This window comes from Echiichthys vipera (genome assembly GCF_963691815.1).
Source record: "Echiichthys vipera genome assembly, chromosome: 13".
Classification (NCBI taxonomy): domain Eukaryota; kingdom Metazoa; phylum Chordata; class Actinopteri; order Perciformes; family Trachinidae; genus Echiichthys; species Echiichthys vipera.
The window spans coordinates 16554551-16626639 of record NC_139838.1 but is presented as its reverse complement, the minus strand read 5'-3'; the positions used below and the strand labels follow the sequence as shown (position 1 = coordinate 16626639).

At 39.6% G+C, this 72089-nt stretch overlaps 1 protein-coding gene across 1 annotated transcript; it reads left to right on the top strand.

Moving 5' to 3' along the window:
• The first annotated feature begins 26190 nt into the window (after positions 1-26190).
• Positions 26191-47438, top strand: triqk (triple QxxK/R motif containing). Its single transcript, XM_083925275.1, has 4 exons — positions 26191-26331; positions 29114-29188; positions 38914-38999; positions 46252-47438. Exons 2-4 carry the CDS (start codon positions 29128-29130, stop codon positions 46357-46359), a joined length of 255 nt encoding a protein of 84 aa, XP_083781401.1. The 5' UTR covers positions 26191-26331; positions 29114-29127; the 3' UTR covers positions 46360-47438.
• The last annotated feature ends 24651 nt before the right edge of the window (positions 47439-72089 follow it).

Sequence of the window (72089 nt, the reverse complement as noted above, 5' to 3'; positions counted from 1 at the left end):
TAGTAAGTGTTAGTGGGTTTTCTGTCTAGTGGGTAAGCTTGACAGATATAGGTGCCGTAAAGGTTGATATTTCACATGGTGCAAAAGATGGTTGCATCTGAAATAAGAAGCGATTTTTGTGTAATCTGTTGATGGTGGTATCTTCCCTCTAGATCCCTTAGATAGTGGTGTCCTCAAAGAGGGGGAAGGCGTGACTTGTTTTGAGTGGGTGAATAACTGCAGTGGAGTGTGAGGTGAATGTCACACTCATCAAAGTGCACAGGTAATGATGCACTGTAACTGGCATCGCTACAAGGCTCCATAATCTGGATGTCCACTTACCTGCCCACACACACACAAACACACGCACACACACACACACACACACACACACACACACACACACACACACACACACACACACACACACACACACACACACACACACACACACACACACACACACACACACACACACACACAAACTCACACACACACACACACACACACACACACACACACACACACACACACACACACACACACACACACACACACACACACACACACCCCACACACACACACACACACACACTCACACACACACAGTCCCTCGGGCTGCCTTTCACACTAACCCCGCATCCTTTCACAGGGGGCAGTGGGGCGTGATGGTGTGACTCTACTCTCAGGCTCTACTGCTGCAGAAAGAGTGAGGCAGTGGGTGGTAGTGGTGTTAAAGGTTAGGGGTTGCACATGCATAAGCATTGGCAGAATTTTAATTGCCCATTGGCATTTGTGTTTTGTTAGACATACTTTTAAGAGTTTGAGTCCAACTCCCTGATTCTAGTATTTTCTGTATCTAACGTTTTTAAAGTACACTGAACCATTGAATACATTTTAACAGCATTGTAAATAAAGTTAAAATGTTTATGGATATTGCTCATTAACACTAGGCTGAAAAGAATGTAAGATGTAATTACTTCTCATATTTTTTTTTCTTGTTATTATGACATAACTTCGGGTCGGTGACATATGCCGTAAAGCAGACTATTTTGTTGTAGTTTTTTTTTGGTGCACAGGTGGCAACCTGAAATCTGAAGTTGCATTGTGCCAGTGTAAACGATACAGACTCCGTCAGGATATGACAGATGTGTCATTAAACTTAATGCAAGTCTAGGGAATATATTATAAAGGTTGAAAAACGACATGGTGTTGTTGTAAACAAAGTCCTCTTCACCATATGCAAAAACTGAATATGACAGTACTTTATTCTTTAGTCTTTCAACTCCAGATGATTTAATATCTAAGACTGATAATCATTCAATCACCTGATTTCAATTTAATAAAACATAATTCATGTTATATGTCTCTACACAGTGAAATGATCAAACACTTCATCAGTGAAAAGGATGCATATGCTGCACCTTAAAGGATATGCGTATGCAGGGTGTAGTGTACAGCATGTTGATGTCATGCATGTGTAATTGTACATCTTTAATTTACTAAAAACTGTCCTCGACTCGTGATTACGTCTGGGCTACAGGACATTCAAAAAACATTCACCTTAGAAAGAAAGAATGAGGAAGGTGCACTACGAACTGTACCACACAGCGTGTTGACATTCAGTGTGAAATACTTTGGATTCAGTTGACTGTAATTAGTCACCCCTGCCCTCTCGCTGTGCGTGGCTATCACAGAAGGGTCAGTGGCAGCTGTAATTATACTTCAGCCCTTTGTTCCCTGCACCATTTTAGATTGTAATTGTTACTTTCTTGGAGGAAACTGTTCACATTTTCATCCCTACCACAGGGTTACATTACATTATGTATTATGCTGCATGTAAGTGACACATAAAAAACAGATTTAATGAGCTGCAGTGACTTTATGGACTATGCTTGTGTTTTTATTGGTTGTGCAGCTCAAATAAGTTTAATTTAGTTTTGAATATCTTATGAAAGTACATACAGTATATGCTTGAAAATACATTCATTCAAGATAATACATATAATAATAGTGTTTGATAAGCGTTTTAGTTTGCAGCTTGTTCTTCACTGTTTTCCTTTTCAAACACAAAATGTTTTCTTACTCTGTGGTCAAATTCAAGTTCTATTAGCCTCTTCATTCCTGCTTCTAGCGTGACTAAATGAGCCTCCATGTTGGTTAACTGGGCTGAAAACATTCCCCATTATGGTAAACAAGATTGTACTTTCTCCTATCTCCCACATGACTCTGCCCCTAACCAAATTAAGACACTCATTTGCATAAGCGAGATGGATGAGATAGGAGGAAAACACTTTTCTCTCTGGAAAATAAGTGCACCGTTAGACGAAGTGGGAATCTCAGATGAGATGTCGCAGCCTATTAGAATGGCCATGCTTCATAATTTTTTCATACAACATATTACTATAATAACTTTTAAGTGTTCCGAGCTTTTGATAAAAAGCCCCGACTGATAAAATGGCAGGAAGTGTGATTGTAAAATGCAAGTTAGGAGAGTGCATTTTGACTCATAATGGATTGTTCATGAACAAACCGAAGCAGCACGCAGCACTTTCCTTCACTGCAAAATTAAGTTCTCCATGTATTTGAATATTGTAATTGCATATGTATGAATAATGCATTTCGCTAATTTTTCTCTTACCTTAATTTAGATTCACAAACAGAGTTCTCATACGCCCACAAGTCCACATAACAGGAAGTATTGCCTCTCCTCTGTCCTCAACAAACCCACAGCCAGACACACAGTAAGGTTTGTTTGTGTACTAAAAACATCACCACAATTTACTGCAATCAGACACTGTGTATGGGCCGGGGTACCTGGGGCACTCTGTGTGCGCTCCTACCCTGCGGTGAAATTGCTGTCAACACTTTTCCCCTCCTTTCAACATTGGCAGGCTCCGGTAAGCAACCTTGCTCTGTCCACTATCCACCCCTCCCCCACTGAGAGGAACACCATGCCATATTCACATCTCCACCTTTACTACCTTCGGCTCTCCAACGTGCATGGAGAAAATGGTTGTTTTCTTTATATTGTGCGTTTCTCTCTATACCTTGTTTTCTTTCATTCTTCTGCACAAAGCCGGGACTTGGGAAGCCAATTGGTTTTCCAGCTTGCTTTACTTTGCAGGCAAATTAGACCGTATTGTCCTGTGAATATGAAATATAATTTCTTTGTTACTTTCTATACTGCTGCTGAATGAAAAGTGCTTCTTTACTGCAGGCAGCTGTAACCAACGTTGATATAATAAAGGAAAACAAATGTTGAAAGATGTCTAGCATTTAAATCAAATCAGTGTTTTGACCACAATAATATTCAGCTTGTTTGAATTCCTGTGAACTATTCTGCACTGTATTCTGAAGAGACAATTAATATAATAGAATAAAAAAGGTTATATGGATAGAAACACACACACACACACACCAGAAAGTGTAGAGACACCGAGAATGCAGATGTGGAAGACCTGGGGACACTGACCAATCAGAGCAGACTGAGCTTTTTCAGGAGGGGGCTTAAAGAGACAGGCGCTAAAACGCAGACAGAGGACAGTATGAGAAAACAAATGTTTTTTTATTTTAAAACATTAAAATTGTTCTAGTAGAAACACAAAATAAAAGTATGAATCCCCTTTAAATCTAGGTCAGTTGAGAAAGGTAGATGATAGATCACATGTGCATTACATGAATCAGTACCATACATGTAGTATTATAGCAGCACTTTAGCATTAATAGTAACAAGGCATTGATGTGAAACCAGTAGTAAGCCACTTAACCTGCTGATTCAAGTTCATGATTCACTAACTGTTTTTCAAATTTTACTTATGGTAACTTTTGGTACCGGAGGCTATGGAGAATACAGAAACTGAAATGTGTTATGCAGTGCATACAAAGCAGCAACAGGGAGCTGATTGCAGTCTGTGCAGCCTACCTTCACCCATCCTCTGTTCCTCTCCTTCATGGTAATGAGGCGATGAATGGCAGCATGTCTACAGGCAGGGGAAGCAGACGCGCCATGCAGCTGTGGACTCCTACGCATGAGACACACACACACACACACACACACACACACACACACACACACACACACACACACACACACACACACACACACACACACACACACACACACACACACACACACACACACACACACACACACACACACACACACACACACACTTTTCTTCTCTATCCCTCAGGCTCCCACCTGAGGGCCTGGTACTTAAATGGTAGAGGGATGTAGGTGGGTAGGATGGATTGGTAGAGACTCTGATATCCTACAGTGATGGCAGGAAGGAAAGGAGGAGGCGGTGTGACCGGGGCGAGGGAGATAATGTGTTGTTGTCTTGCATTCTTTTGTATGTTTTATTGAGTAATAAAACAATGTATGTCCTACAGTATATTCTGTCTGCAGTGTGTCCATAATGCCTAACTGCATGATTATTGCAAATGTATGTGCATGTTTGTGTAAAGGAGCGAGAGGAAGGCAGATGCTGCCCACCAAACCAGTATTCTGGTCCTTAATAAGACAGCGAGGTCTTATTTACCTTACTCTTCGTCCAATTAAAATGATGGATGCTGTCACAACTTCGATTAAATCAGGAGAAAAATTCAGAAGACTTGCACAGAGTGGAGGAAAGTTACAATCCTTTTCATTGCTATCATTTGTCATCACATCAGGCTTTCCTGACAATTTGTTTTAATTGTTTGCCTTTGTGACAAAGTGCTTGGTGTTCAACATTTCTCTTTTTTTCCCACAATATCTTTATTGAGTTTTCAACATTTTAAACAGAAAAAAACAATAGAAAATGACAGAATTCGGGAAATACCAATAACAGTCATTAAATAAAAATAAATAAATAAAACTACCAGTCACTGTTCGCAATAGCACTCTAGATTTACGCAGGTTCTCCCGATTTTTAACCCTTTTTCCCGCTAATCCCCTGATTTCATATTGATATACGAACCCAATGGGAGTTTCTTGTGAGTTTCCGTGTGGGATATATGTTGCCAGATCAGATTCATTCAGCTCCTTCATAGATTACCATGCACATAACACTTATTTTTGTGGAACCTGCCAACCCAGTATGAAGCATGCGTTGTCAAACAAGCCTGTCTGACTGCGCTTGTTCAGCCTCTGCCTGTCCGTCAGTCTCTGGATGAAACTATGGTTACAATGAAACAATCACTTGTGTTTTGGATGTCATTATCAATGAATTTATCAGTGCAAATGTCTGACCAATGAGAATTGGCTCAGACAAGCGCATATTGACCAAACAATCGATCGACCGACCGACCGACCGACCGACCGACCGACCGACCGACCGACCGACCAGAAGACCCCTCAATCAGAACAAAAGCTAAGTCGTAATTTTCATAGTCCCATAATTACACATTCACATTTTCCTCATGAATTCGCTTGATGAAGCGATCTTCTTCTGTCGGTGTACCCAAAGTTCATGTTCTGTCTTTGTAGGACACACAAGTAATATAGCAGTGATGAGCATGCCATGTTTTATCTTTAGCTTTCTTGTGCACTCCTTTCACCACGTCTGAATAGAAACGTACTGGTTGATCCTAGTAGAGAATTTGTTTTTGGCTTTAGCTGCTCTTATATGGCCACCTTGTCCCTGACTAGAAACTTCATAATCATGGTTCTCAGGGGTGCACTGGGCTATTGTCTCTGGCCAGTATAAGCTTATAGCCTGGTGTTGTGAGGCTCAGTGTCTCTCCAGAATCCACTTCTTGAGAAAGATGCAGGCATCACTCCATTCTGCCCCTTCTGGATTACCCGGCCTCGAGGTGGAGCGCCTGGACCTCGCTTTGAGGCTTTTTCTTCTGGCTCCTTTTTCTTTTCCAAGGGACCAGACCTTAGCCTGCAGACCAACCACATCGTCTCACTTGTTGGAAATACGGACCTCTCCCTACTCCATAACCCCCCCTCCCTCCCCCATCCTTCTTTACATAATTGTGACCAAAAGTCCCAGCCTTAGATCTTTAATACCTTTAACACTCGCCTTGCTCTTCATTCCTTCGACATGTTCAGTAGTTTCACACGGCATCACGTTACAAAGTCTACTTTAGATTCCAGGTTCTCTGCAATAATTTACTTGGTTTTCAGACAAGATTGAAATACTGTAAATGCAATGTTACCTGCTTATTATGGTTACAAGTTAAGTTTAAAACAGGATTTTCCTGAAGTGCAGTGGAGGAAAGAAGAATGTGACTTTCTAGCTTGCTTCCATTACCAGAAACATATGTAGATATTTGCCTTGAATGTTGCTTTGATCCTCCTAGCTCCACTTCCAACTATTAATTTCCCTTACTCCTGCGACTCCCCATGTCAAGCTTGATACGACACTGAATGGAGAACATGGAGATACCTTGTGCTTTAGTTGCTCTGCCACACAGCTGGAGTTACTGTCCTTTTGTATTTGTGTGGTTAGGTGGGCAATGAACGGATCAGTGGGTAGCCAGCAGACAATTACTATTAGGCTCTATCTGGCAGCAAAGACGGGGGACAATGGTGTGGACTGAAAAGTGAGTGTGAATATAGACACAAAGCAAAGAGAGAAAGAACAGTAACTGAACAAAAATACAGGTCATATGTCCATATAAAGGAAAGCATATGGTTGCATCTACTGCCATTTGTGATGTGTTTGTCAGGTAAGAGTGGTACAAGTTAATAATCTAATGTATAGCCTACAGTGTTTGAAAGGACACCTGTCTTAAGCAATAATGTTATAGTGGTATTGAAAATGTATATATGTATGTATGTATGTATGTGTGTGTGCGATAGACTGCACAGAGGCAAACCAGACCCAGAGAGCTAGAGTAAGAATGGCAACAGGACTGTCTCATATGTTAATTAAACAGGTACCATAGAAGTACACCACCATTTCTGTAGCCATGTTTCCAACTTATTATTATTTTTTTAAGATTATATTTTTGATGATACTTTTCATGCCTTTATTTGAGGACAGCTTGAAGAATGACAGGAAACAGGCATGAGAGAGAGGGGGCGACATACAGCTAAGGGCCCATTTCTAGCCTTAGTGAATGGGGCGCCAGCTCTAACCACTGAGCCACCAGGCACCAAGCTGTCTGCAAATGGACAACAATTCAATAAAACTTCCAAAATAGTGATTTTTGCCTTTGTCAGAATTTGCTGCGCCAAACGGGATATGGAAATGCCTTTGCTGAGTAAGTTCTGACATATATATATATATATTTATATATATACAAATTCTGTAATATATATATATATATATATATATGCTCCAGACAGCATGAAACATGGCCAACTCTAGCTTGCCCAATTGAACCACAATTCCTGAAGACGCCGCTCCATTTTTGTCTCTGAGTTGGATTGCAAAGGCGACTTGTTTTTTTTATCCGGTTTGAAACTTCTACTTCTTCTACTTGGTTTACTGGAGGATTATAGCCACGTAGCCTATATCATATTTCTTTTTTTCATCATTTCAAAAGTTTTCTTAAAATGAAATGGAAACACTGCTCCATTCCAGGCACAAGCAGGTATATGATCATTGTATCTTTAGACAGAATGCAAAGCAGACTTTCAGACTCCTAATGATCGCAGAACTCACCAGGAATTCCAGCTCTTTTGGTTACTTTGCTCCAGTATCTCCCTGCTATTTTTGTCTCTGTACTTTTATGAAGTAAATTTAAAAGCACCATTCTTTGCTCAAGTTGAAACATTTCAACCAGTGCTCAGTTCCTGTCTATCTACATATTTTCTATTGATTCAGTCTGTAAACTCTTCTTTCTGACTTTAGAAACTTCCAGATGTGTATAACATCGGTTTGAGTTTGAATGGATAGCTTGTTGTATCTTTCAAATGTCTTTCTCCCAAAAGATACATTTTCTCTACACAATCTCACCACAGTTGATAGCTCTGCTCCCAGAACATTGTACAGAGATCAAAAGTGTATCAATCAGCATTCCGCTGTTGTCTCCTTCTCTTGCTCCTGCAGTGAGAGGATGTCTGAGAGGTTATACTTGTCTTGCCCTTTCTAATCCCTGGAGGATCTCAGTATTCTGTTTATTTTTGCAGGTTTGATCTATGTAACAGCATCAGCTAGTATGCAAGTCAACATCTACAATACAAACATTTTTTAAGACAAAATGAAAGATGAGAGGTAAAAGTTTTTTGGCAATGAAAACTATGTGGAGTGCAGACTAGCTAACATGACCTTGAATGATCTTCTTGTAATTTGCAAGAAATCATTCCACAAAGTAATAACAACAAGCCTGTTGAATATAAACCAGTGCAGGTTTAAATGCAACTTAAAAATTAATAATCATTTTGCAGGAGGTATTTAAATAAAAACTAGGGCTGAGATGCACATCTTTAGGACAAACACTGCATAATCACTACAGCAGGGAATGATAGGATGACAAGCAAATCAAAGGAACAGATGGAAACATTATCAGTTCAACAATGAATACATTGATAACAACACTGCATGAGAACCCTTTCCGTCAGAAAGATGCTCTTTTAGGTAAATATTGCATCAAAAGATACACCTGCCATAAATCAAACATCTCAGGCGTCATCATATTTAATGCACTGCTCTTTTTCCTGCCCCCTCTGTCTCCTGCTGATTAAAAAACACAGGGGAATCCTGTGATCTCAAAGAAATATTTATTTTCTCATGCTGTTAGCAGTTCATCTGAGATGCTTCAGAAAATTGCTCCGATTCCCTCTTAGTGAAAAATGCCTAAAAGACTGTATACAGCTTTTGCTGCCTTTGAAAATGTATCCCCTGCGGGCTTTTTGGCCACTCCTAAATCCCTTAGTTACTTTCATTGTTTGTGTTGGTGTTAATATTTCATAAGGATGTTTCAATATTTATTCATCTTTTTTTTCTCCACATAGATAACTGTCTCACTAACTCCCTTGTATCATACATTTTAATGCACTGAGTGATCACGTCTCGCAAGCGGTGTGTGTGGAGTTTTTCTACCCCTCCCTCTGTAGTACAAGCATCTTCATTAATAAAACATAATGGATGCTGCTGCCAAGAATCACTCCCTTTCAATAAATATGCTGTGCAATAGGCTGGCATAAAAGCTCTTATCCATTCAAAAGAAAATAACATACATCTTCTGGTGTTGTGATCAAACAGTCAAAAACATTTACATTTATGCTGAAAATGTTGTGTTATTAAAAAGATTAACAGGTACATACAGTATTTCTTTTTGCTTACTCCAGTGCCTGAAAGTAATGATAGCTCACTGAAATAAAATTTACATAAAATTACCAAAAAAAAACAAAATTGTGTTGATCAGTGGTTGAGGTATTTAGAGCCCTTATTTGAAGTGGCACTGACGGAAACCTGGCTGCACACTGGTGAGTGAACTTCTTCCTCCTGGCTGGGCATTTCTCACCTCCCCTCGGACCACCAGCAAGGCTGGAGGGCTAGCATCTGTACTGAAATCTACCTTTAACTTTCGGCAGACTAGAACTGACACCTACTCCAGCTTTGAGCTGCAGCTATTTAGAATATTTCCCTTCATTTCTTTCCTGTGCTGTCGACAGTTGTGTACCATCCACAGAACTTCAATAAGGATTTCATGCAGGAGTTTGTAAACTTTATGGTGGGGATACTGTTAAAATATGACAGTTTTGGCTGTTGGTGATGTTAATATACATGTATGCTTGGAAGAATTTTTGACTCTTATTGACTCTCTTAATCTAACTTAGTCGGAGGCTGGCCCGACACTTGAAAAGGGTCACCCACTACACCTGGTGCTGTCTCTTGGTTCATGTGTAGATATCAGTGAATCTGTGACAGGACATGTATATCTGATCATTTCCCTTTTTTATTTACTGCTACAGTCCCTTTTTATTTAAGTTTTAACTGGCGTACCTGCACGCCGCCTGCGAGCAATTAACTCAGTAATTAGGTTGCCGTTTTCTGCTTTTTAAAAAAACAACAACAAAAAAACCCACTGCTTTATAAAATTGATGGCTGTTGTTATCTCAGTGTTGAGTAGCTTGCCACCCTCTTTGATTCCACTCTGGTTTCTTGACGGGTATCTCGATGCTACTCGCGCTCTCAGACGTACATAAACAAGCTGAGAGAAAATGGAAGGACAAGATCCAAGTCTCCTTTGGACATTTACGGAACTGCTTATCTCAACATCAGAAAACATTTAAAAACGGCTTAAACAGTGTTTTTATCCAACCTGGTCTCTAAGGACCTAAGGTTCTTTGTTAATGTTTTCAATTCTCTTATAAATCCCTGTGACAGATAGTGTTATGTATAGATAGTATCACACATTTTTTTAAGACTTCGGCCACTTCCAGTGTCTCAGACCCTTCTGTTCCTCCTTTGTGCCCAGCGGTCTTTGATCACTCTCCTTATTGTCAGAGGTTGTGTATTATCTACGACCCACAAACTGCCCCCGAGATAATATTTCTTCTGGTTTAGAGAGTTTGGTTGACGGCACTCCATAAGTTATATCGTCCAGCACTTTTCTTTCCGATTGGATATATATTGTGTTCTGAAATCTGACAACAATTTATTTCAAGTGCATGTGGACCCCTGGGCCCTTGAGTTTATTATTATGAGCATCATTTATAACATAACGTAGATGTTTAAAACATTGTTTCTCTGAAAAATATTAATAACATTACATTCTACCAATCGATTGCATAATTACAATAAAAGCTGTCCTATTTCTGGAAAATAATTCACAATTGCTTCTGTTTCCATTTGTTTTGAGTGTGGAACTCTTCACGTGTTTGAGAAATGATAAAATATAAAGTTATTGGCTAGACCTGAAGTAACCTGAGGGTAAGGGAATTGCCTTGAGGCACAGCCAGGGGACTCAAACAGGGTAGATATTTATTTGTAAGTTTGCACTGCTTGAATGATCTCTCTCGTTTCCTTCCCTCTCCATCATCTATCTCTCTCTCTTGGTCTTCCTATTTAAACTCATGTTTTCTGTAAAACACACCTGGCTGCTGGTAGAATTCCACAATTCCCTGTTGTGGAAACACAGTACACATCTACATCTTCAATATTTAACATCCTCCTGTCATACATGACTTGTTGGAGCTGAATTCTTTATACACACCGGGCAATGTCTAACACAGGTTTAAATGCAGAAGTCATGTGATAAATAATTGACACTCATGAATGCCAGGAAATGTAGATCCATTTTCAATAGAGCGTTTCTAGAGCCCTTTCTTAATGAGTGGTTGTCAGCTCCACATAAGAACCCCTTTGATCAATACGCTTATTAAATCATATTAAAAAATCCACATCATAATGACAGGCATATTGTTAAAAATGAATCCTTTTAATGCCTAAGTACTAATCTTGCAGGAAACTTTTGACATAAATGGTTAGCAGAGAACTGAAAGGGAGGTTAATTATAAATTATCTTTGGCTGCTACGGCATGAATGAAAAAGAGCTCAATCACACATCATACCTCACTGTGTCTAATTGGGCCAACTCCTGTTTTTATGGCCATTAGTCCAAGAAGTCCACTCTGACCTGCTCGACTCTGTAAAAACTTGAAAAAAACCCCGAAGTGTGAACATTCTAGGTGGGGAGGAAACTTTTCTTCAACATGTTAGAGAAGTTTAGACAATCTCAAAGAAGGGCAGGACCCTGGGGGGCTGGAGGCAGACGCAACACCCTGCTGCCTCAAATAATCAGTTGGCAAGGGATCATTTCAGCCTATATTCTTTTCAGATAAGCGAGCTGAACTGGTAGAACGAATATATATTATATATTACGTAAACCAACACTTACCAGCAGACACAGAGAAGAAAAGAGTGAGAAAAACAACTGTCCTGCCTTTGTAATTTAAGTATTTACATCGGTGTGTTTAAAATCAGATTAAATGAATAACAGTTTAGGTGTGAAAGGTTCAATGTGAAATATGTGTGTGTGTTTGTGTGTGTGTATGTGTGTGTGTGTGTGTGGGGGGGTATTATTTTGGACAGAGTACTGCAATGAGAAACAATAAAAGAAACATTATTAAAAATAGCCTACGATCTTTTACTCTGTGTGAGTCTATAATTAAACAAAGTTCAAACAAATCAAACTGAGACCCAGTGGAAAAAAAGGACATTAATATTTCAATTTTTCTCTTATTAATTTAATCACATTTCATATGCTGATTTGAATTGGCCACGCTCCTCCACTCAGAGTCGACTCTAATCCCAATCTAATTACTAATTATACGGTTGGAGGTTGATTGGACCAATCCTCCCAGCCAAGGCCAATTTGACTCCCTCTGATGTCGAGCACCTTTCATGTGCAATATCTCCCAGGTTTTGAGGACACAGTATGTGTTTGTGTGTGTGTGTACATGTCTGTGTTTTAATGAAATCATTATTCAGCACCCTCACTTAATAACAAATGAAAATGTTTCCCCACTGCATCTAGTTTACTAACACGATGAAACAACAAACTTAAAGATTTGGCCCCAGGTCACTCCTATTAAATGATCTGAAGAGAAATGCGCTTTGTATCATTTAGATAATGACAAGTACTTTATTGCCACTGTAGTTATACACATAGAATATTTGTGCATTTTTCCACGAAGAGTGTTGACAGTTTTGGATACAGACATTTCTTGTAATCATTGACACCTCTAATAACTTAGCAGCGCTTGAAAACATCTTTGCCTGTTGGACAATAAAGCTATAATAGCAAATTAGGTGTTAAATTGCAGCTTAGTATTGAGAATAATGACCAGTTTTTAGTACTTTAAATAAGATTAATGAATCATGTTTTATCGTGTGTTCCATCCATCTAGTATTTCAGTCTCCCTTAGTCAAGCTGGGCATCACTTTTAAATAGGTTAACTGCTCTGCAATGATTGAACTTCATTAAAATGAAACAGAAAAACACGTAAAGAAAATACCCGGTAATTTAAGTCAGAACTAAGTTAAATGAGTTGCAATACTATTTGTTTAATGTCGTATTGGCCTGTCCTTGTCAAGCACAAGTACATGGCCTCTCCTTTTGATAGTGTACACGATACCGCCAACTTAACAACCGTAAGAAACTACAAGCCGATCTTTTCATTGAGAGCAGCCATCTCAGCTAATCAAGATTTCCATACCATACTGAAATAATTGAAACCTGACATGAGGTGCCCTTCTGTCCCCAGTTTCAGTCAACCTCAAACATACTTTAATGGGAATAAAACCTGTTTGTACTTTCTAAGGCCTTTCTAATAAAGAAAATGACATTCGGTTTAAAGATAGACTATGTAGGAAGCATCAATTACTGTTGGTAAACACACAGCAGTCAAAGTCAGCCCCTTCTCTTTGCCAGATGGTTGAGTGAGCAACAGACTGAATGAAGAGAGTGAGCTCTGTTCAGACAAAACAGTGAATCAGAGGAATGAAATGGTATTTAATGATTGTTTCACAGTAGTGATGGATGATCAGTCAGTTATAAGTGGAGAGCATTTACTTTTGTATTCGTTTAAACATTGTTTTTAACAATGTTTAAGGATAAAACTACATATAATACCTTTTAAAGCTTTTTTATTTCTACTTTTGAGTTAAAACCTTAAAGAGATCCTGCTTGTTGTCTCTTTTCTCTGTATGGCAGCAGAAGCCAAAAACTCAACCTGCAACCGTGGCTCTGTGAAGCACATTTGAAAGCCCACACATTATGATATCTTTGAGTCGTGCTCTCTGCAAAGTAGGATGAGGGAAACAGTGTGTCATGGAAGTGTGCCTGATAGCAGCAGGCCCCCAGGAAGTGCACTGGACTTTGAAGCCAATTTGACACACTGGCAGGGATGGAGTGGGACACAAAAATCCACCGGGACAATTCTGACTGCACCGGCCCACAGCGGGCCAAACCCATCCCCTACACCAGGACAGGGGTGTGTGTGTGTGTGTGTGTGTGTGTGTGAGCTGTAGAGACACAACAAGTGTTTTATATAGTGGTTGGACTCTCTGTTTCTACGGTTTATAGAGATTTATAAGATTTTCACATGAAGATGCTTGATTCTGAAGAGTTTTAACTCAATGGGCCGGTCATGAAAATCACACAGCTGTGCAGAACAGTCTGCCGGCCTGTTCATTTGAGCTTATTTATACCAGCTATACGGGAAATCTCCCGGTTGTCCTGATGGCCACTCCGCCCCTGCACACTGGGTCCATCAAATGATGTCCTCTGGCCAAAATTACTTTTCCCACTGATTTACTTGGTGAAAGAGACATGTACGACGGCGTTTTGGGGCCAAGTATGAAAAAAAAAAGTTGAAAATGTATTAAATTTAAAGTTAGAAAAAGAATGATATATTTTTCTCCTCCAGTGTTTTGTTTTACGGTCCCTGTATCTTTTGGGTCCGTGTATTATGATCACAAAATTTTAAATCACTAGAAGAAAAAACAACTTTTTTCATGTTTTCCGACTGGAAGTTTCCATTTCCACAGTAAAGCAGCTGTGAGGACGGTGCTGTGTCAGATATCTATTTGATATTTTAACTTGTGACAACACATCCTTAAGGTCCTGAGGGGTTTGACTGTTGGGAGTTGGGACTGGTTTTGTTCAAAAGTGCCAAGTTCTATCTTTATGGCTTATTGTTTTTGAAACACTAGCTTGTGGTGTTTTTACGGTAAATATTCAGGTAACGTTAGAGTAACATTATTATTATTATATGGATAAAAAACACAACAACAACCTATACTTTATTGATATACTAAGAGCTATAATTAACGTTAGATATAAGGCCACAGAAGCTCTATTGGTGCCTTAGCTTATATTAGCTTAGCTATAATCTTCCAAACAACAATAAGCCATGAAATCCGGCATTTCTGAACAAAACCTATTACAAACATCAACAATCAGACCCGTTATAACTGGTAAATTTAAATGTAATTCGACTTTTTTCTTGTAGATTTGCTAGTTTTTAACCTCGTAAATCTGCAACATTTTTCTCAAAATATTACCCTCCTCCCCCGGGTCCGTATTTTATTTTATTTTTTTCATACTTGGCCCTAATACGCCGTCGTAGACCTGCAAATCCGTGGATAGGATTTTTTGAGCACATATTCATATATATTCAATTGTATGCTTTAGTGTAAAGACATCTTCGGCGCTCAGTAGATTACACCAGCAACTAATAGGAATTATTCAACTGTAAATGTACAAATTTAACAATTTCTGTGTTCCTTATGATTACATAATATATGACATATTGATAATAAAGTAAATGATAATGTAACACATTTTGTGGAGAATTTATTTTTTTAGTGCTAATTAAGGATGTATTATATATTGCATATCTACATGATATGACAGAGATATATAATGCAGAATTCACATCATCCTCTGCGATGTGTGTGGCTTGAGCTGTATGGAGTAATAAAGTCAGCATTGCCCTGAGCTTGAAGAAAATTGCAACTGTATTAATGGCACAACTAAAATAAAATTATCTTCTGTCTTTGTTTCTGGCTTCTTTATTCCCTAGCCTTTTGTCTAAACTCCCATTTCAAAACAGGTAGATGAGATATTTGTCCAAACGGGCATCAAAGATAAAGTTTTAAAAATAAGAAGAGCGTTCTTGCTTTTAGTGGAGAGGATAATAATGCAAACACTGCCACAGGAGCCCACTCTGTTGACATGAACTTTAATGAAGATTTTATATCATTGTTTGGGTATATAGAGCCCTACAGTATGTGTGTGTGTGTGTGTGTGTGTGTGTGTGTGTGTGTGTGTGTGTGTGTGTGTGTGTGTGTGGCTGTAACCACTCATACCCAGCTTGTGTGTGTTAGTGTGTGTGTGTGTGTGCGCGCTAGAGTGTGTATGTGTGTGTGTGTGTGTGTGTGTGTGTGTGTGTGTGTGTGTGTGTGTGCTAGTGTGTGTGTGTGTGTGTGTGTGTGTGTGTGTGTGTGTGTGTGTAAATGTCATCTCAATTAGTTGTTGAGCCCGTAGGTCGTGAGAGCTCTGACAGGGTAGTAATGAATGGCACCACACTGGGACTAAAATACACCCAGCAAACTGTGAGGAATGACCAGAATATTCTATTTCCTCTTAACAACTTCTTGCAGAGACAGAATGATAACTGTGTAGGCGGTCGCTCTGTATGTCACTGGGAGAAAGAAAGGAGTTCAGCAGTTATTGCCATAAAACATGCATTTCATCTTCACCATCTATTATCGTAGCTGTTTTGTTTCGAGTTGCAGAGGTTTGGCTCAAACATTCACTCTATCCTTCCAATATACAGCTTTGGTAGCTACCTACAAATCTTTTGTCATTGTCTGCGGCCCCAAAGGCAACATTTACCTCACGTTTTTTAGGAAGCTATAATATCAGCCATCAGATGAAGACTTTCAAATTATCCTCATTCCCTCTTGATGATGGTATGGAGTCAATGCTGCTGTAATAGAGGGCTTTGCATACAAACAATTAGGGTCTTGTGTAATTAAACTATCTTTTATCAATCACAGTCATTACATGGGCCACATCTGAAGACAGAGTGTGGACATTAGGCAAGTCACATTAAAATGTAATTGACTGGTAAATAAAGTAAACAAATAAATTATCTCCAGCTGTGCAGCTTTAGTCAAAAAATAAGCAGGAAAAAGACTGTTGCTATGGCCTTGATGGCAGATTTATTCATTTATCTAAACTTTTATTTAAACAGTGTCATTATGATGGAGATCTATTTTACAAGAGATATCTGTGTACAAACAAATATACTGTATAAATACAGTTTAAGCATAGACAGACACAGATATATTTCACAGCCATACTTTATACATTTTCACAATTAAGAAAAAATGATTGCAAATACATAAGAACCTATATTACTAGTAGTAGTAGTAGTGAGATTCATTTCACTTATATGCAGCATTGTCCCCTGACATATTATGTAGCCTACATAGAAAAATAAACATGTGGACATAGTTTTACATTTTTACCTATTCTGAGATTATTCGTATGGTCAGTAAGTGTTATACATCATATGATTCAGAGGAACATACCCTTTTTTCTGACGCTGTGTAAAGTGTCCATCATTTTCAACCTGTGGGTGAGCATTTCATATTTGACATTTCCCCCCCCAAAAATGCCCGCTGAAAGAAAATAGTTAACTTGAGCCTTTTGTTTCAATGTTTTCAATGTGAAAAGCTGTATTTAGGGGTTTTGGAGCTCCATGTGAAGTGTTACAAATACACCCTCAGTGAGCGCAGCCATATAGTGGATATTGTCCTGGGCGTTTTCCTAGTAGACAATGTGGCAAAATGACATTTTAGTGCTGTCTTTATATTTTGGTCAACATCACCCCTGAGAGTAAATATCAAAGTGTTATACTGTATATCATTGGAAAATAGACAGCCCAATCTGTCGATATATAGAAGACTGCAGTTGTTCAATTTTTCCCAAAATACAATTTGTAGGCCTGTTACACACACACCAAATGCTATTGGCCTTTAACTTTAACTAGAGAGCAGAAGTAACTGCAGAGGATGATTGTTTTCATTTTCTGGCCAGTTGAGTGGTTGAAGCCATCGGTTAACAAATGTAACCATCTTGTGCCTCAACTTCTCTAAACTTCATCCCTCCCTGCCATGACTAGGGGTGATGTCAGTGCGAAGCACAGAGGTTGCCAGAAGAAACTGTCAGTAGTGACATTTGACAGCCTGCGTGATGGAGGTTTCCAACAGTGTCATGGTCTTGTTAATGACTGCACCGCACAATGGGCCTGATTTAAATGCATCAATCAGCCCTTATCTAAATATCAACCCTGATTATTAAGTAGCTCCATATCAGTAGCACTGATTGAAGACATTTTATTATTAATTATTCTAATAATCTTAGCTCTAGGAGACATTGTGTTTGAAAATGTCTGGGTTTAGGAGTATCAGATTATTGCATGGAATTTAATTAAAGTTAGGTTAATTACCATTTGGCAGTAGGGTAACAAAAAAAGGAATATCACTTTGGGCAAAAGTCATTAGAAAAAAAGAACTGTGTGTCTAGGGTCGAAAGGCACCATTTCTGAATACGAGCAATGTTCATTTTTATGTGGATTGAACATTTTTATACTTGAATGGTATTTATATAGCATTTTGACCTGCTTTATAAAAAAACAACACATGGAAATCTCAATTTTTACTCTGTGGGACTTTTAAACAATACACTATTTACACTAAACAGGTCTATGAACACTTCATTTTATATTCACCCATCACCATGAGATATCCCAGGTTTGGTGCTACTGATGGAAACAGCATTGCTATCTGTATATTAGCCATTCCTCCTGTGGTTGTGCTCTGCTCCTTCATACAGTGGCGGCCCCAGCAAAACTGATCTGACATCTCCAAATTACATGGCAATGAAACCATATCACAGTGTTCAGATTTCAATTCTACTCCTTGGGGAAATATTGTTTCAAGCCATTAGTCTTCATCAAAAAGACGTCATACCCACTCTATGCAGCTATTGTCCTCCGTGGCCGTGTGTCGTCAGCTGTGCTCCTGAGACAATGGCATACGTGATGTACAAGCTACTGAACCCCCATCATGTACCCGCAAAGGACCACAACGCAATGATCAAAATCCTTAAATGGTGCTTGCATAGACATTTCATCATTATTTTGGGAGTGAAATGCATCAAACACCATTCACTTGATGAGATGTTCATATGCTGAAATGTTGCAGCTTACAAAGTGCTTATTAAAAGGCAGTGTGTCATGAATCACTTGGATACTGTGATCTTCCCTACTGTCTGTGTTGAATATGCTCAGATGCAGTGCGACTGGCACAGCACCAATGATCCATGCCCGTTCCCCATTCATCTTCGCTGCTCGCTCTGTGTACCGAACGCCACAAATTACAGCCCTGGTGGATTCATGCTGCTCTAATCCTTAGCAAAACTGTGAGGGGTTGTGTGGGGAACCATACCAGTTACCTTGGGGGGCGAATGATCCCTCCGACCTACCCCTACTAACCCCAGTGGTCTTGCCGCAAACGGGAAAAGATCTGTCTCTGCTTATTATTACTTGCACCTCCCACCAGTGGCACAGAAGATGAATCATACCTGTCAATCCTTATCCCTGGTGGAGGGAGGCCATGTTTGTTTATATTGATCGGCAGCATATGTGGCACAGCTGTTGCTGGAGGAGGCTGGTGCTGGCAGAGGTTTGTTCACGCTTTCCCTTGGCAACAGTACAGTTGGCAGGCAAGACAGCAAACAGTACGCACTCAACTAATCAATACAAACAATGAAGCAGCAAATCAAGAATAATGTCAAAGCGGACAGAAATTGGGGGGAGAATAAGGCTTTTGATTATTTGCATCTCAGAAATTATTTTATTTTGGGATCTAGTAAAATGTGTTTTCATAATGCTTAACTATTCTTTCTCTGTGTGTGTTTAGAGGAATACAAACAATGCATGCACAGTTATTGTGAGATGTGCCTCCGTCCGTAGGTTGTTAATGTGAGGAAATCTGATTCCCTTCTTGCCCCAAAAACCTGTATACTTACCATATATTAGTCATGTTTATATTGTATATTTAAATTTACTTGCATTAACTTAATATTGTAGTAGCAATGGTATGGGCTAATTCTGACGACTTTCAGATCAAGGAAGACATTCAGGTATTATTATCAACTGAAAGAGAACTTAGCCTTATAGGTGTGTGTAAATATAATGGTATGTAAAACAGTTCCTAACAGCCTTGGTTAATAGTCTGTGCAATGGTTCAACCAACCAGAGAAATCCAGAATCAAGTGAATGTGTGAAATTCTAAGTGCAAGTGTAGGAAGTGGGGCAAATTACTCAAGGTACAGCATCTGGCAATGATTAGTGGCCATTAATTGGTGTTAACTGGTGCTACTAGTGTTTACAGAGTTGAAGGATAATTAGCTGGGGGTCAACTCAGGACTGAAATTAACATGTCAGAACTCTGCAGCTGCCTCATGACAACCAGGCAGGGCAGTGGTGGGGTGTACCAAATTTAGGTGGCAGGGTAGCGTAGGATTATGTACACAGTGTGTGTGTGTGTGTGTGTGTGTGTGTGTGTGTGTGTGTGTGTGTGTGTGTGTGTGTGCGTGTGTGTGTGTGTGTGTGTGTGTGTGTGTGTGTGTGTGTTTGTCATGTGGATTATTACAGGTATTTTCCTGAAATCGTGTGTGTGTGTGTGTGTGTGTGTGTGTGTGTGTGTTTATGTGTGTGTGCATGTGAGTGTGTTTGAGATGATAGGGAAAGAATGAGTGCCTGTGTGTCTATCCTGGTGTGGATCACCACGTGAGTCAAAGTGACAAAAATTAAGCACCTCAAGAATAGCTCTCAGCAGGGCCCAGATTTGACTTGCCAGAGTAAACAGTGAAAAGAAATACTCTGCAGTGTGTCCGTGGGGGGACCTATAACAGAGATCCAGCTGCAGCACCTGCATAAACACCAAAACTCAGTGTGGACAGCCACCACACACAGCTGGGGACACAGGCAAGCACTGTGTTTGGAACAAGAATGTAGACAGTGCACTCCGATTGGAGTTTGTTGTGGAAAGCTGATGCACCATTGGTATCCAAAGGACAGGCATTGTCATAACTAAATGCGGATGAGTGAAACAGAAATAGCAAGGCAGCATATCATGCCTGGTGTTGGTAACTTCCATTACAGCACATGTGGAGCTCAGGAGGACTTGCCACCACTTTGTTGAAGCTAATGGGATTCCAAATTAAGAATGAATGCATAAAGCTGAATGTTAACGCCAATGCAGATGACACATAAGATGTAGTTCCTCTGTAAAAATGGAAGTCAATTGGAAAACCCAATCTTTTCTCTAGCAATACAAGGAATTAACTTTCAGTTGCTACGCCTATCACGCTTCATGGTCTTACAATTTACAACAATAACATGGACCGATTTACAACTTAACATTTTTAGTCATTTGAAACAATGGATCCTCGATTTAAGACAGAAGTAGACAAAAGTATTAATCTCATTTCTAGCCAGTGACCGACAATTTGCCGGCTGGATCAACAACTTGGCCATAGCAAGCTAGCTAGCTAATATACCTACTGTATGTGTGCTCCATGAGTTGGTTGGGAATGCTGTCTCCGCCTGACTTTTTTTATGTTTCAAATGGACTTGTTTTAAAATGGGAACCATTAAAAGAGAAGTAAAAATGCACTTAATGGCTACATACATAATATTATACTAAAAAACTGAGGCTAAAGCTGCAAAGCCTTTTTGTTTTGATTCTTCACAAAGACATTTACTAAAAAAAAGCTGAAGACAAGCTGGGTAAAGTAAGACTTTTCTGTATTAATTGGTTTTGTGTTTCATGCTCAACTTTGTTTCCTACCTCAGACTTTACTGCGTACTATTCTTCTCAAGTCTTTGCCAACTGCTGCAGATCAGAAAGGGACGTCTGCCGTGATAGTCCTGACACATCCAACCCCTCCCCACACACTGGAGGATAACTCCCAGCCATCAGAGTCGCTATGCTCCGATACAGGATAATGACTGGAGCGAAACGGGACTAAATCCATTGTACGATAACTTATCTCTCTAGGTCTGTGGGACTTTTTTTCTTATATGAGGCCTTGCGTTTCATAAACCCCAAATTCATTTCCCTCTCTATCTGTGCTGATACAGTTTCCCTGTCAATGAGAGGGAACTCTGGGGCTGGGAGATAGAGAGGGGGCGAGAATTCCCCGCACACTGCAGGCATAGCGGGAAAACCAAGATAAGAATATTAAACAGGAGCAAGAATTGTGTCTTCTCCTCCAAACCAATAATATGACTGAGGATGGAAATGAAAAGGGAACATTCAACTTCAGTCTCTAAGAATATATTTGATTTAAGAGGATGTTTCCTGTGTATTTCTATGTATGAACATGTGTCATAGGACAGTGGATTGTATAACATTGTTTTATGGAAAGCTACCATATTTATTAAAACAATAGCTGCAACATTACGTCATAACTCATGGGATAACTATCCACCATCTTACCTGGGTAATGTTTACAATTGCTACCTATGGGCAGAAATGATGTCATCAGCTGTGCAGCAGCTTATGCTTTCCAAAAAGGACCAAAGAGATTCTGGCATCACCTTCTACTCATCAGTATAGAATAGGTAAGAGATTTATTTTCATGAACCGTACAATGGCTGCATTTTCATTAGAGCGACGCTGATGGATGACATGAGTTGCTGAAGTGTCTCCACAATCATGTTTTTTTGCCAATTTGCATCATTAAGCTACAATTCACAAGGAATTAATTTCATAACCTTACATGCGTCAGAATTGATACTGTACAGTCACTGTGACAGAGATTTTGACTCAAATTGTGTTATATCAATCTCGAACAATGTGCTGTATAATAAACTGGTAGGATCTATTATTATACAGTGTGTAGGTGCCTTAAGCCTCTTTTCAAAACAGGTACATTATCTGCATTTAACAACATCTGAGACAGGTGGATTAAGGTCCCTATCCATGTGAATGCAGTGTGTTTATTGTTGATCACTACCTTGCTTTCAAACATTTGTTTTTTTCAAAGTGTGAAAATGAAGAAAGGCAATCTTGCTGTTTACAACAGATACTCAGTCAGAAAATTAATCAGTCCCCCTGATGATGACTGCAAATTGCCCAAGATTATGTTGACACGTCTTCATTGCTGCATGTAGGAGGAGGCGATGGCAGCAGAGCTGCCATTTAGCCTGCCAGTGGCCCCAGGGGATACTTCTTCTCTAGCATTCTTTTTAATGTCTGGCAATTAAAGGCTGTCTAACTGCCTGAGAGAAGGAATGATGGAGAGAGTGAGGAATAGGGGAGTGTGACTGACTGTGAAAGAGTGATGTTCAAAGAAAGACGGGGAGGGAGAGAGAAAATAAATGAGACAAACACATAACGAGAGACACAAACCCAAATAGATCTAAACAAAAAAAGAAAAGAAAGATGATCATGTTCGGGAAACTGCCAAGGCTTAACTTTATTTAACACTGTCTCTGTGGTGTGGTCACTTAAAATAGGAGCCATTTGTGCAGCAGAAATTGTGTTTATTTAACAAGGGGTACTCAATCGCTGGTGAAATTTTTCACTTCGCAATAACAGGCCCCGAGGGATAACCTCTCATCTCCTCTAAAGTGTTATCTATACATTACAGTGATGTGCACAGCCCATACACTACAACTCTTCAGGCAAATCCATCCTGCCTAGTTTTCATTCATACTAGCAGTCGATGCTAAATGCTTTCCATATCTATCAATGTGACAGGCACAGCACGTTGGTTTGTTTCACTCAACAGGATAAATTAATCAAACACATTTAGTATAACAAGAGAACATTTGAGCTCTGAATTAACTACACACACGCTGGTTTTGATGGCCATATTAAGATAACATTTTCAGGCTTCTTATTGAGGCCTTTTGTTAATAGTTCTAACTTAAATGTCATAGGGGCTTTTGGGCTGAAACATATTTGAAATGTATGCATATAAAATTATAGTATGTACATGTTAAAGTTCAGGCTAAAGGGTACTTTCATGTAATCTCAGTGTCAAACTCATGACAGCCTTTTATGTGAATGTGCAGCATGATTGCCTGTTTCCCGAGCAATACTTATGTAGATACAGAAATATTATTGTTGACTAATGTCATTCGAATACTTGTCCTTCGATCAAGGAAATGTGTTCAATTGCTCATTATCAATGGCATCTTAATATGAAGTAAAGCATAATGCAAGCACATTATAGGCAGATTACATCTATTAGTTACTGCTGTGCTTCGTGCAGAATGCATGCCCATGGGAGAGCAGAGAATCATTTTAGACTTCAATAAGTTACATGCGGAGGCAAGTTCACAAATAATCTGCACAATGCCCCGGGCAGCAATGAAGCTGGATGCAATTAAGGGGGAAATAAAATTCTACACAGTAAACAAAGAAAAAATGTAAAAAGACTGATGAAAGAGAAATAAACATTGTGAAGTGAGATTGCCTCGTCTTTGATGAGGTCGGCTGTTGCTTCCTTTAATTGTCCCAAAACAATGCTACTGTTTTCAACAAGGAAAAGTATGACATTTGTTGTAATATGACAAGGAAAGAATGAAAATGCCAACCTTTTAAACTAATACAACTTAATTTATATATGTATATATATTTAATTAATAGAACATGTGTCTTTGCTACTCAAAATGCAGTAATAACAGTTTTAGGAATCATTTACCAAAGTAAAAGCAGCAATACCGTACAATGAAATACTGTTACAAGGAAATGTCCTGTATAAGTAATAGCAACAAAATGCACTTTTTAAATTTAAAATACTCATTTTGTAGAGTAGGCGACACGGTGTATAGGTGATCAGCACTGTCGCCGCACAACAAGAGGATTTCTGGTTCGAATCCTGGCTGGGGCCCTTCTGTGTGGAGTTTGCATGTTCTCACCGTGTCTGCGCTGGTGTTCTTCGGGTTCTCTGGTTTACTCCCACAGTCCAAAGACAGGCACGTGTAAGGTTCATTGATGACTCTAAAATTGCCCGTAGGTGTGAATGGTTGTCTTTCTCTGTTCATCTCTATGTGCCCTGCGATAGACTGGCGTCCTGTCCAGGGTGCACCCCGCCTCACGCCCAGCTGGGATCGGCTCCAGCCCCCCGTGACCCTGACAGGTACAAGCCCTGACAGGTACAAGCCAGTTGAAGTAGTCTCTGTCAGTGTTATAATATTACATTATTAGATCATTATTGATTATTTGATTGATGATGAATTTATATGTGAACAATACTAAAAAAAAAAAACTAAATTTAGTCCAGTAAAAATTACAGTAGGCCACAACTGTAACACAACATGTTCTCATCAACAGGTTTGTACTGTGATATCTTACGAAAAGTAATGCACAAAAATGTGTATATCTTTTGAAATATATGACCTTCTGTTCTAATGCAGGAAACAGTGGCTCATGAGTTTCCCCCTGTTTTACAAGACACTTGCTTCCTCTGCATTTTAAGAACCTTTTTATAATGTGGTAGTATTGTAATATTGCATAGCAGGCCAATGTAAGTAACTAATTTTTGCAACTTAGAATACACCATTGTTTTATTTGTATAATATTCAAAAGTAGTTGGCCTCATCAGGGACGTTGATGAGGCCAACTACAGACGTGAGGTTGACCAGCTGGTCCTCTGGTGTGGTCGGAACAGTCTGGAGCTAAACCCACTCAAGGCTGAGGAGATGATAGTAGACTTTAGGAGGAACCTACCCACCTTGCCCCCCCCCCCCCCCCCTCACCATCCTCAACAGCACTGTGTCTACTGTGCTACTGTGGACTCCTTTGAGGTCCTGGGAACCACAATCGCCCGGGATCTCAAGTGGAAGTCCCACATAGACTCTGTCAGGACAAAGGCTCAGCAGAGGTTATACTTCCTGCGACAGCTGAAGAAGTTCAACCTGCCTCAGGAGCTGCTCATCATCTTTTACACCTCCATCATCCAGTCTGTGCTGTGCAAGTCAATAACTGGTTTGGATCGGCCACCAAACAGGACAGGAACAGACTGTAACGGAAAATCAGGTCTGCAGGAAAAATCTTCAGGGCCGACCTGCCCTCCATTCAGGATCTATACCAGTCCAGGTAAAGAAACGGGCAGGAAAGGATCACTGCAGACCCCTCACACCCAGCACACAAACTGTTTGAACTTCTTCCCTTTGGTAGGCGTGACAGATCTCTGTATGCCAAGACCACCAGACACAAAAACTTCCCCCAGGTCGTCTCCCTGTTCTGCCCATAATCCCCCTGCCATTGCATGCCCATTTGCACTAACCATGCATACATATTTATATCTTTCATCTTGTCTTCTTTGGTAAATACTTTGTTTTTATTTTCTATTTTTCTGTGCTTTTTGTATTTTTGTGTATTGTGTACACAGAGGAGAGAAAAAATGTTTGCACATACTAAATGAAGCTGACTCTGGTTCTGAACGGATCATAGTTCTAATGAAAATGATTTGGTTTGTAACTTCAAACTATTAATTTTCATCAACAAAAATGTAACATGCAACATATCAGCATTTGCATCTTGAAAAAAGTGGGAGTATCTCGAGTACGAGTCGTCACGCGCATCTCAATCTCGGTGTTTTTGACTGAACGCCCCGCCCCACGCTCGTGACAAAATACCCGTGTCTCATTGGACAAAAGGGCTGTCTGTCATTGGTGTTGAGGCGAAAACCAGGAACTCGCTGTGGGAGAAGTGGTGTGTTGGCATTCTGGGGACATTTGTATCAAAGTGCAATAAAACTGCCACTTGTGTCGTCCCGCGTGCCCATGAACAGCAGCCAGGGGTTTCGTAATGCAAAAACACCTTTACTGAGCGACATACACTCCCGATAAGCAAGGACAGTGTAAGTATCTCCGTGAATGCAATGAATGAACGCTGCCTGTTGTCAATTCCATCTCCACTTGAATGTTTTATGTTTTGTAGCGTCCAGTCCTTTATTCTTAATCGTCTGCAGAGAGAGAGAGAGAGAGAGAGAAATACAAATGCATGCCTAGATGTTTTTCAGAACCCTAGAGTATCAGAAGATTTTTTTAATACAGTATATGATCAGGGTGCATTAGCTATATTTCCACAACAATTCTTATACAATACAATACTTCTAAATTCCAGAGACAAAACACCAAGCTATGTTATAAAAGTTGCATGTAGCTACACCCAGTTCCCATTGAATTAGTTCCACCTAGATAAAATGCAGGTGAAGACATCTGACCTACTGAATACTAACTTAGTCAAACAAATAAATGTTAGTTTTGTTTTGTTGAAACCGTGTAAGAAACGGTTTGAGGTATTATACAGATGATAATAATAATAATAATAATAATAATAATACGTTTATTTGATATAATAGAACCATTTTAGACAAAGTCACAAAGTGCTTCACATGTGCTTTAACACTTGTTAAAATAAGACCCAAACAGTAAAATGAGCAAGCAAAACACAAATACCAATGGAAATAAAAATTAAAAAGACTTAATCCCCCCCCCCCCCCCCCCCCACACACACACACACAAAATTACATAAGTCTACAGCTGCTTTTTAAAAGCATCAACTGAGGCCACAGAACGGAGGGCGCCACTTCAAAGGCACAGTCACCTTTAGGTTTTAGTCGAGTGTGAGGGTCAACCAGTAATCCCTGGTCAGAAGTCATTGCATGTCTCTCCTTTTAAATAGACTTGTATGGTGCAGTTCACCTTTTCTTAAAGGATTTTTTGCATAACCACTGTACCAGGGACTTAGACTTTCTAACATTTGAGTGGACTTAATGAACTGACAAAGTAGACAGAGCACTGTTTTAACAGCGTTTGAACGATAATTTAGGGGGAATACCTGTGATATGCATATCTGTTACCATGGTTACCATATTATTTGCATAAATACATTATTCACATGGCCTTATAGAGATCAATTATGAGATTGCTTCCTGAACAGATTTCACGATCAGCAGGGGGATTTATTCGTGGTTAAGCTTTTGAAATCGTTCTAAAATCACATTTTCTATCATAAAATCATGTGGTCTGTTCTTCTGTTAATGACTAGAATAATAATATCAATGTTGTTATCTATGAATACAATGTAAAACAATGGACAGGAAAGTGTTATTAATAGTCAGCAGTGAGCAACACTGCCTTTCTGTGTCTTTATATCACACTGTTGCAAATGCTAAATATACAGTTACTCATAGGTAGAAATTTACAAGTGCAATGAGTCAGGTGACTCAAGTGATGACAGAGGCTTTAGATGTGTTGCTTTTGACAATTTAGATATTATATTGGGGTGTTGCTGCACAGTACAACATAGCTTACAAATCTGAGAGCCTACTGTGTCCAACTGTAAACATTACCATTCCCTTTCTTTTGTCCTTTGCTCAAGTCCTTTAATTTGCTGACCCTGATTTCCACTCGCCTGAGAACAATAGCATGTCATCATCCTTCTCCGCCGGCACTAAAAGATTTTGAAATGTAGCTGAAAACAGTGTTTTTAGTATAAGGTAAAATCCAGGTCTCCCGAGGCCGCAGTCTCCCACGAGAAAGCATCAGTCAGCACAGGCAGCCAGCCACGCTCCTTGAACATGCTAATTCAGTCTCTTTCCTCTATTCCCCTGCTGCACCTCTAGACTCTTCGCCACTCCTGTTCTTCTTGGATGCACACAGACACTCTTTTGCTTTCCTATCCAGCTCTCTGTTCTCCCCCGTGCACACCTGCTTATACATTTCTCTCTCTATCATACTTAAACATCCTTTTTTTTCAATAATCATTAGACTGGCAGCATTTGATAGATATCGAGTTTTATTTGTCAAAACATATCGGGCATATCTTTCAAACCTTTCAGCCAGAGAGCCGGTTAGAGGGAGTATCATCACGCACAGCACAGGCCGGCCCCTCGACTCACACTTGCTTTTTCCACTATTTTAAACAAAAGGCTACAATATTGATTGATGCGGTGTGTTGTGAGAGAACCTGTCTGGAATTTAGAGCAGAGTGCTCACTAAGAAACAAGTACATGACACACACACACACACACACACACACACACACACACACACACACACACACACACACACACACACACACACACACACACACACACACACACACACACACACACACAAACAAACACTGAGTTTTAGCACTTTGTAAAGAAGAGTTTACAAATTATACAAGCAAAGTAATTTCTTGTGGCTACTTCTATACAGGTGCATTCTTCAACAATGCACAGCCCTGTATCCTATCATTTATTCCGTTACTTGACTAGTTACACATCAATCGTAATCAGAGAGAGCTCGTGGTGTGAAGGGAAATGGTGTTAGACTAAATGAGATGGATAGGAAGTGTGCATACTGTGAATGTAACACACATGGAACATGGTGTGAAATAATTGAATTATGTCTCACAGATGTATGTGAAAGATAAACCATCTGCCTGATCAAAACTGACTACTCTTCTATATATATGACTGTGGATTAACATGAATCCTTCCTGCAGACTTCACAAGTTATCTCGAGCTACGGTAGCAGGAACGGAGCTACATCTGTATTTGATTAAACTTAATGATCAGGTGTTACATTGGGACCTCGCTGTAAGATTTTCTCACTCAGGAGGTGTTTATTCTACTCTTTTCTTGTCAGACTGAGGAAGGAGAATGGGGAAGAAGGATGCCGGCACAACCAAATTACCAGTTGATCAGTACCGAAAACAGATTGGTGAGTCTTCTCTCATACTAGTGCTGGTTAATCAATTTGTTGATCATCAATAAATCAATCAGCTTTAATTAAATCACGGCTTTGAATGTCATATTTTATGAAGCCATCATCTTAAAAAAAAAATCTTCCATAAGAAAAAAGTGAATCATTATATCAAATGAGTTAGTCTTTTTTTAAGAAAATAAATAAATCAACTTTCTTTAATGAATATTTCAACAGTTTATTCAGCATAAATTAATTTAAAAAACCCTGTCTCAGGCTAAACCAATGATAGGCATAAAATAATAATTAAATAATAGTCATGCCCTTGGGCTTGTAGCAATATTATGCTGCGACAGAAACAATGCTGTGGAGTTATTGCTTCATTTTTTGATCTAGGTAATGAATATACATCATGTTAGTTTATTTGATATTTTTACATTGATTAGAAACATATTTGCTAAGATTGCTTTTCTTTTTTTAAAGACATTCTCTGCGCCCTTTGGGCTAATTAATATAGCATTTTGTATACTAAATGATTAATAGTTTAATTATAAATATAATCGATTTATCAACTGACAATTTCAAAGTTATTTCATGATGCTTTTTGACAGTTAAGATTGGTCTTTGACTTTTGTGTTGTTGTGTCAAACTCATAACTCAGTGCGACATGTGGGCAATTTTACCACAACACAACATTCAAGTAATTGTCACACTCAATAATTCACACATGATACTGTGTTGCAGTTGCAATTTTGTGGTTGTACATCGTATGTAACAATGTTGGCTATGCAGAAATTTAGTATAATCTCTTTGCTTTTCTAATTTATACTGGATTGAAATTAAACTTCATAACTAGACTCACTGGAGTATACAAAGTATACAAGCCGTCCGTGAAGGTACTGACACTTAAGTAATTTCTCTGCATTCTTGTCTGTACTTGCGTTCTGGTAGACTTGTGAAACGTCATCAGTCGCATCCCGAGGACTGTTCCAATTCAATAATCCACATTTTGCCAAGTACGGTCCAAATGTCCGGATCCGACTTACTCCATCCATTTTGTCAAGGATGCATTTGAGGTGACTTGTGTGGACTTCAGACAGCCAGATATCCCAGAATGCATTTCACATTAATGGCCGTTGTGCGTCCCCCCTTCCTCTGGAGTCTGGACTCCCGAGTCGAACTTGCCAAGTCTTAAGTACTAAGCCCACAAGTCCAAACTTGGAATACTTGGTAATGAGAAACTGCTTTTGAGACAAACAGGCAGCATCTAAGGTCCATTACTGACAGAAAGTGAATTCCATGCTTATAAAGCACTGTTTTGTTCAAATTGAATCACTTTAACCGCTCTAATCCTGCATTATTTTGTTTGTCCATCTTTCCCAATGACATCACAAAGGCCCAACTGAAGCAATATGGTCGGAATCAAACAAAAGTTTGGTCCCCTTTAACTTGTCAGCTGTGGTTGCTTGAAGATCACAGCTCATGTCATGTCTTTGACTTTTGTTCTCCTCTTGTGGTGCAATACCAAAAGGTTGCCAGTGGCAAAGTTGGATAATTGTGAGCAGCTATGACTGACACAAACACAAAGGGAAGCTCTGTTCTCCTTATAGGCTTAATGTTTTAACTGCAGATTCCAGGAGTGGCATATTGTGTTTGTCTACATGAAATGGGACTAAGAAATCTTATTAGACGCAAAAGGAGTGAGACTCTTGTTTAAGCCCTGGTAATGGGCTTTATCTCATAGGAACTGCACCTTGCATAGCAGCCGAATTCTGGAGATAATACAAGATTATGCAAGAATTGCGTCGCAACCTAACATTTAACGTCCTGACCCAAGAGACACTCTGCAACAATGGTTGGCTGATCTCATTTCAGAATCACATCATATCCAATTTACCATCTTCTTTTAAAGATACGGGCGATTTTCTTTGATCAGTTTTCCAAATAACATTAATCGGATAATTCTGACAACCTTAGCCCTGCACACAAATAAGCATATGAGAGGTTTTTAAAAGCTTTGAAGTTGTTTTCCAGACTAGAAGAAGTGGAAAATGTCAGTAATGCATGGCTTTATTTAGTTCTCTGACTAGTGAATCATTTGTGTTGTCTGTCGTTTATTGCTTTTGAGGAATTTCTCTATTTGTAAGAGGGATTAATGTTGACAAAAGCCTACTACAGGTTGGATGGAGATAGATTTTCTGTCTTAAAACACGTCACACTCCTTCCTTCTATAGATGTTACCTTCTTGTTTTCTTTTTTTTATCAATTAAAATGTTGACACACCCCTTTAAGATTGTGTCAACTGTGGCATTGTTCTGGTCCCCTTCCTCCCAGTGGACGATTGTTTGTTGGCCCCTGGTGGTTCACATCCTCTGATTATTCCAGGTTTTATATTTCCTTGTGTTACTTTTGTGTTAACAGGGCTCATGAGATGGTCTGTTAAGCTGAATGATTTCCACTGATGCATGTTTTATTTTTTGCACCTTTTTGTAACAGATGGCCTTGTTTTCTTAGCTTTTTCCTTTTCATGTTTAGTCTCTAAAATGAAAAAGGTTATCGTCATTCTGACAGTAATAGCAATATTTGTCAGTCTCAGGGATGTGATGATAGCCTGTTGAAAAATGTTCTGTCTTGTTTACTCTACCATGTTATAAAGGCTTGGGTCTTATAAAGCAGAGTGATGGTTGTATATGTTTTCAAAGTGAGACGGAATAATAAGGTTATTAAGCCAACAGATATCCCTAAACTATCTGCTATTGTGTAAAACCCGGCAGGTTCAACAACATGAGAGACAGACATAACATAACAAGCTCATCTCCCACTGTCACATCCCCTCCCAGGGACGCAGAAAATCTATTTTTTTCCTTTTGTTTTTTTCTTCCCATGTAGTATTATGTTTCTCAGCACATCTCGTCAATTCAAAAATATGTAACACAGGTGTCAGATACACTTTGGGCCCCTCTCTAGAAGAAGAAGAAGAATTCCTTTATTAGTCCCTCAATGGGGAAATTCAATTTTTCTTCACTCTATTATTGTTATTCATGTTACACACACACAGGCCCGAAATACACACACATGCACAGACACGACCTATATACATGCAATTAATGGAGAGATGTTGGAGTGAGGGGGCTGCCAGTGACCAGCGCCCCGAGCAGTTGGGGGTTCGGTGCCTTGCCTAACAGCACCTCTGCTTGACTTTATTTATAGTTTAAAAGCCAATAATTTCCAATTTGCCATACTTAAACTCGTGGACGTCTTTGTGTAGAACTTTTTTGTTCAACAGCCAGCAGCCATCATTACTTGAACAGAGTGACCACTTCCGTGTAAGAACATTTTAGCTTTACCTCTACTGAGGGCATCTTGGCACAGTCAGTTACTTTACTTAATAATGGTATTTAAAAGAATGAAAACAGTGGTCCCTTGATGGCCATTGAACATGACAAAAGCCACCAGTCCACGCTCCATTCATGGTCCACACAGGGACTCGAGCCGGTGACCCTCCGGTTCCCAGCCAAGTCACCTATGGTCTGAGCTACTGCCGCCACTCTTCCTTCGCCTCCTTCCAACACCTCATTTTCGACCAATTTTCTTTTTTTTTTTAAAGAATGGATTATTCAGTGGTAGTCCAGGCTGGTCATCTCTGCTGGAGTGCTTTTGTCATGTTCAATGGCCATCAAGGGGCCACTGTTTTCATTCTTTTAAATACCATTATTAAGTAAAGTAACTGACTGTGCCAAGATGCCCTCAGTAGAGGTAAAGCTAAAATGTTCTTACACGGAAGTGGTCACTCTGTTCAAGTAATGATGGCTGCTGGCTGTTGAACAAAAAAGTTCTACACAAGACATCCACGAGTTTAAGTATGGCAAATTGGAAATTATTGGCTTTTAAACTATAAATAAAGAACATGTACTTCTTGAAATTAAATGAGAGAAATTGATACGTAGTCAAACTATTGCAGTCACATTTGTAGGTAGGCTACCATACATCATCAATTCAATTCAATTCAATTTTATTTATAGTGCCAAATCATAACAAAAGTTATCACAGGACACTTTACAAACTAGATAAAGACCACACTCTATGACTTATGATTTACATAGACCCAACAATTCCCCCGTAGAGTATGGTGGCAACGAAAACCTTCCCTATAACAGGCAGGAACGTCAGACAGACCCAGCTCTGTGGAGGACGGCCATCTGTCCTGACCGGTTGTGGTGGAAGAAAAGGAGAGAGAAAGAGAGAAAAGAAGGACAGATGGACAGAGAGAGACAAAGACCGACTCAAAGACAGAGACAGACACACTTCCAGTAACTATAATAATATCTATAGTAATGTGAATATGACTTATATGTTATGGCAGTTAATACAGCAGAATAGTAGAAACAAGCACAGCTAAGCTTATAGATTATAATAGTAGCAGGAAGCGTCATGCAGGACCACGGCAGCAGGCACCACCACGATCAGCAGAGACCTGCGAGACGACAAAGCACAAACAACTCGGGGGGGAAGAAGTTGAATTAGTAACATGCATTGATGAGACATGAATGATACAGACAGAGAGGAGAGAAGCATCATTTAGCAGAACAAAATCAGCTTGAAAATAACAACATTGCTAAGGGCTCGTAAGTCCTAGCTGTAAGCTTTATGAAAGAGGAAAGTTTTAAGTTTACTCTTAAATATGGGGACAGTGTCTGCCTCCCGAATAACACTTGGGAGTTGGTTCCACAAGAGAGGAGCTTGGTAGCTGAAGGCTCTGCCTCCCATTCTACTTTTGGAGACTCTAGGAACGACAAGTAGCCCTGCACTCTCAGAGTGCAGCGATCTAGTCGGGTGATACGGTACTATGAGCTCTTTAAGATACGACGGAGCCTGACCAATAAGAGCTTTGTAGGTAAGGAGAAGGATTTTAAATTAGATCAGATTAGATTTTACAGGTAGCCAGTGCAAAGAAGCTAATACAGGAGAAATATGTTCTCTTCGATTTGTTTTAGTTAGTACACAAGCTGCAGCATTTTGGACCAACTGGAGACTGATAATAAGGAGTTGCATTAGTCCAGCCTAGAAGTAACAAATACATGGACTAGTTTTTCTGCATCTTTCTGAGACACAATGTTCCTAATTTTCGCAATATTACGCAGGTGAAAATATGCATTCCTTGTCGTTAGTTTTATGTGAGAATCGAAGGACATATCCTGATCAAAAATAACACCCAGATTCCTTACTGTGGTGCTGGAAGACAACACAACATCATCCAGAGTAACAATGTCTTTAGCTATTGAGTTACAATGATTTCAGTCTTATCTGAGTTTAACATCAGAAAATTGCAGGTCATCCAGCTTTTTATTCCCTTAATGCACATTTGAAGTTTATCTAACTGATCGGTTTCTTCTGGTTTGATCGACAAATATAATTGTGTATCATCAGCATAACAATGAAAGTTTATGGAGGGCTTCCTTATAATAGTTCCTAAGGGAAGCATATATAAGGTGAAAAGAATCGGTCCGAAGACAGAACCCTATGGAACTCCTCGACTAACTTTAGTGTGAATGGAGGATTTTTCATTAACATGTACAAACTGAGAACTTTCTGATAAAACCAGCTCAGTGCGGTTCCTTTGCGGTAACCTAGTTAGAATAGAGTCTAGGAGACAAGTAGAGGGCTTTGATGCTGAAATAGTAGATGGTAATTTGTTAAGGTCGACTGTAGAAAAGCAATCCAAGAACATATAAGGTGGTACAGTTGGTACCTCGGTTCCTGGGTTTGAAGAAAAATAGGTGCCAAGTGAGTTGATTTTGTCTCTAATAGTTATAATCTTATCATTAAAGAAGGTCATGAAGTCGTTACTACGGAGGGTTATAAGAATACATGGCTCAGTAGGGCTGTGGCTCTCTGTCAGCCTGGCTACAGTGCTCAAAAGAAAACTAGGGGAACTGAGGGGAACTCAACTTTGGCTGTCAGAGACAATGTGCCTCGTGTTAATGATCTAGATTATTAACTATCAGCGTTAATGAATATATTTGACATAATTTGCACTCAAATGTCATGCATTTTGTTCTAATGTTGCTTTAAAATCATTTTAAAAAAGAGCATCTGTTAGCTACAAATGGCAACGCTAGATTAGAAACAAAAACACATTGGCCTAGAAAATAGAAGTAACTTTTTTGTTTTTAATGTTTAACTAAATTGCGCTCAATGTTGACCATTTTCTGTGAATGTTTTCTTATTTCCAGACTAGTGGACCAGTCTAAGTTTAAAACCACTGTTTAAATGTTACTTTAAAGTGTTCCGCTTTTGTTGTTTTTTTACTACTGATGTTTCTATTTATTCACATAAACTGTGACACTCTTAGATGTCTACCCCTCTTCTAGCTTCACTTAAATGGCCAATTTGTATGACACACAAATCACATACCTGTCCCCCCTCCTTCTGTTGAGCATTCAATCACTTGGCTAATTTTACCTAACACCCCTTACCTTTCTCGTTATGCTAAGCAGAACAATAGCTCCAGATAAAAATAATTTCTCCTCAGCCTTAATCAGACACAATTTACAAGTAAATGAATGACAAATAAGCCAGTAAAAACCATGAAACACACATCTAAGGGAATGTACAGTAATTGGTGTGTTGGGCAGAGGGCCACTTTCATTTTTCTCTTCTCCTCTTGACATGAAATCATTGATGACTTCAATGAAAGGCACACTCAGGAAGGCCTCTCAGCAGGCACTCTAGGCTGCCTTACATGGACTAATGTTCTTCTGAGACACGACATTGGAGGACAGTGATGCCTTTTTCAGTGTGACAGGCAAAAGTAGGGAGGGATGGTAGGACGGTGTGTAGCCCAGCGCAGGTAGATAATTGGTGACAGAAAGTACCAACAGAGCTGGTGCAGCGACGGGAACAGCAGTCACAAATAGGAGTGCTCGTAAACCCAATGCAATATCATCAGGACTGCGGGTCTGTGTGTGCGCACGCTCCAGACCCATGCAAACAAACCACAAGAGAGAGGCAACATGAAGCTTTAAGAAGTACACCACTGTAATACAACAACATTACAATACCTTACACAGCCTGATGTAATTCTCCTCCATATCAACTATTCATACGTGGTGTAATTATTCTGATTTTGCTCCAATTAAGTATTGATTCTTGCCAGATGGTTATGGCTGTTTTGAGTTGTGATGAATTTTTTGCATATAAATGTAATTTCTCCATGTAGAATAATTGTTGCCCCCCAAATGAGAAGAAAAGTTAGAAGATTACAAATGCTGAACAAAATCCTGCCTTTGAAATTTAGACCTCAGCTACCTTAAGTTCTGATATTGTTCTGTCTTTGAGTATTGTTGGGCACTTTGCTGCAGAAACTGTACCCTGAAGACACAGATATCCAGACAAAGCAAAGAAATATTAAAACAGAAAGTACAGATCAATTTTAAATTGAAGTCTACAACTATAGGAGGGTACATCACAGATTTCTAAAATTTAACTTAACTAGACTCATCACCACTCTATGCCGTTTCCCAGATATCCTAGATATAAAAAGATCGTACAGTATTTTGCAAGGAAATGTTTTTTGATTTCTAAAAGATTAAGGCCCAGTCACACAGGCATATAATATGGTTCAACCAGGGTATTATTTCACACAGAGGTGAAGGAAATCTCTCCAATTCTTTGACTCTAAAAATTTGCAAATTTAATTAAAGTTTATGCAGTTAACTGTCTGTTAACTGCCAGTTAGCAAGCTTGGAGAGCTTTTTCTCTCTTTTACTAACTCTATTGAATGACAGTATGTACAATCTTGGGAACAAAATGGGAGTAAATCCGCCACCAGTACAGCTGTTGTGATAGCATGTTTTTGTCTGGCTAACGTGTTAGACAACAGTTTACAAACTAGCCCTGCTAGTAGTCCCTATTCCACTAAGCCTCCAGAAATATATATTTTCCAAGGGAAACGGATGAATTTCCCTTTTTCCTTTTTTTGTAGCAGCTATGAGAGGCAGATTAAGCTTCAACAATTCTCTGCATGTAGAATTCACCATATTTTTCTGACTTTCTGTAGATTTCCTTTTGATATGGGACTTGAGACATTTTATATAGCTACCTGTAGTCTTACATTATCACAACCAGCCATTTGCAGTCTGAAAATCCCTGCACGATTTCTGTAAATGGTGAGCAACCTGAGGTGCCCTCCAATCAAATTTCCCCCTCTCCACTTTTTGACAAGTGGAGGAGACATCCAGTGGCCCTCCTAATGAATTCCCACTAGCTCACTGTCTGCTTCTGGCAACATGCTCCCCATTTCTATTAACCCTCCACTGAGTCAGAGGAAGGTGGAGAAGGAGACCGGGAGCAGGATGGACGGAGAAAGAGAGAAAAGAATTGAGTGCAAGATCTTTGAAAAAGAAATTCAAAAGAGAAAGTGTGTGTTGTGAGATTGAGCAACCGCTGCTCATTAAGAGACATGATACTCAGTAATACGCAGCTCTGTCCATTTGTTTTCAGAATGCACGCACCTCCTAACTAGCTAATTTTCCCTCCTTTCTCTCCAACATCCTTTCCAGATGGATGGATGCTTTCTTTCCTCTCCTTCCTCCATCTCTTGTTCCCTCTTTCGATGTAAATTAGTCTTAATTGGCTGGGAGTAAAAACTCCAAGTGGCATCTGAATGTCACATCACCAACTGAGAAAACCTTGAAGCTGACCCGGAGGCTTGGTCTCTGTCTCACACGCTCACATATTCCTCTATTGTACCTCTATATTTGTGAGGACCATCCATTAATTCCTCAGCTAATAACTTGAATGTCAACCATCTGAACGTCATGCCTAACCTCAACCTAACATGATTCAAAATTTAACCCTGAAATACATTTTCCAAAATAACATCTTTAAGGATTTGCTAATCAATCCTAGATTATAAATTTGTTCTCACAAAGATAGATGACCTGGAACACACACACACATGCACACACACACGCACACGCACACAAACACAGACACACACTGTTCAGCAAGCTGTTGCCTTTCCACCCTATTGTTAGCAAAGTTCCTTTTCCTGCAGTGTGTCGTTTCTGATTTGACCAAGACAGCCGGCTCTGCCTCATGTGAAGTACACACACACACACACACACAGACACACACACAGACACACACACAGACACACACACACACACACACACACACACACACACACACACACACACACACACACACACACACACACACACACACACACACACACACACACACACACACACACACACACACGCACACACACACACATGCTTTGCCAGTTTGCCCACAAGTCTCACCCTTGAAAGTTGAGCACGTCAAGTCAAGCACAGTTGAACTGTGAACTGTGAACTTTGTATTTCAGATGCATTGCAGTTGGGCAAAGCCAATTAAAACAGAACTTACTAGAATAGTTTGACAGTTTGTTTGTTTTCTTGCAGAGAGTTAGATCAATACGGCTCTCATATCTGTTAAATATGCATCTGCAGCCAGGAGATGCTTAGCTTAGCATCACATAAATAATGGAACCAGGGGGAAACGGCTAGGCTGGCTTGGTCTAACAATAACAAATCTGCCTATTAGCTCCAATAAAGCTCACCTAAATAACTTTAAATTTCTTTTGTTTAATCTTTACGAAAATGTAAAAGTGTAAAAATGGCAACTTGTGGTTTCCTAGAGTCTACTTGCCTGGACACAACTTTTGATTTTTGTCCATCTTGTTTTCTCTCTTTCAGGTAAACAGGACTACAAAAAGACAAAGTCAGCCTTAAAGGCCACACGGCTGAAAGCTGAAGCAAAGAAGTATTCCTCTGGATTCAAGGTGAGACTGGCCTCGACTGTTTCTACATGTTTTCCAGTAATTCTGCTTTCCTGTCTGTCTTGGACCATCTGTGATTCTGCTTGTCTGTCTGTTAACCATCTTCTTTCCATTTGTGTGTCTGCCTGTTTGAGAGCGTGTCTCACTGGATCACATTTCATATTCCAGAGTCTTAACTCTCTTACAACCTACGTTATGTCTTTTGGGAATGTAACAATATATATATCCACCTGAAATGATGTGATGTGGGCCCCCTGCCTATCCTGAAGATTCGTACAACTGTCGTTTGGAAAAGGATGGAATTGGAGAGTCCTCCATTGATTCATATTCAAGGGTTTGCTTATTCTTTAAATGGCGAAGAAGCAATGGAGGAGGAGGACAGACAGTAAGAGAGAAGTGGGAAGTATAATGAGCAGAGTAGAAAAGAAAAGGGAATAAGAAAGTGAAAAGATCGAGTTGGGTAATGTTAAAAAAATAAAGGGAGGTGAGGATAGATAAGTGTGTCCCTCTCTGTTGCTTTGTCACATTGCAGCAATTAGGTGCTATTTTGCCGGCAAATATATACGACTGCATGTTTATCAGGGCGGCGAACGTGGCACCGTTGTTGCTTTTGCTCATTCATTTGGCCTACCAATAAACAGTTCTACTATTATCAAGATCTTCCCATAAAGAGTCAGCCCATGCCAATAAAATAGCTTGTGAATCTACCATCACATGCTTTTAAATCCTCTTTGAAATTGCAGATACCATTACATGAAAATTGTAAGAAAACATAATTCAGGAATGTTTTCTTTTTTTTCTTTTACATGTTTATTTCCCTACAAATTGGTTGTGTTAGTACATCAAAAGCCAAAAGGCTTCACTTCCTCATTTAGCCTCAGTTGGCACGTAGTACACAGAGATGAACAAATCATAGTGAGGATTAAACACTGGGTAAAATGGTCAGGTTTTAAAATATGCATCTCTTATTAACGCAAGGCCTCATTAAGCACGTCTTTAATCCAATTAGATTAGTCCATATCTTGAAATATTGATATGGCTTATGAATAATTCAGGTTTTTCACACCCAAGACGAGGGGAATTTTCAGAGGTCGGATTAAAAATACCTCTGGGACGAGGATATTAAACTGAGTTAGACCCTTTGGCCCTGAAATTCAGCCCAAATGTAATGGATCTTTGGTCACGCTTGCTTTCCCGTCGAGTCCTTTTAGTGTTCTATAAAGTTGTGATTTTTACACAGCCCCCCCCCCCCCCCCCCCCTTATCTCTCTGTCCTTTGGTTGACAGCAATGATTTGGTGCCAGTTTGTAGGCATGTATGTTACTGCTCCTCTCCTCTCCTTTCCTCTCCTCTCCTCTCCTCTCATCTCCTCTCCTCTCCTCTCCTCTTTATTTTACCATGTCCCTGGTTGAAATACTGGTCTCAGATGCAGCTGGCATCTCAGAAGGACCAGCAGACATGTGGGCACAGAGAATCTAGCAGCTGCCAGGGCAGGCTGTCTTGGGGCTGTCCTAGTAGCAGGGCAGTCTGGGTAAGTTGGCAGAGAAAAAAAAGATGGAGAGACTGAGGGAGAGAAAGTGAAAGAGCGAGAATGTCTGTCACCACAGCAGCGATCCGTTGTCAGGCTGCACACAACGTTGACCTTAGAAGTGGCGGAAACCAGCCACTTGCTGTGGCTGCGTGTGTTTAGTCACACGTTCAGTCACGATGTGTATACAGAGGGAGATTGTTACTGCCTGAATGCAAGTGTGGATGTATTTCCTGTCCTGCACCTTTTAGACTCTGGATGACATGGGGTCACAACAGTAGAATTGAAGGAAGTTTCCGGCAGCCTCCCCTCTCTTTGACCAGAGAGGAAGAAGCATCTTCGAAGTAGCTTCAGTACTCTACTGTAGCTTTCAGCACAGGAAACAAGCCTGCTGCTTTGTCTAATTGGCACACTTTCCTTCTGTTCAGTCCTGCACTATTTTCCCTCCGTCTTATTTAGCCGCTAGAAAGTTGGGAAAAATGGCTTATGGAAAAGAGGATGGATGAACTGGGTATCTTTCAGCTGTTATTTATGAATGCATGTAAGACTATGGCCTCTTTCACACAGAGATTCATCCAAAGCGCTGTAATGAAGGTCCGCCATTATGCAGGTCTGTCGTAATGAAGGTCCGCCATTGCGGCAGCTTTGTTTATTAACACAGAACCAAGCAAAGGCAAAATTATGCAGCCCCAGTGTGTGATTTGATATAGCAGCTGGTATTCCAGAAGCAAAATAGGCTTTGGTGTCTAGTGTGTATGTGAGCCAACACCTTTAATAACTCAACCCTGAACATCATACAGTAGAGTAGAATAGTGGCAGTAGAGGCGGACCCATTCTGCCTTTGTGCTGTATACTCATTCATTCATTCATCTTCAACCGCTTGTCCCTGTCGGGGTCGGGCGGGGTACACCCTGGAGAGGACGCCAGTCTATCGCAGGGCACATAGAGACGTACAGAGACAGACAACCATTCACACCTACGGGCAATTTTAGAGTCATCAATGAACCTAACACGTGCTTCTGGATTGTGGGAGGAAACCAGAGAAACCAGAAACCCGCGCAGACACGGGGTGAACACCACACAGAAAGGCCCCAGTCGGGATGCGAACCTGGAGTCTTCTCGCTGTGAGGCGACAGTGCTAACCACTACTCAACCGTGTAGCTCTTTATACTGCATACTGAAGATGTAATTCTTTTCTTTTTTGTTGTTGCATATTTTAGTTTTGATTCCACCCAGTTTCTTCAATTTAGTTTTTCGTACTGTAGCAATAATGAACAGCGGATGTCTGAATTGGCTTCGGCCACGACTCTAAGCGTTTTTTCATTAAATAATGAACAGAAGAAAGCACTCAAGTCTTTCATTTGCAAGAAAGATGTATTTGCTGTTTTACCGACCGAAGACAGCAGAAGTTAAATTTACCAGTTAGCCCCATTGGTCCCTAAACAAATTGGGCTTAGGGAAAAGTAGATATGTCACTCATTGCTCTGATTGGTCAAAGTCAGTGGTAGGGCTATGCAATTGGGTATTTTTTGGTGCTTTGAAATGCATGCGTTGGTGCCTCCCATTGAGTTGGGAAGGTCATTCCCACACCCTACGTCTGGATAGATGTGGGTCTGGATTTCTCGGCTAGTAACTCTGATGAACAGCCAAGTGAGAACTATAAACTGTGAGGGATGCTATGCTGAAAACTGCCAAACCGAAGCAGACTGGATCTGTTATCAGTGCTGGCCATTGGGTTTATGAGGCTCATTCCCACGTTCAAACTGGTTAGGAGCATAGACAGATAGCACATGGGAATTTGTAAGTTTTAAGACCTTTTATACCATTTAATTTACAGTAAGCTTTATGAAAAGACTCAATTAGTGATTGTGATGATAAGACTTTTTCTGAAGAAGATGAAGATGTTTTTTGTACGTGTCCTTAAAGCATGTAGAAAAGGCAGGGTCATATGAGAAAAGGCTTTTAGCGACAGTAAAAGGCACACTTGTTTCACTTAAGATAATCAGCAGGCAAATGCTGAAGTAGGTTTTGGCATGTAGCCCTTTTTGTCACATTTCTTCACATTGTAGTAGTCCTTTCATAGCTTATATTTTACAAAAGATTACTACTGAAACAATTAGTCATCCATTTGATTAATTAAATGAAAGGAATTGATATCAAGTTATTATTTCAAGTACATTTTTTGACCAATGGTAAGATGAAACAAGCATTTTTCACTATTTTCTGACATGTAAGTGATGATTTATCTTGGGGAAAAAAATCAATAGCTAAATAAATTGATTTTTAAAATAATCCTGCAGCCCTGGAAGGATGTTAAATGGGTGAGTGTTAAAGGGTTGCAACAATACACGGTTTTAATGGTTTGACGTGATTTGCTTATCTAAATTTTTGAAAAAATGTTAGTGTTTTCAAATACAGTAAAGCATTTGTTCAACCAAAAATGCAACTGTGTACCGTGAAATTGTTATATCAACGATTATTGTTCCTTGAAAATATGTATACATCAGTATGAAGATACAATGCGGTTCCTGGACTCAAGTATTAAGGTGTTAAGTAACTTTTTACAGTCATCAAGCCACTAAATAATAATAAAAAAAAGATCAGCATTGTTTATTGAACAAGTAGAACCCAGTGGCTGGTTATTTGTCATTGTGGCTTTTTTAGATGAGACTTGCTTACCCACTGCAGCCCAAATGCAACAACAACAGTTGTTTGTAGTTATCTGCCACCCACATACAGCCACAACACAGTGAATCTCTCTTCCTTAGCACGTAGGCACATATAGACACATGATGATGTACACACACACACACACACACACACACACACACACACACACACACACACAGACACACACACACACACACACACACACACACACACACACACACACACACACACACACACACACAAACACAAACAAACAAAAGCAGAAGGAGAATATAAGGCAGACCATATGAGGGGATGTCTGCTGAGCTGTGGCTTGTCGCCAGGGTGACAGGGACCCAGCATGGCGAGTGCGCTGCAGCTGCCGCCGGTGCTCAGAAAGCCACATGATGATAAAGATGATGATGCTTGGGCTCCATCCAGGGGTCTCTCCATCAGAATGTGGGCAGAGAGGCTGTGTGTTTGTGTCTGAGTATCTGTGGATGTGTGAGTGGGGCGCACATAAATGTGTTTTTGAGACAAGGCAAGAGTCAACACAGTGGGCCGCTCTCCTCAAAAACAATGATCTCAATCAAGTGCAGGTGGTTCCTACAACTCAAGTGTTTTCACCAAAAGCTTGTTTTCATAGACGAGTCACTGTAACCAGCTGTTCTCTTTCTCTCTGAAAACCTGAAGCAGGGAAAGGAAGATATAAAATACAATAAAACTGGATGATGATTTTGTGCTTCCTTTTTTGTTTCAGCCACAATTCAGCAGAACGCTTGCCTGCGTCAGAAGTCCGACATTTTCTTCGCGATATTGTCCGTAGAATTACAAACGCTCCTCTTTGTCATGTTTCAAAAAGCTGTTAGAGAACACAAGGAAAAAGTAGAAAAACAATCAAGCCTCTGTGATTTGATAACAGTTCTCTTTTCTCCGCGGCCTAGGCAAAATAGAAAAGTAAATCAAGCAGTGGGAGCCTGGCGGTTAATATATGAAACTAAAGTGCATGAAATTTAAAAGTTTTCCAATTAAGCGAGGACTTAAAGCTGTTTGGAGGCTGCCGGGATGTAGATAAATGTGGGCTGAGGCTAATGAAGACCAATGCTGCTGATGACTAGGCACTACAACATGTGTACAGATAGCTGTGGATGCCGTGACGCCTTTTAATTGTCACCCCCCTCCACCACCACTCTCTCCCCCCTTTGTCAGACTGGAGGAATTATTATTAGCCCCACCAACACCACCACCTCTCGTTTGTGCTGAGCCTTATCTCTCACTTGTTTTCTATCTCGTTCTCACTCTTGTTTTTCAGTCTGTCATTCCTCTCTGCAGTTTGGCCAGTGGGTTGAATTTGCAGACCTCTCTCTGTGTGCACAAGGCAATTACTGAATGTATTATATGTGTGTATTTATGCTTTGCTGGCATCGGCTTTATTTGCTGCTTTTGTTGGTGATTTTGCTTCACTGTAACCTTGTGTCACATCAGCCTGTCACTCATGAATATATGACCTAATGGGACTTTACAGATTTAGTTCTTCATAGTCCAGGTAGATTTTTAGATAGGTAGTGTCTTAAAAAAATCTATAAATACAAGAATAAGATTATAGATATATGCGAAAATTAGAATCAATTGTTATCAGTGTTTGTGTGTTTTTACAATAATGTGTTTTGCCATGGCACCTTTGCTGTTGTGGCCCAGTTTGCATGTAAAATGTTCAAAATCAAATATTTCTTTAAAAAAAACAAAAACAAAACCTCAATCAGACTGTACTCTGCATCCTTTTAAAGCTCTCTAAGCCCTCCAAGCTCTCCAGTGTTGATTAGAAAGTTTGCTGCTAATGAGTTCTCTTGATAAAGAATAACTGGCATTGTTCAATACTCTGAGTGGCCCTAATGAAACTCCAGCTGATGAAGACTGTAATCGTGTGAGCGCCACATAATGAACGAGCGCTCCAAATTCTCATTTTCAAGTTGAATGCCACTCCTCTGGAAAGCCTCAATTAGTCTGACAATTAACCAATAGAAAATCTGAAAAAAAAGAAAAAAAAGAATTAGGCCATTTTGTTGAAGAAAGTTCAACTTCTCTGTAAAACTGGCAAGAGAACAGTGGGGACTGATTGCAGATATATTATAATACTGTGGTCATTCAGTGCTTGGTTTCTGAAATGTGATGCTGTACATTTTTTCCCAGGATTCAGCTTCAGTTTTACTTCACAATATATTTCCACTTAATCTCTTTGCATGTAGAAAGACCTGTAACAAATCAATGATTCATAATTTATTCAGGGTTTGTACTGAGGAAAATATTACAAGACATCACATGCCACTAAATAGTCTTTAAATACATAAATAAATAAAGTATCCTAAAGCTGGCAGCCAAACTTAGGGGAGGGGAGCTTCTGTATCTTTCTACTTCACCATATTTAACAATTTAATTTGATGTAAAAAAAATACAATACAACATTTATGAAATTGTAAATAACATTGTAAATTTGAAATCTGCTGTGAGAAATCATTCACCGCTGTAAACAAAGCTATCAAAGAATGATCTTGTGTGGATAGAAGTGCTGTAAAAGCACTAGACTTAAGCCCTATTCCTACAATGCAAGTATTACCAGGGGACTTTGTGTAATTTACTTGAGTAGTGTGATCAGAAACACAGAAATACATGGGGAAATAGGATCCAGTTTGAAAAATAAAGAAATTCCCCTTTAAAACACACTTTCACTTTAATGGCTGAAATAAAAGTGCAATGATTGTCAGTCCTATAATTACATTTGTCTTTAAAAGCACACTTTCAAATTACACTTTAAATATTTGATATTTAGTTTGGGCTTTTCAAAGCAAACTAATGAACAATATATTCGTACACACAGAGTCAGACCTGTAGAATTTTGATGAGCGAATTCAGATGAAAAGAGGAACTTGGGGATTTGGCAAATATAGACATAACCCAGCTAATAGATGAGCGCAATAATGACACATTCAAAGTATAGCTGCTTTTGCGTAAAGATAGACAAAAGATTAGGCAGATAGCTATATAAATAAAAAACTTAAATCTTTCTCTCTTTCCTTCTTAGGATGCATTCCTGGTCATCGCGGCAATCCTGTTCTTTGTCCTCTGTGTCTACGCCTTCTTTTACCTCAACCTGAGTACTGAGATTAACCTGGATGTGGATGTGGATTAATTGAAGATGGACAGGGTGGCGACAACATCTTGTCATCATACACAAAGATGGGACACAGTCTGTCAGCGTTTTTTACACAAGTTTGGTGACACAATGACAACGAACTGCTTCTTGAGCAGAAATGGGACAATGCATAAAATAACTCATGCCACTTAAAAAAAAAGCATTGTTTTAGACATTCAGTTTCTTCTTTCCCTTTATTTTCTGCACAGGAGCACATCAACTGTTATCATTACTGTACTGTGTACGAGTTCTACACCCATAAATGTTTCTTTCCCCGAGCCTAGATCTGAAAGCTTTGATTCCCTTTTCCCTGAACATCTCAGTGACCACTCTTCTCGTGGCACTTGTACAACATTCCGCTGCAAAATCTACATACAGCAAAGTAAATGAGCCCCTTCTTACACAAGTCTTCCAAACTATGATCAAAACCAAGCCTCTGTTAATCACATTCTGCGGAGTCACGTCCCACTGTTTTTCTCCACTAATAGGAAAATGTAAATCTCCCGCTGAACCTCTCGTCACATCGAGACAAACACTTGCCTCACATTCCAGTGCACAGAACTCTCCTCCTGGATATCTGGAGATCACAAAGTGTGAGATTAGAATCCGCAAAGCCTTCATCCTGATTGAATGTGTGTTCAGAATACAGAACAACACATTGTACCTGCCAAACATACATACAGCGCAGAGACCAACATCCACCGGATTAGCATTACAAATATGACCGCGTTCTTTCATTTGAATGGAAATTACAGAGATGCGTGATGACTGAACGGAGGTGAGCCTGAATGTCTCTCATATGGAACACCTTGACAATTTTCCCTCTTGTCAAATGTATGTATTTTTGTCCCCTTAAGGATGTGATGTGTCTCTATATGAATATGAGGGTTTGTCAAAAGCCTATTTATCCTGACTCTTTGTGCGTGAGTACTGCAAGGTGACCTTCTATTAACCATTTTAGTCCAAGTGCTTCCACTGTATTCTTTGTTAGCAAAGGAGTGTAGAGTGAGGGGCCTTTATTTAATTCTTTTTCTTTGTTTGAATTAGCACAATTTTATCACGTTTTTATCACTTTCTATTCCATGTTTTTCTCAGCATGCCAACTCTAACAATCAATAGCAATACTGTTCTCTAAAAGGCAATTGATGCATTGTTTTGAATATGACTCTTTTATATTAATGTAACGCATAAAAGGCCGATACCAAATACACAAGAGGCCTTGTGACTCATTCCATTCCTGAAAACAAGTCTTCTGTCTGTGCCTGACTGTGTTCTGTGGCTGAGATGAAATGTGAGACATATTTTGAGCTTTCAGTTTCAGCCCTTTTTTCCCCCTCTTTTCTCCCATGACCTCCCGACCTCTAGTAAAAGACTACATGTCCAAGAAACCATTATGATAAGCATGCACCCCTACCCTCACCAAGTGGCTTTTATCTGGCCTTGGTACATTCAGACTCCCTCCTCCATCGCTATGAGTCACTCACATGTGTAACAATAGATAGTCCTAGACCTAACAGACCTTCATATGTGACACCTGTTATCTCAAAGGTCACCAGTACCAACTACAACAGCTATGACAGCAGCACAATGGCAAGGATCTTGCACTGCAACCTATTTATTTAGACCCACGTTTGGCAGAATGAGATGCAAGCTTTTTTTCACAATAGGTATTGAATTGGTTTCTATGGTATCTGAATATTTTACAGTTTGCTTTCAGTATGATTCCATTAAGGGACACTGTTATGAAAGGTTATAAATGATCTTTTTGGGGTTTTTTTTTGTTTTGTTTTTCTGCTGAATTTCTTTAAACATCTAAATCATGTTACTATTTGTAAGAAGATATAAATAATGCATAATGTGGAAGACAATTAAAGGACCATTGCAGTTTTCAGCTCGTATATTTGTATGAATTTTATTATATCTTAATTGTGAAGATTTGTAAGAGGAAAGGCATGTTGTATTCAAAAAAACACATTTTTAGACCTGCGGAATGACTAACGACACTGTAGCGCCACTTTCTACCTATATATTACTATATATATATATATATATATATATATATATATATATATATATATATATATATATATATATACAGTGTATATATAGTAATATAGGATGGTAGTGACCTCAAAACTGTATGGAAGTCTTTGACAGTTTCTGTGTTTCAGTGTAAATTTCTCAGTCAATTGAGGATTTTGATATTTTTACAGTATTTATGTAGCACCTCAACTGGCTTTATAATGAAATAAGACATGGAAATCTCACTTTTTAAGATAAGGGACCATTAAATCTGAACTCTTGTAGTCAATGCAGACAGAGAAGGTGTCATGAGTGTAAACAGACTGCAGTATCGTTTTTTTTTTTCAAATGCTTAAACATCTAAACCCATTTATGTCGCAAAGTTAATACCTTAAGTGTTGCAAATAAATAGAATTGCAGCCAATCACGGAGTGTATACTTTAGATAAAACCTTGACATTATCTTAACAACCAGTAATGTTTTATACTTCTTTATCCGTGAAGGTTTATATTTTGCTGTTAAATGCAGGTGTAGTCGTTACTTTGACTCTTAAAAGTTAATGTATAAAAAAAAAAAATCCTTGTCGATTTACTTTTATGGGGTATAAGCTTGCTGTTATTTCTTTTAGATCGCTTTAATTCCAAGCTATAAACAACAGTGTTCTATCAGTAATGGGTTATTAAATTATATTGACTATAGTAATGTCTTCATTGGCCTGCAAGTCATGTCATGGCCTTTCCGTAACAAGAGCAAGGCTGCTTTTGTGTCAACAAATGTGAGGATGTTGACGCAGGATTCCCTCACTGAGTTTCTACAGATGCACACAGCACAGTTAATCAACATAAATCCCAAAAGGACACGGTTGTGACGTCAGCACTCGTCACGTGACATCACTACTAATTGATGCCGTTTCACTGACTTCTGCTCACTGCAAATCAAATGTATGAAATAAATCGGGCAGTAGTATTGCAGGAGCATTTAGCACGACCTTAACAGTGTTCCACAGGAGTTGGACGCACTGAAGCTTTACCTACCATCCTGTGATAAATGAGCTAGACGCCACGCGCCCAAATCCCACTCATTATTCATGTGAGGTATGTCACCAAGAGTAATTATACTTAGCCCCAAAACCTGCATATGCAACAACACACACACACACACACACACACACACACACACACACACACACACACACAAAATGTAATGTTGCTTCACTTTCCCACACTTAATCCAGTAGGAAACGTTCTCATACATGTATGGCTGTTTACCGAGACATGAATCATAATTATGACTGCTGGTGAACTCGTCACTGCACATTTTGGAGCATGCTGTGTTTGGCTCTCATGGTATTTGCCTTAGACATAAACAAACACATGCATTTTGTCAAATTTCCTGTCTGCGCCATGACGTCATGTGAACATAGATGCGCTCTGACCTCAGTGTATTTTTCTTTTTTAGTTTCTAAGAAGGCATTTACTTCTGTTTTGGGGCCATTTCTGTGTGTGTGAGCATACAGAGGGGCCTGTTCAGCAGCCTTTTACCTGAGTGTGAGTGTGAGTGTGAGTGTGAGTGTGAGTGTGTGTGTGTGTTTGTGTTTTCAGTATGCTGCACCCTGGCTTTGGCTATGCTCCAATGGAGCGCTCAGTCTCTCTGACGGACCGGTAAGAAGTGAGGAGGGTCAGTCCCACCAGGACCATTTAGACCCTATCTCTATCACACACACACACACACACACACACACACACACACACACACACACACACACACACACACACACACACACACTCACACTCACACTCACACTCTCTCTCTCTGCTAGTCACTCAGAGACTCCTTCTCATCACTCCCTCCTCCTAAAACACACACTGCTGTGCTCCCATTAGGGAGATATGGTGAGAAGACAAGACTGATGGTGCATGTCACAAAGTACTACTGCTTGTCCCACACATAATTTCTCCTCCCTCTTTCTCTCTCCCCATCTCCCCCTTTTGTTTTCCCCTTCTCAAATAATAGTAGAATATCTATTAAATAAAGACATTAATAAAATATGTAGATCAATATAATTTACTGTAACTGTGGTGCTTACATCCAGAGTCAGAGAGTAATGGCATAAAACATAACACTTCTCTTTGACTCTGAGTGATGTGTTGCATATTTGAAAGCTGTTATTCATCCAATAATGTACTATAATATTTTGAATGTAAATGATGTAGAATATTGTTTTCACACAAATATGTAGCTGCTTTTCGGAGTTGTGTATTGTTTTACACGCAGGTATTTGTCCTACAAATGATCTTCCTACCTATCTACCGCATTACCAAAATACAGGTATCTGCTGAGTCTAATGTGCAAAACAAACATGACCATGTCAACGCTGAACTTGACAGTAATACTTTGGTGTTTAATTCTCTGCCGACCTCTGTTGCCTGTGTGTCTGATATGAATGCATTAGCAGGATTGCGCTGTGCGGTGGATTAGAAATTCCCCTGTGTTTTGTGAGATGTGTGGTAATGCCAGACTTAGCGGATACTGCTGTGAATCACATCCTCCTATCGCCTTCTTAATCCCTGATGCGCTGCCTAATGACACAGAGACCGAAGACCTCAGTGGGAGTGCGGGGAAAGGCGGGGAGGGCAGGGAGAAAAAGACAAACTCAAAGAAGTTTGAGGTTGGATAGAAAAGTATGACTTACTCTTACTGACTGACACTTGTAATGATCTTTCTCTATGGTACAAGGAAATAAGCATGTGCAAGTTATGGCTTTGTGTTTGTGTATGTTTACAACTGCTGCATTCATAATCAGTGCGTCATGAGCGGATAGGGCAGGTGCTCAACAGGTGTGCTCTCTGATACCAGTCCCTCTCCATTTCCCTGTCTGTCCCTCCATGTTTGCACACGCTCATTGTGTTCTTCATAGAGGAACACCTGGGCTCTGCTGTACCTGGGCTTGTTGCCCAGTCCTCTGTGTGACAACACACGCTGGAACAAAGCCAGTTCCTGTTAGTGGCTAAATCAGGAAGCTGCAGCTGACATCCGATCCTTCAGTTCCCAGGAGACTCTACACACTGAGTAAACCATCCAAGTCAGAGCCACTTGAGAATGTCTGACCTGAGCACCTCTTCTACACAACCGTTAAAGGGAAAAGGAGAGCACTGAGGACTCTTTTAGCACCTTAAGCCAATAATATCGGGTACTTCTGTTAGATTCTCTAAGGACGATTGTTTTGGGCATCATTTTTTTTGCCTTTGCGGTACATCATGCCAACAAAAGCTGCAGTGTGCATCAGAGATTTCTGAGTTAAATTCCGGTGAATAAGCTTCTGTTGCAGACACTAAACTCGGCCATGGCTTGTCTGTTTAGATCAGCGTACCTTTCCAGGCAACAGACACAACTATATTTTGAAAAAGCAAAACACAAGAGCAACGCTTTGCTTGCATTGTCTTGTGTTAGAGGCTTTAAAACTGTCTTTAGACAATGCATACTTGCAAAAGTTATTATATTTGACACCAGCTTTTATTGATTTGCTTGTGTGGAGCCTTAATCAATAATTTCCCTTTAGTCTGAGGTAGACAAAGACAAAGTTATACCCAGTAAGAAAAGAGAGGCCTCCAAGAAACAGGAGGGTTGCTTTGTTTCTCACAATGGTCTGCTTGGCCATGCACTAGTGAGCGTAGGATTACCTGAGGGACTAACACACACAGGTTGTTCTTTTGGTTTGTTGTGTGTTTTTTTCTGGAATAAGTATGGAGATCTCAGCTCTCTGAGTTACTGTTCCAGAGAGTAGGCATTCTCTGATGAGTGCATTCAAGTAGCTTAGTGGCTCACTTGATTGTTTCTCAACCATCAGGTTCTCCAATCGCAACCTAGTTATAAAAAAACATCTGTGATTTAATGCCTTACATTTTCTTTCATTTAAAACACACTTCAATTTCATTCTTTATAGAATATACATTTGTATATTATTTGCCTATTTAAATGTATGTGCTGTTGGTTTGGAGTGGGTGGTTCAAATAAACAAGGTACTTTCACCAAGGAGAAGCTGTATGTGTCCCGTATGAAAAGAAAAAGGAATTGTGACTAATTTAAGTTATGTACATAAGTTGTAAGCAAGGTTACGATCTAAACCTCATAGAGAATCTCGGGAAAATCCTTGGGGACAAAGAAATGGCTAAGAAACCCACTTCAGTTGCCGAACTGTGGAAGAGACCGAAGAAGAATGGACCAAGATCAAACCAGAGCAGTGTGAGAAACTAGTGATGTCCTGTGGGTGCAGATGTGCTGAAGTCATTCAAAGCAAGGGCCTCTACACTTCCTGTTCATTTTTGTTTCCTTTAGCCCTAAGAAGACATTATTTAAATCTTCTGACACAATGGTTACTGTTCTCTAATTTTGCGCACTGTTTTTTTTCTTCACAAAATAAAGGTTTTTGTTAAAATGCATTCTAGTACAGCAGTGGTATAGTCACATTGGATATTCTATCAAATTCTGAACAATAAAAAATAACAGTATTTCAGAATAAATCAAGTATTAGTCATTTGTTTACTAATTTTGATCAGTGTATGTATGTACTTAAGTAGAGTTGAGTGAAAATCATTACAAGGGATTTCTTTAACATACAAATATGGATTTGTGCAGCTTTTAATAACACAACTAAATTCTAAACTGGCAATTACACTAATAATTGATTTTAACCTCAATTTAGTATGTTTTTTTTTTGTTCTCTAAACTTATTCATAGCAGCAGATGATGAACAATTTGCCATTGTTCTTCTTCTCGCTTTACAGGCACAGAGTTGACCTGGGCAGGGTACCAAACCCCATAGGAACAACACATTAGTGATATTAGCAGCGTAAGACACATCATTAGTGGTGACATTTTAATGGGCTGAAGCAGTATTCAGTGTTTTGGCAACAGAGACCATGGCAGATAATACAAGACCGAGAAGATACAGGTCCTAGAAGATGCTGGCTATCAATCTTTCTGTTCATCTCTCTGTCTTGTTCACTTGTTCCCTCTTTGTGGGTGGAACAAACCCGAACAGATATCGTATGACACCGGGCTAACGAGCCAGAAAGCAGTCTTAGTGTTTCGGGGACCATGGGAACAGATGCTGTGGTGGTCGTGTGTTTGGTTCTTTGTGTGAATCTTGGTCCATTTTGGTTTGTGATTGCATCAAGGTCTAACTTCTTATCATTAGACTTTCTAGATTTTACCTGAGTGAGGACTGTCACCGGTTTCCTTAAGGGAATATTGTGAGGGTCTTTCACAGATGATGGGCGTGCTCTGTCTTTGATTTAGAAGAATCGGAGCCACAGGATTCATATCCCGGGGCAAAAGGCGAACGGGCACTTACACACACGTCTTTCTGTCCCCCTTTTCCTCTCCTCTTTCTGTGTCCCACAAGTGCACACACTGTCCTCTCTATTTGCACACCACTGTCCACTCTCTCTCTTTGTTGTCCGCCTAAGCCAGAGGTCAGTGGGGGTCAGGGCCGATATCATTCAGTCAGAGGGGCTTTAGAGGAAGAAAGAGTGCCATTCTTTTCTCTTGTTTCATTTTTTTCATCTCTGCACCTCTGTCATTTTAGATGTTTGGAGCCAGAGAATCCTTTGTCAAAGGGTAGTGAGACAACGGGCAATGGTCAGTGTTCAAAGATGTTTTCATGGCAGCCAGATGCTGGATTAATCGTGCCTGGATAAGGGTTTGACTTGGGTTTTTTTCCCGTTTTTTTCCCGTTGTTTTTTTTGTGCAATCATTATGGTGTGTGCATTAAAAAAAATATGTATACTACTCACCCTGTATAATGTGGTATGATCTCTGTCATTGTTGTATGTCATGGCTCAGGTTACACCCTTTGTAAAGCATAAACAAAGACAGAAAATAAATGTCTTTTGCGCTACATTGACATTCAGTCAAAATGTAAAAATATTATAAACAAATAAATAAATAACTTTTTTTTTAACCCCCTTTAAGATTACTGTTAAAGTGCAGCCACAATTTGTTTAAATAAAAAGGGTTGTGTAAAGATGGTAACCCAATATTTGCGAACGTTTCGCAAGATGGTTAAGGTAAGGTCTTTACCTTGATTGGTTAAAGTTAGAAGGTTATGGTTAAAATGTTAGATATGTATATGTTTAAAACAGTAGTTCAACTAAAATTGGCGACCAGTCGCACTCGAGTATAAGTCGCATTTTTGGGGGAAATTTATTTGATAAAATCCAACACCAAGAATAGACATTTCATCTTGATAGGCAATTTAAAATAAAAATAGAATAGAGAACTACAGGCTGAATAAGTGTACGTTATATGACGCATAAACAACGAACTGAGAACGTGCCTGGTATGTTAACGTAACATATTACGGTAAGAGTCATTCAAATAACTATAACATATAGAACACGCTATACGTTTACCAAACAATCTGTCACTCATAATCACTAAATCCAATGAACTCTTCTTCCTCGGTGTCACTTCTGAACAACTCTGCCAACTCCAAAGGTAGACAATGCGCCGCTTAGCTCAAGCATTAGCAGGTAGTGTTGTGGTTTTATGTTATTGCGTGACTATTGTAGTGCGCACTGTGGGTCTCTATGATAAATATCACACACGGAGGCGAGGCTGTAACAACTTCATAACACACATACAGGAACAATCAATCACCGCACACACCGAGTGACACAGTCATGAACAGTCGAGCACCGAGTGCTCGATCAGATACACCACAGGTAGCATCTTTATTTCACAATGCACTTCTGCCATGACCCGCCCCCGCCGAATTTTGACTGGTTGACGTGTGTGTGTGACGATTGCTGATATACACCTAGTCTCTTACGTGACTGAGATAAATAATAGCCCGGGCTATTATTTGATATTTTACGGTAATGTGTTAATAATTTCACACAAGTCCTCCAGAGCTATGAAAAAAACTGCGACTTATAATCCGAAAAATACGGTAAATATTACGTTAGCTCTGACTTCTATTACACTCTCTTCTAGCAGACCAAACCAGAAATAAAAAAATTTTGCCACTCTGAATTTAGTGATATCAGATGAGTGCATAGACTTCCTGCTCGACAAGACCCAATAAAGATTTTTTGTTTTTGACTGAAGGCCTCCATAACTATTGGATGGATTGGAATATAATGTGGTAGACATGTATGTGCCCCTCAGGATGAATTGTAATAACTTTGGTGATCCTTAAACATTATATCTAGCCCTGTCATCAGATCAACTGTCCTGTGTGTTTAGTGCTAATTAGCAAATGTTAGCATGCTTACCCGACAAGATACGATGGTGAACATGGTACACATCATACATGTTTAAAATCATCAGCTTTTTCAATGTAGGCATGTTGCAATGTTGACGCTGGCAGTTGAGTATGTAAATTGAGTGGTCAAATTTGCATGAATGACACACTGGAAAAATTTAGCTTTTGGTTTCTGTCACATATTTAGTCTTGATAAAATTTTTTACTTAAAAGTAAAACATTGATTTTAAAATACTCCGATCCAGTCTGGTGTCTTCTTTGTAGGGCCGAGAACAGCCAGTGAAATCATTGTTCTGTGTTAAGCACACTGGGAGGCCTTGTTATGTTGATTTGTGATTGTCCAGGCGCTTAGGTGATGCTATAAACAGCAAAAGGAAACATCACACCAGCTTTAGTGGAGCAACATTATTATCATAGCATTAAGAGTTTATTGCCAAGCCTCAGAGATTATAAATTCTGAAATATGACTGGACACTTAAAACCTCAATATGGTTGAACCCTACAAAGCTGCTTATATCACCAAAATGTGCGTTGAAGCCATTATGTACAAAACGCTAGACGTTATCACAGAATCAACATCATCTGACATGTGGTTGTCTGTACACACAGTGGCAAATTGAGTGACACGGCAGTTTACACAGGTGTCCACTCTGCAAAGGAGGAAAAAAAACAACTTCCTGTGGTATTTGCATTTGACTTCCAAATATCCTCCCTTTAAACACACACACACACACACACACACACACACACACACACACACACACACACACACACACACACACACACACACACACACACACACACACACACACACACACACACACACACACACACACACACACACACACACACACACACACACACACACACACACACACACTGAGTGAGTGAGGGAGAGAAACAGCAAGCTGACAGCCCTTGGGGCTAAAGTGAAACTTAAACAGACAGGCCTAATACCAATACCTTTCTGAAGGACGACTCTCACACCACAGTGCGTATATGTCATTAAATTTGATACACATCAGAGGGCACTGTGTGTGCGTGTGTGTGCGTGTGTGCATGCGTGTACCAATGGTTACTGTATGTGACACCATCTGTACCAGACCTGTTTTTAATGATGGGATTAGATAATGCACACCTGTGGCCTTCTCATTATTTACACACACACATACATACACAGACACCTATGACTGGCCGTTGAGCTGGTCCTGTTTGCCTCCACACTGTCCATTTTCTGCTTCCATACCGACATGTCTACCACCACAGAATTGTTGATCATATTCACATACTGTATGCGCGGTCATTAAAACTATTGTATGCTAACCACACTCTGTCTCTGTCCCTCTCAGTTTGGTTATCACCCAAACACTTCACTCATCTTAATTATCTTTATACTAAAATAACCCAGCTGGCTTACATAAACAAAAATTCAAAAGACTAAGAATGTTTCTGAATATGACATTCTGATTAAGACAAACAACATGATCTTTACAAATTAGTTTTCCCCAAATTTGATAATAATTGTTTTGGGGTTTTTTTCTGAAAGCCTCTGAGTAAAGTTACGGTCTGCTGCAAATTACATCCGCCTTGTTTTTTAAGTTTGAAACTATAATTTTGCAGCAGCTAATGGTTTCCATTATTTAAAGTCACCACGGATAACTTTTCTGGTTTTACTTATCATTATGAAGTAAATGTGGATTGCACAGTGTTATGGCTATAGAAAAATGACACCACTGGTGTTGGATTTGTATTTCTATAAGCCTCGCTTTCACCATGTAATCATGTCTGTCTGCGGGTTAGAAGTCCCGTTAAAATGATGACTCGCTTTACAGCACAAAGGAGGAGCTAAGGACTTGAGTTGTGCCTGTACTTATGTAGGTAATAAAATAATAACACAGAGGCTTCGTAGCCTGAATAAAGACTGCAATTTATTTGCCCTATCACATCGTCAACAGCAGCGCTTCACAGCTTCACTAACTGCCCTCTGACCTTTCACAATAAATTGCATCACTGCGTCACTGCTTACCTGAGAGCATTTCACTAAGAAGTTAACTCTTGGAACTTAAAATATGGTATGAAATCATCTGGCATGAGAAATGCAACATCCCTGAGGAAAGCAGTGAATATATCTCTTTTTCTTTATCGTTGTTGTCAAACCAAGAAAAAAATAAAAATCAATTTCTTATGACAAACAATGAGCAAACATGACTGTCATCAAAAGGAAAAAGTGGGTTTGACAGCTCCCTGAATTAAAGTTTTTGTTTGGCATGTGTTGCTGTTGTATTCTTTCATTGCACAATGACTTTAATGCATCAATATCCAAACAGTAGGATTTTCAAAGACAAAAACAAACAGAACAAAAAACAACAAAACATGCCCTTCTCCTATTTCAGAAGAATACAAATCCAAATGATTTCCATTCAGATTTAGTTTACAAGGAGTGACATCTGTGAAAACTCTACAAAATATATTGCACAAACAGATGGTAAAGTAATACAAAAAATGTGACTATAAAATGTAGAAAAAGACAATGACCACAGTATTGTTTTTCTAGCTTCAGCTAGTTTTGTTCCATATTATTATTTTTTTTTTATAATTTTTTGTTGGTGCTCCTTAAAATATTAACTGTGTGTGAAAAAGATTCCAGGCAAGGATGTACTGAGTAACAAAGTGATAATGTTAATGAACATATCCTGTTAGTTTCTTATTTATTTCACATAAAGACGCGTTTTACACTTTTTTGAAGATATTGGCAAAAGAATCTGAGATTACTGCAAGCTTGATCAGCTTTAATACAATACTTAATTTGCTAGAATAACCTATATTAATTATCAGCACTATAAAATTGCATTGAAAGTGTTAATTGCAGCTGAGTGGGCTGAAGTAGAGCTCTCGAAATATTTTTCCTCTAAACCATCTCACGAAATGTTTTCATTGTCTCCCTTTCACTCTCCTTCTTAAAATAAACAAAGCTGTTGTGAGTCTTACACTGTCACTGTCTACCAGAGAACACCAGCAAATGTTTTCAGACTTAACATGCAATGCCTTACTCAGAAAACTCAAGTATATGCACATACACGCTGTAGGTAAAGAATGGCCTTCCTCACACCTTGTCCTCATCATCCCATCACATGGACCAGAGAGAAATTATGAATTAAGAGGTCCCTACAAAGCATGTACTAGGTGTCCAAATAGACTTGGTGCGTATGTGTGTGTGTTTGTGTGTGTGTGTGTGTGTGTGTGTGTGTGTGTGTGTGTGTGTGTGTGTGTGTGTGTGTGTGTGTGTGTGTGTGTGTGTGTGTGTGTGTAAGCATTTATACCATCTGTGACTTATTAAAGCAGTAGATTGTTAGTTTTTTTGTCTGTTTCAGTTTCCCAGGTCACCTCCTGCCATGCCCATTTAACCCTTCTGCGCATACACACCATGTGCCATCATGTTCCCTCTTCTCCCAATACACACCTCACCCCTACCCCTAGTTATAAGAAAGGCACACACACACACACACACACACACACACACACACACACACACACACACACACACACACACACACACACACACACACACACACACACACACACACACACACACACACACACACACACACACAAACACACACACCTATAGCCCTGACCCAACTTCTCCTCCCTCAACCACAGATAGTGTAAAAAGGGGGAGAGCCAGACGGATCCCAGGCTTCGACACAAGCCAGTACCAGGGTGAATCAGGGGGCATCCCTTGCATACTTGCCCCCTGACTCACCCGCGAGCTAGGGGTGAGCTCATCCAGCTCCCCCTCCCTTGTCTCCCACGCACCCTGTCCCTCCTCGCCCGCTCGTCTCACCTTTAAGCGTCTCTCACCCTTTTAAATTTTTTTTATTTTTTTACCCCTGCTTTGTTTTTCTTCCCACTTTGCTTTCAGCCATTTTCTTGTTTTATAACAAGACACTGCAACCTATTCGTGTGGCAGGTTTATTAGCTTTGATATGACTGACTTTCATTTGTATTTTGGACTTTTTCACACTTTTTTTTATTCATCTCTTTTCGTGAGAAATAATAATGGGAGGTAAAACCACAAACACATATTAATAAGACAGCATATGGAGGAATATTTTAATTAGCATGCAGGGCTAATTAGCAGGTTTAACACTTGCATTTGTTTTTTTTATCATTGCCATCTTTGTAGTGTCACCCTGCCTGCGTAAAATTAATAGCAAACACACTGAGTATTAATATGACCTGAATTACATTGTTTTCCCTCTAAACTTATTACATTATTCTTAGCATGGCAAAATGCTGCTTTCATCCAGTGAAATTGAGAAAATAATTCATAAACTTCATTTATAAGCTCATCACAAGCTGTTCATTTCATGGTGGCAGAGGATTATGCCTCATTGTCTTGCATTTTATGTGATCTATACAGTTGCCTTCTGACACGACCAGTGCTTTACTCCTTGAATCAAATTAAACCATAGTATAGGATCACTTTCAAAGCTGGTTAAATGTTTTATATTTTGGGAATACATTAACCACCATGTTACACAGTCCTGTATTAAGTCTCCACATATATTTATCTTTAAACAAATACAAATAACTTACAATTTGTTTCAGTGCAAACCAATGTGCAGCTTGCCTGACACTGATTTGTAGAAATATAATACTATCTCTAACTGCCTTTGCAACTTTTTCCACTGAAATTAACATTTGAAACCCAGAGTCTAAACATTACGATACAGTTGGTCTTTAATGCATAGCTTCAGATGCTTATCAGTTGGCTGACCATGTTGAGGACAATCTGTCCACATCACACTGAAATTAGCCATTAATCAATCGACGCAGATAGGGTACCAATTAGCTTGACCCTTTGTTGCTGTGATTGATTGCAATCTTGGCAATGCTGCTGCAACATAGCATTGGAGAAAACAAAGAGCAGACAGTAAGTATTTTCATGCTTGCCTTTCACCGATGTCTTTTTGCATTGAGACAGTTTATCTGCATTAAAATGTGAGAGTGTCAGTGTTAATATTAATTATTTTAAAGAATGTATGACGTATGATAAGGTAAACATTGATCCCAGACGAAACCTAAGTTTTCAGTAAACGCAGCTGCACAAATACTTTATAATCCACCACAAGCACTATTTTGTGATGCCGTGACCTGTTGATGTACTGGTTATGTCACGCATTATCCACCAAACCCAGAAAGCACACTGCACTTATAGCTTCGAAAGCTGAATTGTTTTTTTTCCCTTCTTGGCGTGGTTCTTCATGTTAACTCCAATTTGCAGAAGAAGGCGTTGCTATGATAACAAAGTCTGAGTACCACATACAGATAAATAGGATTCCTGTAGTGCTGCAGTGCTTTATTTGCAGAGCTGTGATCCATTTCAGCCTCCATAAGCCTCCGCCCATACCGTATGTAGCTATTGTGTTGTTGAGGCATCAGCTCAATATGAAAATATTCTCAGAATTTGTAGCTTTCAGCGTTTTATTTACTGTGGCGTAACATTAACCATAGGCCCTTTGTTAAAAAAAATACAAGCGCAAACAGGGGATGGTGGATGTATAAAGACAATATAAACCATTTTTACCCAGTTGCATTTAAGTAGAATTTTCCACTGGAGCCATGTGTTGCCCCTCCACAGCAAATTGTCTGTGGCACAATTGATGGCTTATTCATCTCATTTAATGTTGTTACACTGAAAGGCTAAATTGCATTTGTGAAAAGGAATGGATTATGACATATTCACACATGTTGCACAGACACAAAGAGCACTTAAGAGGTCCCCTGAAACTGCTGCTGGAGGAAAAAGGCAAAATGATTACACCCACTGTTCCCATTATTTCGCTATGGCCCTCACTTGAGAGTCTGACACTCAGATTACTTCTTACAAATCAGTGTAATCTGCAGTCACAGTAACATAAATTCTATGGGAGCATGCATGCAGATGCCGCCATCAACACTTAACTATCAGTTGTGGCCTCTGTGCTTGCACATTCTTGCTCCCCATTTAAATGGTAGATCAATTTTTGTCCTTGCAGGCATGACATAAAAAAAAAAAAGGATCTAGCAAATATTTGGTTATATCTCTCGGAAAGTAGTGAGGTTTACAACATACGGTATAACATATAGGAATATTTCACTGGAACATGCTGGGGACTTCACAAATCTGTATTTCAAAGTGACTAATCTGTGGTGTTTTCCTTGGCTGATGAAAACACGCCAAATCAGGCCATACATATACAGCAGTCACCCATCCCGTGATCTTCCTCTGTCCCCTCACGCCTTGGAGTGAGTCTGCCAAATGGATCAGAGTGCTTATTAAACAAATGTTTCAGGCAGAGATAGGATGCAAGTTCAAGCAAAGCTGTGAGGCTTTGGAGGAGTCCTTTCGAATGTGCCTGGTGGCTTTTCTGCGAGGGTATGTGTGCTGTTGTGCCTTTTGTTTGTGTGAGTGTGTTGTATGTGATTGTATGATGTGTATTGCAGACAAGCGCTCGGCACTGTGCAGGTGTAAGTAGTTTACACCTTTCACAGGTGTTTTTGCATAGGTGCAAGTGATGGTGTTTAAACACTGTGCTCTCTCTCTCTCCCTCTCTTTCTCTCTATCTCTTTCTCTCTCTGTCTCTGTGTGTGTGTGTGTGCGTGTGGGTGTGTGTGTGTGCGTGCGTGCGTGCATGCGTGTGTGCGTGCATGCGTGCGTTTGTGTGTGCAACAACAGCTCTGCACACATTGCCAAATATAATTACGGCTTCCCAGGGCCACTTCCCACTGTCTGGGCTGGCTCTCTCAGCAGGGGTAGATTGGGAGAAAATAAGGGCTTATTCACTGGACTATAAAAAGAGCAGTAAACAATCCCACATTGGAGCTACTGGGAGGAAACAGGGAGCTGGCAGCTTGAAGGAGGCACTCGGCTGCATAGGTTGGCTGACGGGTTGATTGGCTCTGAGGTCAACTACTCAACTGACTATCTGGTTAGTTAGGTTGTTAGGGAATTTCCTTACAGTTTGGCTGTCCACTGTTTTCTACTGGTCAGTACTGTCACGCATTGTGGCACTTAGTAGAGAAAGGAGTGAGTGAGAGGGAGTTTAAAAAAGCAGGCAGGAGTAGAGACAGTGTTTGGATTTCATCTGGACATAAAAACCTCAAACCCACTTTCTCACTGGCATGCTGGGAAATTAAAGACATGTCATCACTTTGAAAGTGATGCTTTTGGATTTAGGCGTTGTTCTTCACAGACTAGGTCACAGACTTAGTATAGCTGCTGCGCTACGACAGTTTGATAAATGGTCAATTCAGGCCAAGCTGACACCTGTTATTGTTAACACATGCAAATGTTTTTGCCCCTGTTTTGTTTCTCGATGCATAGAAGTGTTGGTTTCATGACCTTGTTAAAGCCACAGCAGGCTAAGGAAGTTTATGTGCTTATGAAATTGTACTTGATACATACAGTGGGAGGATCTTTAATGCGTTTCAATAAAAAAGTTTTGCATACAAAAGAGTGAAAGAGTGTTTGCATACTATGAGCACCTTGATGGACAAAACAAGGGAAGTTCATTCATTTCCTTTGGAAAGCAAAGATGACAAACTTTGAAGAAATGCTCAAAACACACACACACACACACACACACACACACACACACACACACACACACACACACACACACACACACACACACACACACACACACACACACACACACACACACACACACACAGGGCATGTGCTACTGGTGCATTGGACTAAATGAAGGATATAGCTCGGGGCCTCAGCTTATTGTGAGAGAGGTGCCTGTTAATAATTACTTTAGTTTAACTAATATGGATATTAACTGTAAATGATCAATCAAGAATTCTAGTTTTTAAACTTACTAAAGAGACCGATAAGAAATGTTTCAGAGCAGATTGCTATCTATCAGCTGTTAATTCAGTATTGGCCAAAACCTTGTATTCTCAATTGTCTGTAACTAGTTATAGCAACATCTTTTACTTAAGGAGAAATAACATGACTTAACCCCACTAGTTGCATCGTTTGTTACGCAGAACTTACGCCAATCAGGAGAAGATGTCTTGGAGAAGAGCCTTCAGTGCCCTTCTTTGCTCTTCTTTTAATGAAGAGATACTCTCCAGTCCTGGTAAAAACGCTAACCTCTTTAGTACCCGCCATTGTTGTTTTGATCGGGTGGTCACCTACTGCTCCCTCAACTGCTGGTGGCTCCTCACAGGATGCTGATTGGCTGACCCACCGTGGGTCTGAACACAAAGGCCGACAAGATGTATTTTTGTGTGACATTTGAACATGATCGTGTGTTATCGTGATAATTCAACAGCAGTACAAGGCAAACCATCACGCTCTCCGTGCCAACAATGGTTTGATTGTGCATCTCCACTCTGCATCAGTTAATTTGGTTAACTGTTTAACTATGTAGCTGATGACCCTGACATTTTTGCTGTAAATTCACATCATTGCAGCACTTTATATCCTTTGAACACATTTGGTAATAGCCTTCTAGCTGTTTGGTCAGCACAGAGGGAATTAGAGAGAAAACAAAACAAACTTACAGACAATCAGCATTCATTTGTACATCATAACTTCCCTTAAAACATCGCCACCTGCTCATCAAAAACCTGAGATGCGATGAAGTAAATGCTGCATCAATATGCATGCACTGTATAAATGGCGTATTTATATAATGACTTGCAACCACGTCCGGCACGTAATTATTACGCAAAAGGCATTTGCCTGGTAATGGCACATAATTTCCCCCCATCAAGATTCCTCTCAGTGGTGTCCCATTCTGTGGCATATTGATTCATCTCTAATGAGAGTCTGGGCAGCAAGTTTCACAAAGGTTACAGGCAGTGCTGTGTGTGTACTTTCACAAAGGTTACAGGCAGTGCTGTGTGTGTACTTTGCATCAGTAATGATTCAGAAAATAAATGTCTGAGTTTTATGGAATGGAGTTTGTGTACATTTATTTTTTCAAACATCTATCACTTTATGTATATTTCTATGTATGCATCATCCATCTGTCTGTCCACCTTTAAGAACAACCCTATCTCCTAGAGAATTACTTTCTATACAACAAAACTGTATTCTAACTTCCATTCTGAGGGAAATGTATATTCAAGGGGCCGGCGCATGTAGTGAAACCGTCAATATTTAATTTTAAACACTTGGTTAAACAGTGGTTGAGTTTAGGAAAAAAAACTACATGATTGGGTTTAAAAAGGTTTTGAAAGATGCAACATTTGTTGCGGGATTTAAGTTACGTAAGTTAAATTAAGTATGTTTCGTTAATAAGTCATCATTGACTTTTGGTTTCACACGGGACACAAACAGTAGTCTCCAGTGGGAAAGTCCTGCGTTTATCTGATCCATCCATCCACCTCGACCTCCTCACTACACAAACTTTTGTGGACTTTGATTAAAACTTATTTGTTGTGTGTCAAAGACAAACGAAATCCAGAACAAAATATGTTTTCCTCTAAACATAATTAAGTTTTCATAATCGGTTTTCATCTTTTCATTGGACACCAACAAAATATATCACACATTCAGATTATTTGCATGCCATTACTTTCATGTCACTGATACTGTTGGCAACTCAAGTCCATTTCTGATGAACTGATGAATTTATCTCCAACACTGTATTAAATTAAGCTTTTGCATAATTTACTGCATCAGACTTTATACTGTAGGCGCGGGGATGACATCAAAATTAAAAGTTTATTGTTCACACTAACAACAGTTTACACCAAAAATAAGCTATGAATAAAACAAGCTTGTTGTACAAAACTGGCGGAAAAAAAGCCCAATCATGGAAGCTATACACTAAAAGTCTTGGTTGCGTTTGCGTGACAGGTTATGCCTATTGGATACACACACAATAGGCACTCGCCCAATAATAAGCTGCTCATTAAAACAACCTGTGTGTTTTTGCCAAGTCCTCTCAGCTTTGGGGACATTATTCTGCGATACACAACCCTCTGTCTTGGAGCAGGGGGGATATTGTTTACCATTGCACAACTCTGAGGAGCCACTTATGCGTGAAAGGCAGATGTGTTTGTACTGTAAACAAGAGAGGAGAGATGGAGAGTGGTGCAGAGCCATGCCAAGAGATCCTCTCTGTCTGCCGGGCGGGCTACAATGCTAGACTTCATGAAGAAAAAAATGCATATATAAATACAATACATAATAGACAGGAGCAATGCTTTGCATGAAAGCACAACAATACATGTTTAGGTTATTCTTTGCCAAGAGTAAAGCTTGGACACACATCAGCATCTCAACATGTTTAATCATCGTTAAATGATTTGAATGAAGCAACTTTCCTTCTTGTAAATAAAATTTGATTTAAAGTTGTACACCATCAGAATTGAGGTATGTTTTTTTGAGCGGCATCTTTGGCAGTAATATGTAATTACAGCCGAAATTTTCAGAGCCCTCCATCTCGTCATGTTCATGGGCACTATGTGTGTTGACTATTTATTTATTTAGAATACTCTGCAAAAAGGCAAGTAGAAGTGGTTCATGTGATCAATAAACATTGTTTTAGCTCACTCATTATTTGATAGTAACTTAAAAGACAATTAAATAGAGTAGTACAACCGACAACTTTAAGGTAAGTTCAAGCATCAGTCTTGTTGACAAACAGTTGAAAATCTTTAATAAGGTTGGAGGAATCTTTTTCTTCCTCGGCTTCCTGAGGCATTGACTGCAACCGTGTATCCCCACAAAAATTATGCCAATCATAAATCATGCCATAGCATCAATGTGCAGATATGGTTCTACTAAATTGACATACATATCTTGCAAGCTGCGGTACAATGAGATTTCACTCTGAAAAAGGCTGTTGCCTTCTCCCCGTAAGCTAATTTCAGTGATGTGCTGTTTATCAGAACCGTTGAATAGAGTAGACCTAGTTATTGCTCTCCACAGTTCAAAATGCAGTTAATCACATCTCTCCTCGAGCTATTTCCTTCTCTCTTGGCCTTTATTATTCCAACCATTTTCCTTTAGATGATTTGTGATGCACATTGCTTCATCGGCAATATGGAGGCAAAGTGGCCACGCTGGCTCAGTCCATCACTGCAAATATTTTACCGACCTCTTCATTTTTCCAGCAACAGGCACAAGATACACATTCATTCACTTCATTTGTGGCAATGTAAAATATTACATCATTTTTTTCCCAAGCTGTAATAGTCTGGAAATAAATAATAGATAGTTATTCTGTGTGAGTGTGTTCTCTGCAGTGTTGTTGGGAGACAAGGGATATGCTGGCCTGCTCTGGAGGCATGAATCGTGGCACAGGGGAGATACAGAGCTTCTTATTAAGTGTATGAACCACCTGAGAGTGACCCCACAACACGTATGATACATAATAATTACCTGCTCTGTGCTCCACAATATCACAATCACTGAGCAAAGTGGTTCCCAACAATCACCATAGATAAGGACTCAATTGATTTTGGTAACACTTTCTATGAAGACCACGTCTATTCTACTTTATGGGGGCCTTCGAAGTGAATTATAATGCATTTCTAATTATTTAGGATGACACTCATAAACACAATGCTTCCTGTTGAACTATATCATGAAATATTATAGATGTGACTTACAGTATGATTAATTATAAGTTTAAGTGTCTTATGGATGCTGTTGACTAGATATAAATTAGAGGTTGACTTATGGAGCTTATTAAAATACATTATGACTTCCTATATACACCTCGACAGTCAGCTGTAGTAAAAACTCATAGTATGCCATAATAATCCATGCATTATCATAAGTGAAGTGAATGTTGATGCATCTATAATAATGCATATAGTTTCATTCTTGGTGGAATGTATAGTTTAATTTATTTGAATGCATTTAAAATCCTCTATGCTGTATCACAAGTTATTATTATGTAAGATGCTAAAATCTTTAAAATCTAGCATTTAAAATTTTCGAAACAATGCAGATAATTAAAAGTACGTAAAACTATTATAAGCCCCATCAGATAACCCCTGATATACTAATCACTGATATAGTGCATCAGAGAGTGATTGTGTGTTTGAGTGTATTCATGAAGTATTATGAATGCATTATAATTCACTATGAATTCTCTCGTAATGCACTCTACGTAGAAATTCTTACTTCCCCCCCCTGAGATTTGATTAGGATTCTCAAACCATCATAAAATATTTGAATTAAGTAGAGCACTTATGCATTCAGTCCAGTGCCAGTTTCATGGCAGGCTTTCTCCTGTGCTTTATTTAATAATAAAGCAATTATTTGTCCTTTTCTTTGTAATTAAGTGTTTGAAAAACCCATAAATTTCAATTAATGAGTGCTACGCAGTGGCCATGAACTTCACAGCATGATCCTGACAGGTAGTTGTGGCCATTAGGGATATTTTGGTTTGATATTTGACCCAACAAGTCTTCTTAGGAATAATGTGCTTGTGTATTTGTCTTAATTGCTCCATCTAAAGGATCCGTCATTGTCTTTGTTAGATATAAATCTCTTGCTTTCTTCACTTTTTCTAATTGAATACCCCACTGGTCTTTCTAAACAAGATCTGCATTCTGTAATAGAGATGGCTAACTTGGCTTTGTAAGTGCAAACTTAATTGATAGTATCTTAATAATGTTCCTATGCATTCTGGGTGAAAAGCTGAATCTTATGTTTGTGTACAAGTTTCGGTGTGTTTTTTCTTGTGTTTGTCTGCATGCGTGTGTGCAATCCCTCCAGTTCGTCTTCATTTGGTGTGTGTGTGTGTGTGTGTATGTGTATGTGTGTGACACTGCATGATTAAGGTTGAGGGCAAGAGGTAGAAGTGTGTTTGTGTGAGGCGGGATCTATAAACGGCTGGCAACATGCATTAAGAGAGAAGTGTGGTGTGAATGGTGATTGTGTGTGTTCTGTACACAAGAATGTACGTGTGGGTGTAAGCACAGTGCGCGCATGTAGTGTTAATGAGGCTGCACGCTTGCTTGTGTTTGTGTGTGTGTGTCTTTCTACGAGTGTACACGTTTGTACACACATCTCATCTGCATGGCGCCATGCCCCATCGCTTCCATTGGGGTGTGTGAGAACAAAGACTTTCCATTTCCAGCGCTGCTGTGCCTGCAGGGAAAAGCCTGATCATAATTAGCTGAATGATGAGCCTCCGCCATGCACCACACAGCAGGCCTGTGGCTGCCTCTCTGCGGCACCCCTCTCTTTCTCTCTTGCTCCTCTCTCCATTTTCTCTACTTCTTCCTCCTTTTTCTATTCCTGGCGTTTTCTTTCTATTCATTATCTCTCGCATGTGCTGCGTATTGCTCACCATCTATCTTCTCTTCTCCTCTCTCAGTCTGACTCTGCCTCCCTCTTTTTCTCTCTGCCTTTATCACACTCTCTCTTAATTCCCTGGATGTGACTCACTTTATTTTCCCTCTCTGTCTTCTTTTTTTCTCTTTGCGCTCTCTCTCTTTCTCTCCCTCTCTCTGCTCCTCTGACACGCTCTTCTTTTTTATCTTCCATTTCCTGTGAAGCTGTAAAAAAGTAGGGATGGGACACGATTGACTTTAAACTGTCTTGTGAAAGATCAGACCCAGACATGGATTTGCATACTCAAACGCCAATATGCCACAGCGCTGAATTAGAAGTGTGTGATGATGCCCAGTAATGTCTGAATCATCATTCAACAATTAATTTTAATATATTCCGGCTGTAATATTTTTAGCATTAGTGTTTCTATTATTAACGGGTAGGAGAATTTAGGTTCAGGCTTTGGTGTAGGATTTCAGATCAACGACATATAATATTTATATATTTTTTATCTATTACATTTGAGTTTTTAAAGGGAAAGTACATATTCTTCCTCTTACCTGTAATGCTATTTATGAATCTAGATTGTTTTGGTGTGAGCTGTCCAGTGTTAGTGTTAGTCCCTGCATGAAGCTGTCCTACAACGATAAGGAGTACTGTACAGTATGTTGACTGAATACTTTGTTACCTCATACGTATAATTATGTCAAAGGCTTTTTGGTTGTTTTTAATGTGTTGTAAACATTTGCTTTATTAACACAGCATCTTCTAAAGCAATTTCTAAGCTAGAACTGTAAAAAGTCCCATCATCTATCAAAGCCCTGAAAGCAAACCTCTTTATATCATTTAAAAACATTGCACCACCAAGCCGAATGTACAAAAATAAAAATGGCAACACCGTGCAAAAACGATTCTTTGAGATTTACCCCACATCAAGCGATAAGACACTTTCAATTTGTTTTCCCACTTCTCCCTCGATCTTATCAGTTAATTCAGTCTGGCAATAATTCCCAACATTGTAATATGATTTTCTGCCAGTGTTTATGACTCAAGCTGCCCTATTTGCTTGCTCACCTCCAGGGTGAGTGTTGCTATGTTTGTTGACTGTATCATGACTTAGGGATCAGCGGCTTTTCATTATGTTGGGGATTATTAATGACATCTGTTCTGAGCAGCCCTTCCTCCATGATGGAGCAGCAGTTAGCAACACAGAAAGGGATACTGTGAAATAATCTAAGTTGTGTTTGACTCAAGCGGAAATCCATCTGCATCTGGTTAGCATCTGCATGGAGGAACCTGTCATTTTTTTCGTTCCACAAGGTGTTCAAATGATGCAGTAATCTGCTACGTCATTATTGGGGCTCATTTTGAATTTCTCTTTTTAAGTATTGTATACTGGTGAGCCAATATGAGTTAGCATGAGTTACCTTAAGGACACATTCACTTAATAGTGAGCCTTAAGTAAAGATGATTTTGAGAATATATGGACATCTGGCATTCGCGTGTGTGTGTGTGTGTTTGTGTGTGTTACATGGGCCAATAGTGTCTTATACAGAACTGATGGATCACCAGAACAATATTCTGTAAGGTGGCCTCTGGGCAACTTGGTCATTCATTCACTGTGCCACCCCACCACTTGTGTGTGTGTGTGTGTGTGTGTGTGTACCTACTCACACAAACACACACACACACACTTACACACACACTTCTCTCTCTGTATACCACAACAGGCCGGGCAGATGGCAGCCCCTCGGCCTGCCGTGCCAGGAAAAGCATGTGAATTAAAGGTTATACCCAGCAGGTTTGAAGAGCTGCCAGCACCGTCGCGGTGCGGCAGAGGGGGGCCCCGGCCCACCTGCCTCCCAGGCTTGGGGACATCTGGCAGGGGTTTTGTGGAATGATGAGCGCGCTGCCGCCAACCACTGCTACTGCCACCATGACTGGCACCACGCCGAAAGGAGAAAACGTCATCTGTTCAGTTTTTCAGCTAGCAAATGAACAAATGAGCGGGTGTCCGTCTGTCTGCTGCTGGTCTGTGTGTGTTTGCACATGTGCATCTGTGGGAGGACTGGAAGAGATTGTTCTGAATGTATCTGGTTGGATGGGAAGGACAGAGCGAGGTTCACATGATGTATGCAAAGATTAGGACTAAATTCTCAGCAGACCTCAATTTTCACATTTGTTTCTCTCTATTATTTCTATTTCTCATTTAAGACACGTATGCAGTACATGAAAAATGACTTTCTAATAGATATACGTTTTCAACCTTCAGACCTTGCAAATCAGTACCTCACAAATCTTGGCTGGGGTTGCCAGGTCCATGAAGCGGTTGCCAGGTCAGGCGGTCTGAAACAGACATGTCAGTGGTGAAGGCTTAACAATACAGCCTGTCTCAAATCTGCTCTTAATACCTTCCCAATATGTTTCCCTTTGTTTGCTTTAGCTGGAAGCAGAGTGAAACGTTAGGACCCCAAGTAGCTTCCCAGATGTTGCAGCATATTTCTAGGCCTGCCAGCACACAGAAGCTTTATCAGGGAGCAAGACACATTACATCCACCTCAGGGAGTGACTGACAGTAATGATTAGAGGTGGTTTGATTGGAATTGCCTTTGGTTTGTGGGTTTGTAAAAATACAGAATATTGGATGACATTTAGGGGTTACAGTTGCTTTGGATGATATTGTCTTATAAGAGTATTTTGGCTATCACTATTGGCTCAAAACAGATTTTGTAATTTGAAAATGGAAAGTTGAAATGCCTCTTTTATTGGTGTAATCTGTTAATGTTCTGTGAGAGCAACTCCCTTGTGAGAAAATATGGCAACTCCAAGTCATTATTAAAGGATAATTCCAGTTTATTGGGCTCTTGTAGTGTTGCCGTCATTGTTATTGGTAATAAATAACATGGCACTTACTAAGTTAATTGCTGAGATTTTGGAAGACAACAACAATGAATTTGATGGGACAGGAAACAGTAGAATGATAAACAAGTTTGAAACTAACACCAACATCAGCCACATCTATTTAAAAGAGACAAAAATAACAACTTTGAAGGTCCTTTATTGTATTGAAAGTACCAAAACATTCAATCCACAGAGAAATGCACACAGTCCGTATTCAGGAACTGCCTGATTTGT

Bases quoted from the DNA above. Each gene is read 5' to 3' on its own strand.
- triqk (XM_083925275.1), top strand. From the start codon at position 29,128: ATGGGGAAGAAGGATGCCGGCACAACCAAATTACCAGTTGATCAGTAC. The intron at 29,189-38,913 runs GTGAGTCTTCTC...TCTCTCTTTCAG, and splicing joins TCAGTACCGAAAACAGATTG to GTAAACAGGACTACAAAAAG. The intron at 39,000-46,251 runs GTGAGACTGGCC...TTTCCTTCTTAG, and splicing joins AGTATTCCTCTGGATTCAAG to GATGCATTCCTGGTCATCGC.